This window comes from Amphiura filiformis, chromosome 3 (genome assembly GCF_039555335.1).
Source record: "Amphiura filiformis chromosome 3, Afil_fr2py, whole genome shotgun sequence".
NCBI classification, from domain to species: domain Eukaryota; kingdom Metazoa; phylum Echinodermata; class Ophiuroidea; order Amphilepidida; family Amphiuridae; genus Amphiura; species Amphiura filiformis.
This window is the reverse complement of record NC_092630.1, coordinates 54088914-54161002: the sequence shown is the minus strand read 5'-3', so window position 1 is coordinate 54161002 and position 72089 is coordinate 54088914. Positions and strand designations below refer to the sequence as shown.

The following is a 72089-nucleotide window of genomic DNA, read 5'->3' as shown; positions in this document are numbered from 1 at the left end:
CCACAGCGGGAGGTGAAGCCCCGTATCCAAGGTGATATTGACGGATTGACGGGGTAAATAGGCGCGGAGATATATCGCGTACATTCTGACGCGCTTGTTTGCGTGGTTACTGCGTTGTTATCGCCCGCGTCAAATGCAACATGTTCCGTAGACGCGAACATGTCTGCTTGTTTGCGTCCGGCTATGCGTCCTTGTCAAATTCGTTGCTAAGTAGTGTCGGCTTCACTACGCGGGTCAAAGTCATTGGTCTAGGTTCTCGTTTGTCTGGGGCAAGTTCCCTAAATAGCGCCCTCAATTTTCACACAATCGAAAACTGTCGCTTTTTATAAAAGTAAATAAATAGAATGCATTTATATATAAAGAGCTCATGAGTATTTAGGTTTGATAGCTGTTATAAATTTGATAATTAAATAGTGTTAAAACAAATAATAAGAATAAGATAACACAGCCACACTGGCAATCTTGGACCTTAGGTCTGAACATGCACAGCACAAGGGTCGCAAGTTCCTTTACCCTATGTAGCGCACACGTCAAGGATGGTTTAAATCTCTATCTATCTGTATTTTGCTTTGGACCTCGGAATATCCCTCGAGGCTACGGCCCTTGTGATATTCCTCGGTATGTTCCAACACAGATTATCTGTGGTTCCAAAGGCAAAATGTTCAGCTTTTCCAGAATGCCCTCCAAACAACTGATGCGCAATTATTAACTTCTAAATCAGACTCTTTCAAAATCAAAAGAAAGTATAATTATTATACTATAAGTATCTATGTGTGTGTGCTTGAAGGGGTTCTGGGGTGTGTCAGTGTATAGAGAGAACACGTTGCCTTTAAAATTGTAGCAATATTTACTTTCCTATTGGTAGTATTTATTTTTATTATTTATTATCTTTACCTAGGGTATGTTCGAATCAGCTTAAAGCTGTCCTAACCGGGGCCCTGCAATATACAAAGTTATTACAACAATATTAAAAGACACTTAGGCTCCTATATAAAATATAATAATTATACATGAAAACATAAAGATATATAAACTAGCATGGCACGTAAATTCATATAATGATAGGTATATACAACTTTTAAAAAACATCAAATCAAGTGAATATCCATTGTACATTATCTTAAACGACTGAACATTAATAGCATTTCTAATAGGCGGGTCAATATTATTCCACAACTTAACGCCACTATAGCTAAACGAAAATTTGAAAGACTCAATGTCAGTACCATGAACAAGGGGTGGAAGAGCTAGCAAACCAGCTGCAGCTTGCCTCGTAACACGATCGTGATTGTTCTCTTCTAAGTGATAACATTTTTAATATTTCTTCAAAATGTAATACATGTACTTCTTGGTACTTCCTGTTCACTGATCTTACAAAACGATGGATTTCAGTTGGCACTTTCTAAATAAAGATTGATTACAAATCATTACAAATCATGTGTGTTACCTGCCTCCGAAAGGGGTTTAATTGTCATACGAAAACTGTTAAAAATGTCAATTTTTAATAATTTGCCATAAAAATTTGTATTATATCGCGAATTTCAAAAAGTCAAATTATTTGATATCAGAAGGACATTCCTCATATTCAGAATGCAATGTGTCTGATGTGCGCTCAAGTCCCACAAAAATACTGTGCAAACGTCGCTATCCGATCCCTTAATAACGCCATACCATTTTTCACCCTGATGTGGCAGTGACGTCAAAGCGTTGATGCACCTGTTTCGATTGCGCATCTATACGGAGTCTTTAATCGCGTGCGTGTGTACGCTGGCGCTTCGAGCGAACGCTAGTGATTTGAAGCTGCACCCAATGAAATGCGCACTGACGTAACACCAAGGTGAAAATGGTATAATCAGGATGTTATAGCTACCGGATTGTTCAAATTTATTTAGTAAGTACCGAGCCTTATAACATTGTACTGCTATTATTTACTTAAAATCTTAGTACACAATAAAATTCGGAAGTATTATGATAATAGACATAATATAGCGTATTATCTACATCTTGAGTAATTTTTTGTAGATGAAGAATTTATATTGATTTATTTCGGTCTTTCACAGAAAACTGAATATATGATGATTCTTGAATTGATTTTTCGATCTTTGGTTATTAAAATTTGTATTTGTATTATTACGTATTTAAAGAAATGATAACAAGGGTACTTCCACTTCCTTTTATTTATAAATGTATACATAACAAATGAATTGTAGCGATATGAAAAACGTGGTATACGTACACGTGGTATGGTATGGCATGTACTAAGTATGGTACGGTATGCTATGATATGGTAGCAGTATAATCTTACTTTAGGTAGGTGGGTAATAAACTCAAAGGGGTGTACTAGCGTGCTAAGACGTGATAGAACTTGATTGTAAACATAAGGCACAATTCTGGTTTACCCTGCGCACTCCGTGTTTTCAATACAATTCTGGTTTTCCCTGCGCACCCTATTTTTTTTGGATTAGGGCTAAAACAGCAAGTCAGCAGTTGCACCCTTCGGCGAAATCGAAAAAGAATCGCAGGTCTTATTTCAGCTTTTGAACCAATTTAAAGGGGGTCAGGTGTAAATTTCCTATTTTTCGGGGTGATTTGACATGGAATCAATCGCCATACTACGTATGCCACCTGTTCAGTGATTCTTCCCGTTTATAAAAAAAAAAGTAAGAAGGAGACAAAAAAGTAGAAAAAAACAAAGTAGAAAGACTTTCAATTTGTAAATGACTAGCGGAATGGCCATACAGAAGAAACAGATTAACGGGTTATGCCATTTTAAATCGACTTTCGAAAAGTTTTTTGATACATTCATTGATTTCTCAAAAAGTAAAAATCGCAGTTTAACAAATAACGGTTCAAATGAAAGCCATTATTGGGGGCTAATTGTTGTATCACTATGATAGGCCTGACACCAATATAAACACTTGTTTCGGTGACCCAAGTTCATGGTCATTTCTGCTCACGCACTTTTTTACAGATGGCCTGGAATTTCATATTTCGGTTTCAGCAATTGCCCGAAAAAGGTGGTATGTTTTTGAAAAGCGTTTCCGCTTGGAATGTAGATAGTTATTGTTGCTATTACTCTTCGCGATTTTAATTTATGCCCTCTTTAGCCGACAATTTTCAATGCATTTTACACAATAGATACGTCGCTTGCATAAATACCGCTAATTTTAACAGTATCGTTTTTGTTAACCAACATAACATCAAAAAGAGTTCTCAAGACTTTGATGAGACCATAGATACCAAATCGGACTACATGTGATGAACAGATTTTACACTAGAATCAAAAGAACCAGCGTAGGCCCTCTCAAAATGTACTTTTTTAAAATATCGCGTTGTGATAAAAATGACTGCCTTTTCCTTGTTTTTTATAACAAGAAAAAGCTTTACTTACCTCAAACTTCAAACGTAGTGCTGTCTCGGTGTCCGTTACTGGTTAGTATTATTCCGATTAAGCGATTTTCATGATTTAGGCCTACTTAGCCTACATTTGAGCAACTATTTGCCCACAACGTGTACGAATATATTCCAAATATGGCGCTGCATTCAGTATCACGCTAACGACAAGGTTATACTAAGATGTGTAAGACTTTCTGACACTATATTCACGGTTGTTCTAATGGCTATTCAAACTTATGACAAATTTGGCTGGTTTGCGTTGTTCAATACCATTTCACCTAGTCTTGGTACCAGCCGGTTTGTGCTCCTCCGTCACTAACGGTGACGGAGGAGCACAAACCGGCTGGTACCGAGACTACATTTCACCCTGATGTGACAGTGACGTCACATCCGGGGTCACGTCAGTATAAAGCTGGTTTCCACAGAGGAGTAAGATATCTTACTACCATGCCGGTTGCAATGAGCGGCGTGGCGCACTCGCATTGCAGACAAACGGACAGTGTAGCGGCCGTGCGTGAGTATTCGAGGACTGGAGGATCGAGCCTAGGTGTTCGTGATCGCGCGCCATTATCGTGATGATCGGGGATTCCTTTTTTGTGATGAAGGCACCAGCCGAAATGTCCGTTTTCCAGAATGCAATGAACATAACTCTGTACTCCCCGGGGAGATGATGTATTTTGCGACACTCATGGCGGGAAAGAGATATGAAACGAATTTGATTAGGTGCAGCATCACTCGCTGGAGTTCGATGGCGCTGGTGTACATACGCACGCGCTTAAAGACACCGCATAGATGCGCGAGCGAAACAGCTGTTCACAACGCGTTGACATCACTGCCACATCGGGGTGAAAAATGGTATAGGTAATAGATGACTATGAAACCTCAAACTCGCCCCTCGATAAAGGTTGGCAATTGAAGCAGGACTCAGTTTAGCGAACTTTGTCTAGTTTAATGCGATGCGAGTGCAAGCGCCGCTCAGACTGTGAAGGTTTCTGGATACCGAATATGGGTTTAGATTAGGCCTATATCATGTCCTCTAGGCCATATAATTTATTTTTGGAAAGGAAAGTCTAATCTCGGAGCCTATTCAATTGAGAAGGGACTGGATTTTGTCATAATAATATAAAAATTAATACTTAATGCCTCGCGATTTTTTTGATATCCAGCCATAGTATTTTAATTGATTAAACTGAACATAAAGCTATATCTTTACTAGCTTCATGCACTAATTTGCAGACCTGCTTGGCCTTCTACATGTAGTGAGTACCACATTAGATTGTGTTTACAAGAAATAATAAGCGCTGCCTCCTCGAAATTTCTTATGCCATCAGCTTTGATGATTAAATATTATCTACAACTCGGCACCTGTGTTCAAGGCCTTTCTTTTATCTATTGACCTCAAAAGAAAGGATTAGAATGATCAGAATGCCGTCCCTGACCCCTTTCCACACATTAATAATGAGTCGGTAAGGGAACGTGCTACCGTTATACTTCAATGAGTACGTATGGCTACTACGCAGTTCAATGGCCTTATTGTGATCTGGCGGGAGTTTTAAAAGCACGGTCCCTGACTGCGTGGGCATATTTCCGGACAAGGAACAATAGAGACCAATTGCCTGGCAATGACGTCACATGTAATCCCAGTCTATAGTGTGATTAGAACATTATAGGCTGGTGGTCACTATAGTACGATCAGTACGAAAAGTCCAATGCGATTATTAATGTATTTTCTAAAATTAAAAGAACCACTTTTTAGCGGGAATTTTTGTAAGTTACACAGCTGAAGTTGTGAAAGGGTTGAAAGACTACAATATTACGGCTTAAACAAGAATTTCTTTGTTTGGTCGTTATTCCTATAGACTCATCCCTTAAGACGGAGAATAACGCGCAACATCCCGCTATCTCTGAGGTTCGCTATCACTAACGTGTAAAATCTATGGAGATGAGAATCCCGCTATCTCTAAAAGAGAAAGTGGTTCGCTATACCTAAGAATAATAGGTCCGCTATTTCTAAGGTTCGATATCACTAATTTTAAATAAGGTTCGCTATCACTAAATTTAAATAAGGTTCGATATCACTAATTTTGAATAAGGCCCGCTATCACTAATTTATCATGTTTATTGAAGATTCGCTATCTCCAAGGTTCGCTATCACTAATTGCAATTAAGGTTCGCTATACCTTAGGCCCACTATCTCTCATTTTAAATAAGGCCCACTCTCTCTCTAATTTTACAGACTTGACATTTAGTATGGAATATTTCTTCACGAATTGCCAAGACTCGTCTGGAAGGGGTCTGCATAAACTACACGGTCTATTAATTGAGGTGTGTCAGGAGTGTAAAATAATAGTAAAAATTATAATAGAAAATACGCTTTCCATGAGTTTACAATATGGTGCTCATAATGCAACCCACCGTCTTCACTAGGTAAATAATTATTTTGTATAGACAGGAAACGAACCGGTCTATAATGCTCCGGCAGTTGCCGAGAGTCACAAAATAACTCAGCGCGGTAAGCGATTGGTATTGGTATATCATTGGCTAAAAACCCCGGTTAAAAACTAATCGCTATAGCTTAGCGATCATGTTATTAATTTAGCTGTTTGAGTTGTCCTTCAAAATATCCATGGCAGATTGATTATTCTATTGTAGAATGTCGGACAATAAAGCTTGTATTTACACACCGTCGTTTTATCTTTTCAGTTTCTGTTTCCGTATCCGTATCCGTTTTTGTAAGTCATTGTTATTCTGAAGTGAAGTGGTAGCCTCCCAGGTGTGACCAATCTTTTATTCTAGCCTTTTGTTAGTTACTTATAATTTGAAGCTCGTGAATTTCAGTTTTCGTTTTGGTAAGTTATGTTAATTTTAGACATAAAACCTTGAGATGTGCGATTGGGTGCTAATCTAGACAAAAGAATAGTCTAAATTTTACGGTCCTAAATTCGCGGTAAATTGTACGGCTTCAATTGATTTGTGTTTGATGTATATGCACTTACGCCTAGACGTAAGTGGCTCGTAAAAATAGTCTTGCATTGAAATATATACTAACCATGTTGCCAAGTTATAAGCAAAAGTCTTTCATATTGGCGATGAAACGAGCGTCTGAAATAGTCAAATATCTCCCAATGAGGCGCGTACAAGTGGTGATGTGGTAATCATGTTTTCTATTAAAATGCAATACAAAAGAATTGCATTGGAGCAAAGATAATGTATTCTATTCATTCGTACCAACAGCAAGCTAATCTGATAATTGGTTGGGCCTATATGCAAGACTCGGGTTTATTTTGAATGTTCATTTTTGCAGAGCTTATTTTCAGGCATAGATCATTCTGATAAATTTCGCAAAAGAGGGGAGGGAGGGAGGGAGGGGATACTTGAGACTGAACAAGTGAGAGTAGAAGGGGTGAGGAAGAAAGAGAGGAGAGGGAGAGACGGAAAGACTAGAAAGAGAAGAACTTGAGAGGAGAGAGAAGGGACCGGGGAGAGAGTGGGGAGACTGATCATTCGGAGGGGGAGGATGAAGCAAAATAGGGAGATAGACATTGATACGAGGGAGGGCGACACTTTTTACAAAAAAAGTGGACCTTTTCATTCGGAATGGCATTTTGTCATAATCATGATAATAATGTGAATCAATTTATCAATGTCAAACACGAGAGGGCGCTAGACCATTAAAAATGTTGCCAATCAATATCAGTCAATATTCATGAGAGTGTACATTCAACGTCCAATTTTCGAAATTGGGTGACTTGTGCTTGGCAGGTGTAAAATACATCTGACTGGGCGTTTTAAACACGTAACGCATAAAGGCATTGACATCATCGAATGGCTGCCTATAGTGCTGTTAGTGTTAGGCCTATGTGGGGGGGGGGGGGGGCTGTGTTAAGTTTCTATAATAATTATTATAAGGCCCGTTTATTTGTCATTCCTTTCTTTTCCTTTCTCTGTACTTATTCTTTCCTTGCTAAAGTATCACTCCCTCTTCTTATCACCCTTCCCTTCTCCATCCCCTCTTACTTTTTGTCCCCTCTCATTCCTATCATTTTCCTTACCGGTACCTTTCTATTTATTTACATCTATTTATTTATTTCTCTTCATTTCTTCCTCTTTCTCTCTTCCTCCAGTCCCCTCTCATTCTTCATATCCCCTCCTCCACCTCTACCTCCCTCATCCCCTTCCAAGACCTCTCACAGAAGAGCTGCCCCTTCAGTACGCCACTGTTTATGACATTCTCCTCCTTAAAATAAAATAAAATGTCAATTTGTGAAACAACTTTTATATAGGCCTATACCGGTATACTTATTATATGTTACATGTATACGTAGCTATTACCATTATACAGTACTATAGACATGCAGACATGGCAGCTTTGATGTGTAATCATTCAGCAAGCGCATTCAATTTATTTAAATGAAGCACCTAAATTCAGTAGGGTGACAACGAACTGTACATCAGCGGCTAATGTGTGCCTTTTGTGCTTACGGCTACTCAATCACACCCTTGGGTTTTATGGTAACAATAGGTACTTTTCGTTCCAATAGACGCTTTCACGCGACTTTCGTTTGATCACTTATTGACAGTAGCCTGCTAGGTAAAGCGTTAATACACTGTCGGGCCAGCTTACCGATTTAATGGCGGAAGCCCTTTGTCCCAAACAAAAGGTACCTTTCGATGAATAGCTTGTCAGATTTCAAATCGGCACAAGTGAACAATGCGTTACATAATCTATTGCTTCTCCATCTTTAATAGCTCCATGCGCCCTACTATCATGGCGATTTCTGACACGAAGGTATAGGGATGGTGACGCTGTGTGCAGTGCATTCGCCTAAAATGGCGGATTGAAAAGAGGCTGAATTTGAGCTGGAGGACACAATTTCGGACTTCATGCAACATTGTTCTGTTATTATCATATTTATCGGGGTTTGAGGTGATATTTCCTAAACTTCAGTAATTGGCATTCGTCAGAGCTGAAATGCACTTACAATGTACCTATTTTTTTGCAAATGGGAGGAGCTTAAAATACGGCTCAAATTATCAAAAAATCTGTTTTGTCCATATTAAGCTTGAGTTGATAGTCCTGCAGCAGCTTGAGTCCGTGTTCATGGTCATTGGGAATCTTAGGATCAAAAGAAATATACAACTGTGTATCGTCAGCGTAGTAGTGGTATTTAAGCTTGTAATTGGAGATAATGTTCTGAGTGTATTTGGTAAAAACATGTGGTCCCAATATGGAACCCCGAGGCACACCACAGTCAAGAAATCAAATATATCACTTTGATGCTAACACGACTGCGTCTAGATGGCAAGTAAGTAGAACACCAGTCGAGAGGAGGAGCTGTTATTCCAAATGAGTTCTGAAGACGACGTACAAGCGTGACATGGTCAATTGTGTCGAATGCTGCTGTTAAATCAAACATAACCACAAAAATTACTGTTACGATTACTGTCCAACTCACGGAAAATATCCCCCTTAACTTTTAAGAGGGCAGTTTCAGTACTGTGTTTTGACGATATGCAGACTGGAATGGGTCATTCAAACTATGTTCAGTGAATCTGCTGGCAGTAAGACTCTCAAGTCTAGCTTTTCCTGGTTTATGATGACATTTTTTCATTTCACCTGGAATTATTGGGGGCTGAAGGGTATTCGAGCCTTCGCGCCAAATTTGAATGCAGCCGTACCGCGTGAACATAGCGCAGTGCGATATATTCAAAATTGTTTTAACCTATTGATATGGTAGTTAACCCTGTAGTGTTAAATAGTAATATTATTTTGATGTTCATACATATGCGTACATATTGATGTGCAACACGATATGAACATGTCACAAATAATCTGAGATACAGATGTAATGCTTGAAAAACTTTCCAAACTTTTTTGCGGAGTTTATTTTAAAATGAAGATGGTCTTACCAGAGAGTATGTGCGGGTTTCTGGTTTACAAATTATCCTTAGTTGAGCAAGCACGCATAATAATACTTTGATCGATAGACCCTGGTACGAATCCCAGCCATACCACCCCTGGAAATGTAATGGTGCGCCCCTAGGTCGTTTGGGCGTAAACACTCGCGTTTTCATGATACTGGATGAAAAACATTATAACCCACACACCCACCCCTAAGTAGTACTAGGTGCTCACTGGTTTGGATCAAGGGAAGAAGTTGTAATCCATTTCATAGTGCGTAACGCTATTATCCAATACAACTGGTTTCAAAGTAATCCTCTCTGTATATTGTTTTTTCAAGCGGAGTATCAAACATCCCAACGGTCAAATTGAGTATTTGTAATGTTTACACGTGTCCCAACTTACACCTAATTGGATTCAGCCAAATTCGTCGTGTTTAGTACAATAGAGTATGTTTGCATTAAAGTCATAATTATGACTTTAAATCCCCATAGTATACCACAGTTAAGCGGCGAAGATAGTAAGTGAGTTTTCTTTCATTTAGCCCCGGGCATTCCCGGGGGGGCACTTCAATTTGAAATGGATATAGGTGTAGGGCTGGCGCTTTCGCACTAAGGGGCATTCGGTGAGAGCAACATGTAAAAAATATGGGGTCATTGGGTGAGAGCATGATTTTTGGCATTCGGTGAGAGCAAAATGTAAAAAATATGGGGTCAATGGGTGAGAACATGACCTTTTTTTAAATGGAATCTTTGGGTGAGAACCAAAACAGCGCCACAAAAACCTCGAAAATCGAATTTCTAGTTCTAAATGGCTTCAAATTTCTTTATTTTTTCAAAATAAGTAACAAAATCAGTGATAAATGAAAGTTGCTGTTCAAATTGAACTTATAAGGGTCTTTGGGTGACAGATCAGATGGAAAAATAGGGGGTCTTCGGGTGACAGAGCGCGGAGCGAGCATGCGTTCGTAAAAAAATATGGGGTCTTTGGGTGACAGCGATGCTGAAAAAGGGGGTCTTAACAGCCCTACATACGCGTCACCTCCAAAGTTGGAGTGCCCCCCGGCATTTAGCCTCATTAGTTTAACTTCGTTACTAAAATATATTGCAATATTTGGCAAAGAATAACTAAATTAAAATTTGACCGAAATCATATAATTATTAAGGCTTATTAAAGATAGATGTTGGATCTGATTCTTTCCCATTCGTCTTCTTCGAGAAGAAACAAATACCAAATGCCTCTCATGAAAAGGCAATATCCGTGGTAGATACCAAGCCTGTGTTTTCAAATACCTTACTGGGGAGGTTCAACTGAAATCAGGCCTAAAAACAAGTATACCAAGTAATGATTAGATGAACAGAGTGGAAGACGACACATATAAATAATAAATAGTCTTGATAACGATACAGTTATACAATCTTGTTCACTCTTAGAAAAAAAAAAAAGACCTATCGAAGGTAAAAGCTCATATGAAACCAGGCTTAAAATATATTACCAAGTAGTGGGTAGAGTAACAAAATGGAAGACGACACATATAATTAAATAAATAGTCTTGATAATGCTACAGTTACCAGTCCGGTCCGACTGCCTGATCAGGAAGTACTGCCGAATCAGGCAGTATATTGCCGAGTCATGCATTATGGTATCCCACAATGCAATGCTCTATTTCAAATAGAGCATCTTTTAATATACCGTTATTTCTTGGTTTAGAGTAAAGAAGTAGGTAAAATATATAAAATTATCAATGAATGTACAATTAGTAGTAATTTTTCATAATTTTTAGTTAAAATAAAGTTAATTTGCATATTTAAATCAAATTTTTAAAAAACCGTTAGAAATTGATTTGTTATTTAAATTATTTTTCTCCCGGCGGAATTTTTTTTCGCCCGGTGAAAAATTGTCAACTTACATGTAGCTCATGTGTGTCAAAGTAAAATTTCCCCGATCTTTTATAAAATCACCATGAACAATTTAGTCCTTAGTCTGTCGAATTCGGAAGGGTTACCAAAGCCTGTGTTGCCTAACTCGGCAACATGCTGCCTGATTCGGCAGTACTTCCTGATCAGGCAGTCGGACCGGACTGGTTACACAATCTTGTTTACTCCTAGAAAAAAAGACCTATCGAAGGTATGGAAACAAGCCGAAATAGAGACCAACACCGGAAATGTCGCACTGGTCATTGTACCAACGGTGAGATCGGATTACCATACATAGTCTACGATTCAATACTTGGTAAATTGGTTATTCTACTTGAACTTCCTCATGCCATTAGTAGAAAGTTTTTGCGGTTTTCGTTATATAATGCATGTTTTAAGTAATTTTACTAATACTTCTCTCTCTTATGGAAATGAGCCCATTGTTCAATTGTTTCAAAACGTATTGGTGTTATTCATAGAGTTAAATTTTAACTTCCATCGAGTACTTTGTATAATGTTACCTAATGCTTTGATATTCCCACATTTTGACTACTGCAGTCCTGTTCGATCTTATCCCCTAGTAAGGTGCCGGAGTAACCATTTTATTACTAAAATAAGCGCAACGGATGGGCTTAAACACTCACGTTTACTTGAACTTCCTCATGCCATTAGTAGAAAGTTTTTGCGGTTTTCGTTATATAATGCATGTTTTAAGTAATTTTACTAATACTTCTCTCTCTTATGGAAATGAGCCCATTGTTCAATTGTTTCAAAACGTATTGGTGTTATTCATAGAGTTAAATTTTAACTTCCATCGAGTACTTTGTATAATGTTACCTAATGCTTTGATATTCCCACATTTTGACTACTGCAGTCCTGTTCGATCTTATCCCCTAGTAAGGTGCCGGAGTAACCATTTTATTACTAAAATAAGCGCAACGGATGGGCTTAAACACTCACGTTTACATGATGCTGGATGAAAAACCTTAGGGGGTTAGTATAACCTCCATCCCACCCATACGTACTATTACTAGGTGCTCAATGGTTTTCGTCAAGTGTTGGATTTTACAAACCAGAGAAGTTGTATTCCATTTTGTTATAAATTAATCCTCTCTATCAAATTAGTTAAATTGAAATGATGTCTTGCCTTTCCTTGGTATAAGTTTGAATGCGATTTTTTCAGCATATAAGTTTAAACAAGAGTACAATTCCCACATCTTGACGCCATAATGTACGATCTTTTAAAGTGAGTCTAGTCATTTTTTAAACCTGATTTTTGGCATGTTTGTAATGTTTACACGTGTCCCAACTGAAAGCAATTTGCATTCAGCCAAATGTATTGTATTTTAGGACAACAGAAATTGTTGTTTGTTTGTTTTTGTGTTGTTTTTTTTTGTTTTTTTTTTTTTTTTTTTTTTTTTTTTTTCGTTTGTTTTTTTTTTTTTGTTTTTTTTTTTTTTTTATTTTGTGTGTCTTTTTTGTGATTTTGTGTTTTCTTTCTTTTTTCTTTCTTTTTTTTTTTTTTTTTTTTTTTTTGTTCTTGTTTTTTGTTTTTTTTTGGTTTTTTTCTATTAATGATATTGGCTGCGAGGTGAAAACGTACCAAAATGTGCAAAAGAACAGATAAACCCTTGCCCAAAGTGTAAGATTATATAATGAACCACCTAATCATACTGTAGCTATATGCATTAAAATGAATCAAGGAGAAAGAGAAGAACCAAATACCAAAAGTCCCTCATGAAAAGGCAATATCCCGCGATAGCTTATGTTTTCAAATACCTAACTGGGGGAGGGTTCAACTGAAACCAGTACTAAAAACAAGTATTACCAAATAGTGATCAGATGAACAGGATAGAAGACGATACAAATAAATAATAAATAGTCTGAATAATGATACAGTTACACAATCTTGTTTACTCCTAGAAAAAATGACCTATCGAAGGTATGGAAACAACCGAAATAGGAACCAACACCGGAAATGTCGCACTGGTCATTGTACCAGCGATGAGATCGGATTACCATAGGATAATATACGATTGAACACTTGGTAAATTGGTAATTCTACTTGAATTCCCTTATGTCAATAGTAGCAAGTTTTCACGGTTTTCGTTATAATGATTTGTACCCAAGTACAGAATTATTTTGAATTTTAAGTATATATTTTATTCCTATATGCCTGTCACATTGTAATACACTTATTTACCTTGGCCCTAGCTTTTGTCTATAAAGTCTCAAATAAGGAATATTCTTTGGTACTTTGTGAAAAGAGTGTATGGACCAGATGCAGAGGTTCGACGGCAGTAAATGGAATGGAAGAGCTTTACTTTACATTATGTATAGGTAAACTTCCGGCCTCTCTCTGTTCCTGAGAATGTTCGCTATAAGGTTTACTTTAGATGTTATGATCTAATATCCCAAATGAGGAGTTTAATATCATTATTGAATCACACACAAAGTTATAGACAAGTTCAAATAAAGTTAGACTATGAGTGAATACGTGTTCAGAGGACTCTCCAATCACTGAAAGCCAAACTCACAATGAAACTGGAGTCAGGGTGGCTCTGAAAGCAGAGTCCAGTCACTCTGCGACTATGTACGTGTCTAAAATGACTACATATTAGGAGTCATCATTCTGACTCCCTTGAAGAGTCATAATTTGTTGACTCCGCTGAAGACTCACCGTTGATGACTCTACACAGAAGTCAAGAATCATTTTAGACAGAGTCACGCAGTGGCTGTGGCTGGACTCTGCTTCTAGAGTAACATAGACTCCATTTATAGAGTCACCATTGCTCCATTACAGGGTCACTCCGACAGTCTGACTCCAGGTAGGAAATCACAATATCCATGAATTCGATGCTACTGCACTATAAGAAAAGTAACACTGGTCTTTGCTTCTTTTAACCTAAGTAACACTGGTCTTTGCTTCTTTTAACCTATACTTCTAAAAGGTCAGATGTAGCACAGCACAGACCTGTTTTTGTGAAGTTCCCTACATTCACGATAGCTCATTATTTGTGGTATCATTATAAAAAAAAACCATTTACATGTCTTTTATGATAGAGACCATCTTTGTGAATACTTTTAAATAGTACATATGTAATATCTTACATAACTCATAACAAAGCCGGGCAACTATTTAATAAGTGTCCAGAAATGTATGTATTCTGATATGATATACCATATACCGTAATGGACATAAACTACCATTTAAACAATATGCGCTTTGCTTGTCAGGTGCGCCTTAAAAGTTACACCAAACTAAATTAAAGTTCCCATTGGCAAGCTCCAATGACCCGTTTTCGCTTTCGCTGATTTGCATTTCCTTTTAGCACATTCAACGACTTAATAGGAAAACTATTGTAAGTGTCCCGTGAGTGCTTCTACAACAGCTTATAACTATGTTATCTAAATAAAATGGACGCCATAATTATAATTCACATGTAATGCATACGACTAGCATGACTAGAGATGCGATCTATGTGTGACTTATCTTGCTCTAAACTTCCATTGTTTTTGTTGTTGTTTTTTGGGGGTTTTTTTTTGTTGTTGGGTTTTTTTCGTTAATTATTCTTTCTTAGGATCATAAGAATAACTTAACATCATTTCATGCTTTTGTGGTTTATGGCGTGTTTTACAGGACGCCATAATTATAATTCACATGTAATGCATACGACTAGCATGACTAGAGATGCGATCTATGTGTGACTCATCTTGCTCTAAACTTCCATTGTTTTTGTTGTTGTTTTTTTGTTTTGTTTTGGTTTTTTTGGGTTTTTTTCGTTAATTATTCTTACTTACTTAGGATCATAAGAATAACTTAACATCATTTCATGCTTTTGTGGTTTATGGCGTGTTTTACAGGAAATAAAGGGCAGTATATTTTACACCAAAATAGTGTGTCCGAACCGGTTATTATTCTTTTAAAAAGAACATCATTGATTTTTTTTTACTACCCAAGACACAATATTTGGTTGTAAAGGATAATGCTACTCTCTTTATTTCTATTCTATTACCACAAAATAGTGCGATTTAAAGAGAAAATATCTCAAGTTCATAGGCGGTGGAAGTGGGGACGGGGGACACACCACCCCTAAGTTTTTGCAAAGGAGGAAGCCCCCCCCCCCCTCCTAAAAATCATAACAGAAGACAAAAAAAGTTCTAGTAAAACCGAAACAATATGCTCGTCCCCCGAACCCCCCTAAATTTTAATACTTCCGCCGTCACTGCTCAAGTTTATATGTTTAGGTTGTATCGTAGAATATTATACTCATAACCAACTGTAATACTCTACGTATCATGTTACGCATTCCTGCGCTTTAGACGCAAGCCCTTACGTGATAGATTTGGACAAATCCCCAAATCACAGTACGCAATTTTGAATGATGGTCTGGAGGTAATAGAATAAGTTAGATTCTGAATGTACCGTGTTCAACCTCATTACAATGTGTAGATAAACCTGTATTGACAATGATAGTACAATACTAGTATACATCATATACGTGCTCTCGTAATGCAAAAATATGACTCGGTGTAAATGATTCATATTAGTTATTACGGATGCAAACTAAAATTCACATAGTAAATACGTACCTTAAGTTTTTAGTAAGTAGAAAAGCCCTTAATGTCAGGATAAAATACCTCAAATGTACACTTCTGTGCCCACCGTTATCAGTGTAAATGTTGCTTTGTTTTGAATTCTTTAGCCGGAAAAACAACTATGACAGTGCGATTTTCACTCAGTTTACGTCCCGGGCATACGCCCACGTATACTCATCTTTCAGTATCCTGTGTCCCAAACTGAGATGACGGATGTTATGGATAATAATCGTCATATATACATCTTGAGTGTTTTGTCGTCAAATCCAAGGGGACGAAAATCGTTGAAAATGTAATTCAAGTAATTAAGGTTGTATATATTTATGGCATTGAAATTTCATACTGCCGTGTGACATTGGCTGTCCAAATGTTGATGAGAAAAAGTGGGGTTTTTTCTTGATCACTTTTATTACACGCCACTTGCTTTTGTTTTGAATATCATAACTTGTTATAATAATGCATTTATCAATATAAATTGAAATTGCCTTTAGAATAAATCTGTTGTTATTATGGCATGCAACTAGCTGTTGCCCCTAAATATGTTTATGTTTATGAATCTAACATTGAATAAGATCCGTTGTCAGCTCTTTTCTATTCCATCGTTTAGACCAAGTTGAATGTATTTATTTATTAATTATTCAAAATGTCAAATCTACTTCAAACACGGACAAATCTTTTCTGGGCTTCTTTTATTGAAAGCATATAACTGATAGCATCCTAACGTATAAATATATATATTTAATACAATCGTCTGACGATTGCCTTATACGCATAAAACTCAGAGTAACCACTATCTCTTCTGGAAGGTCTGTTCTTTGAATTTTAAATAAATAAATAAATAAATAAATAAATAAATAAATAAATAAATAAATAAATAAATAAATAAATAAATAAATAAATAAATAAATAAATAAATAAATAAATAAATAAATAAATAGATATATAAAGAAAGAAAGAAATGAACTTTAAGGTAATGAAGATTAAGGTAATGTTTTCCATTAGGGTGATTTAATTTCAACTGCAATAGCACATTGCCTAGGGCAATGAAGACAACATGTCAAAAAAAATCAAAAATTTATAAATACCGTTTTGTTTTAAGACCGACAATCTCCTTCATTATACCCAAATAAGTGAAATTTGTGAAAATTCGATCACTCGCCTAGCATCATACTAGAGTGGTTAACATTAAAATCTAGATGGCAAGGCTTGCTTATGTGATACAATGAATACAATATCTCTCATGTGATATCATAAAAAGTTTCACTCCTACAATTACAGAGTAATTAAGTAATATATTAATGAAGAGTCATCACTCATCATTTACTTCAAATGCAAGTTAAATGTCAAGTTTTTGAAATTCTCTTTCACATCTAACCTTTATCAATTATGAATGGTTAGTAGTTACTTTCTAGACTTTTATTTGTTGTTGTTAAAAGAATGAAAGTTGGTGATAACAAATTTCCCACACACTTTTCAAACAGATGTACACGTGGTATTAATACATGTGTCCATCGATATGGGTTTCCGCTGGCTGACACTTAAAATCCCTTGTCTTATGGACTGGGCAGTAATGACAAATGAATTTTGTAAGAGGTTGCTTAGCGGTGTTTTGTTTTGTTTTTGTTGGGTTTTTTTGGTTTTTGGGTTTGTTTTTGTTTTTTGGGGGTTTTTTTTATTATCAATTTCTCAAAATAGATTCGAACCAATTTTATTAACTGTATACACAACGTCTTAACCAGCAACGAAGCAGCTGTACTGAGATCGGAGATGGCAGGAGTCCTACGCAGTGCAAAAACACCCAAACAGAACATTGCTAAAGAGGAAAGACAGTCGATTCATGAGCTAAGAGAAATCTATCATTGTGCTTCCGGCAGACAAAGGCAAAGCAATTACTGTTGTCATACAGGTTGGTGAGTATGATCAAAAATTACAAGGCATGCTTAGCGATGAAACGTCAAACGTCAACTTGTAGGCATTTTGAGTAGGTTGAAGAAGGAAGAGAAGATCACCAAATCGCAGTATGACCATTTGTTCCCCCACAGCGGAAAACATGCCTAGGATTTACCGAACTCCCAAAATTCACAAGGACGGCAACAAAGTAACCTATAGTTGATTATACAGGTTCTATCAGCTACAATACATCCACAGCGCTAGCAGACATCTTAGCTCCCCTTGTTGAACAGATGGAACACCATGTAAAAAACTCCAAACAGCTTGCTGAAGATTTAGCCCAAGTGTACATAGAGGAGGGGGAGATTTTTAATCCTCACGACGTAGTGTCGCTCTTCATGAATACGCCGGTAGATAAATCGTTCAAGGTCAAAAAGCAATGCCTGCTAAAAGACAAGTCTCTCAAAAAAGTCTCTCAAAAAAAGAACATCAGTTGATGTGATGGAACTCGTTCCTTTTGTGGTTACCACAGCATACTTCTCGTTGGGCAGCCCAATGTCTCCAATCACAGCTAATCTGTACATGGAATACTTAGAAGAGCAAGCCATCGCTACAGCGCCCTTGAATTGTAAGCTGTGGAAGAGGTATGTCGACGACATCCTTGAAATAGTGAAAGACAATGAAGTTGACAACCTTACAGACCACCTCAATAACACTGATCCAACAGCAAAAGGTTTACCTACGAGAAGGTCGAAGTAGACCGTCGAATTCCGTTTTAAGACACACTCATCGTCAGAAAAGAGGATGGCTCATTCAAACTTTTGGTTTACCGTAAGGCTACCCACGCAGACCAGTATCTCAGCTTTAGCTCCCACCACCCAATATATCAAAAGATGGGAGTAGTACGCACTTTACTGGATAGAATGGACAGAAAGAGGAAGACAACGTCATAAAGGCTTTGAAGATGTGTGGCTACCCAGAGTGGACTACTGAGACTGTCAAAAAGAAGATCAGGGACAAACCTTCCAAATCTTCCAAAAGCAAAACCAGAGATCCTTCTCAGCAAACCAAGGGACTTGTAGTGATTCCATTTGTGGAAGGTGTGGCTGAGAAGCACAGCATTGCCACTGCCATGAAGCCGAACACCTCGTTGAGGAAGCTTTTGGTTCATCCGAAAGACAAAATTGACCCACTAGACAAAACTGACTGTATCTACGAGATTCCTTGCCAAAATTGCGACTGCACATACGTTGGCGAGACACCCGGCTTAAGGTACATCAACAAGAAACGGATCAATGGGAAAGGGGCAAGAACTTTACACGCCAGACCAGAAAAGAGTCAGTTACAGAACAAAGCAAGTCAGCCATAGTGGATCATGCCATTCAACAGAACCATATTATCAACTGGGGCGATACCAAGGTATTACAGAAGGAGTGTGATGCGAGTACTCGCTTCATCAGAGAATCAATCTGGATTCGTAAGAGAGGTCCTGCCGTCATGAACAGAGACGAGGGGCCTACCATTTAAGTCACGTGTATGACCCTCTCCTCAAGACCACGCCCCCAAGGGATGGAGCTGTGTTATCACCAGCAAAAAGGATGACGGGATACCAATCACTCTATGTCGTCCAAGACATAAAAAATGTCATGTCAGTGTCAAAAATTTTGGTTTTGTTACATGAAAACTCCAAATTATCTACAAACCTGATGAATCTATTCACAAGTCTTAACCAAAGTTGACGTTCTTAAGTTCCGGAAACAAAATTGTCTGACTTTGGATTTCCTGTAAGTGACAAATGACCATGAGAAATTTCTTCCAATTCATTATTTACTATAATACACCATACCCCTATTGCTATGATTGGTAAGAAGCTATGTAAAAATCATCAGAAAGATGGGAGACGTCTTAGATTACAATTTTGATTATGATATTTTTTATGAGTTTTTGAGCAACCGTAAAAGTTTAACAAAGTAATTAATGAACGTTTTTGCAAGTAATCAAACAAGCTAACTAACATTCAACTTTCATTAGACTAATTCATATAGTTCAAATAAACGTAATAACAGTATTTACCAATTTCACCATTTCCGCTTTCCGCTTACGAGATTTCGTCATCATGATATCATTTGAATCTGTGCTTGTGACCTGGAAAGTTGAGAAGCTTTCTCTACTCTCCTGTTGTGACGTAATCCATAAGATTGATCCGACCTTTGAGCAGTATAGTAAGTTAAAACTAACAAACTTAACAAGGTTCAAGTGTATATCAGTTCCTGCGACGCATATTTTCTGCAATACCAGTTGCTACAATTCATAACTTTTCGCAGTACTTTTAAGATGCGTATAAATTAAAATGTTTCAGGATGCCAGGTGCTAAACGAAACTGTATCAAACTTTCAATTCCACCAATGCCGATGAAGAATCTTGATCTTCTGTTGTAAGATTACAAATACGTCCGCTTTGAATCAAAAGACGGACTTTTCAACACTTTGCGAGAAAAATGGGTTTATCTGTGAAGAAGGGTCATGAATTAATTGTGTCATCTATTGGTAAAATGTTGAAGACAACTCGTAAAAAGTTTACAAGCGATATATATCATGACTTAACATTTATACATCCTGTGATCGACATGAAAAGGGATTAAACACCTTGTGGGAGTACCCTAGATTTCCTTCAATTTTATAGAATTTGTACAAATTGAAACCCACGTTTAGGCCAAATGGGTTTCCAAATAATCTTCAATTTTAGCCAGTCATCATCAAAACATCAGTGGTATACGTTAACCTTTCCTTGATATTTAAGGTTTTGGGGACAAACACCCCCGCTATGAGTTTCATAAGACACCCTCTTCATTACTTTGCGAGAAAAGTGGGTTTAAATGTGTCCCTCAACCTTTTTTACACAAATAACTAAAGTTCAAGATCTAACGTTACGAAACTTTGACTACGGACTGTATATAGCGTCACCCAGGTCAGCTGAAATCAGGGCACCGGGAAATATGACGTAGCGGAAATTTTGCGCCATCATTGCGACACTCGACAAGTCTTTTGAGCTCAAACGCATGAATATATGCATGTCATCCAGTCTCTTACCAGTGCATCGTCATAATAATTGTGCATCGTCATAATAGTGCTTCGTCATAATAATAGTGCATCGTCATAAAAATACTAGTTAGATGACGTGACACAAAAAGCTTTACCACTACTGCTATCACAGGAGGGGAAAAAGAGCTACGCATGGAAATGTATACCGCCCACGCATTAAGACAATCAAAACTTCCGGTTTCTTCGTAGTATTTCAAGTTAACACACATAGGGCAATCCCTGCGAGATAAAAATAAAACCGATTCAAACCCACGCAATTGTTCAATGTTTTGCGCGCTTAGTTGTAAGGGGTAATGTTATGATCTTATTACAATGATAAGGATCGTCTATTGTTGAAGAAATACTGAAAGAGGTTGCCCAAACTACAACACTTTCATAGCAGATGTTAAATGCAAAAAAATAAAGATGTTAGAGATTTGGATGTTTGACGATTTTGTAAAACAAATTGATGTCGTCTGCTACAGAAGTCGCAAGCAAAGCATTAAGAATACTAGGTCGGCAATCAGCTGTCTGCGGTAACACATGTATTTTAAATCACGTGGCTTACGGTGTTTGTGATTTAGCTAAAATAGTGTATTGGTTTGTTTTGAAAATAATGTCAATAATGTCAAGACGTGTCTATTATTATTTGGTGAAAAATATCTACATTTCATAGTCGTAATGACCGATTTCCGTCAAATCTAAATGTTGTTATTCTTTGCCCAAAATGCTGAGATAATATTAGTAATAACTGGCAGGAATGATTTCTGTCCAATTTAAGCCGAAATAACGAGGTAAACGAGATTTAATGTCGAAATTGCTCTGTGCTACCACATCAGCTACCGAAATTATTAAATTTATACCAAATTTATCACTTACAGGCATGATAAATGAGCCTTCTGCTGCAAGAATAATCACAGATTATCCGTTCTCGGTAAGTTGATTGAGAAAGTTGTTTCAACTCGAATCACCCAGCCTAGTATGTTAACGTTAGTAACTTGGCAGCGCCTTTACAATCAGCCTATCGTCGTGCCCAGAGTACCGAGACGGCTCTCCTATTTGCTCATGACGCCAGTCTCATTTATCAGGCTCAGCGATGGACCACCGTATCTTGTTGCAGCGGTTAAGTAAATATTTTGGCCACAATGAAGTTATTTTATGAATGGTTCAGCAACTCATACCTTCTAAATCGCAGCAGTCGGGTGTATATGAAATAATGCTATTCAGACACTGTTCTGCTATTCTGTGGTGTCATATTGGTCATCGTTTGTACCATCTTTATGGTGATGAAGTTCAGTTGCTTTATTCCTTTGATCCCAAGGGCCCAGGTTATACAGCGTGTAGTTTGTTCAAAAGACTTTTAAACTTACCAACCGCATCCATGATTAACAAAACTGAGTTTTTATAGCCTCTTCTCATGGCCCCCTTTGCATGGAATGGCCTGCCTCTCAATATCCGTGCCTCCACTAATGTCCTCATCTTCAAAAAGAATTTGGAGAGCTTGACAAAGCATGGACAAGCTGGAGCAGGTAGCTCTTTGACTACAAATGGCTTTGGTATCAGTGCTTTCAGATCTGGTGGACACAAGCTGGTGTACATTATGTAGAGGACCATTGCTGCAGCCACTTGATGGAGAGATGTGATTTTCAAGAGCCTTCCTCTGGATAGAGTTTAATACTCCTAGAGTGGTGGCGCTGGTACTCATCCAGGAGAGTGAGGCGTACATTCCATCACACACTGCGAACTTGAGCCTTGTAAACGTTTGCTCTGCCTCTGATATCAAGTTTATTTATTTGCAACTCCCCTCAGAGCGCCCAGCTTCTGTCCTGTTCTGGATGAGATGTTAGCGCTTTGTCCAGCTGTGACTCCCAGGATCTCCAATTCCTCCTTGGTTGGATTTCTCTTTCTTGATATTGTCATTGCTTTACATTTCGATGGCTCGAATGTCACCTTCCACCTGTCTGCCCAGATCCTCATTTTCTCTAGGTTTCTGTTCAGGCTAGCAGTAACAGCTTCAAGGTTGTCTCTAGATGTAATCTCACAGAACTAGCAAAGGTGGAATCATCTGCATAGAGGTAGAGTTAGTTTTCACACTCATCATCCAGGTCATCAATAAAGAGAGATAACAAAACTGGGCCCAATATTTACCCCTGGGAAACTGATGCATTGATGAAGGAAGTACTTGATGACTGGCTAGATAAAACAACTTTGATGGAACGATCTGTCAGGTAGTTTGCCGGATACTCCTTTTGCCATGAGTTTCGAGCAAAGGCCATGATGCTCCTTTGATGTCCAGTGCAATCAGGCGCACTTCGTTACCTCTGCCCAGGGAGTTGGACCACTCTTGGGTCAGTATTGTAAGGATATCAGCTGTACTGTGGTGTGGCCCAAATCCAAATTGTCTATCCCATATCAGTTGGATTCCAAGGAGGTATTTCTGAAGTTGGTTCTGTACAACATGACCTTGCTGATGATGCAGATCAGAGAGATATGGCGGTACATAGATGGATTAGACTTCGAATCTCTCTTGTGAATAAGGATGACAGATGCAATCTTCCCTTTGCTTGGGAAAACTCCTTTGGAGAAACAAAGCTCAAACAGCAGGCTGAGTGGTCTTACAAGTTCTGCGCTGCACTTCTTCAGTACACTTACTGGGATTTCGTCAGGACCAGTAGCTTTATCGGGTTGTAGATTCCTAACATCTTTGACCTTGAAGGCTATCTTTGCCATTGACCACGGTGCTGAATGCTGAACTTCAGGGGCAGATTCTTCTGCGCAGGCAAGCTGACATTTAGCGGCAAAGGTCTGGCAAAATTTCCAGCTTTTTATTTTGATGTAGTGTAGACGTGACGCCCGTCCTTCAGCACTGGTATATCAACTATGGTGGACAATACTAGACAGGGTGTTAACAGTGTTCCACCATTTCTTGCTGCTGAGGCTGCCATCTAAGAGTTCTTGTTGTTATAGCTCCTTCTGGCTACCTTCTCAGCATGATTGTACTCCTTTCTAGCTTTTTTAAACTTATCCTTGGTTGCTGCTCGTTTGCACCAGTCTTCACGGCCCTGATTTGGTAAAATAATCTAACTTGAAATTAAAATCGCTGTTTCGAGAAAAAGAGTTTTTAAGTTTGAACACTTGACGTTTTTCTTTTTGAATAAAATAAATTATTAAACAGATCTAATGTCTTAGAAAATATAAAAATCTCATTATTTAGTGGCATGGTGGTGATTTGAGGATGTCACCAATGGAAAGAGCGCCCTCACATTACCCAAGATATGGATTTATCTCAAAATGTCCAACTTTCAAGTTAGATCGTTTTACCAAATCAGGGCCGTTCATACAAACAGGCTTTGCTGGTTATAAAATCTCCATTGCATCGCTGATAATAGTGGTCGATTGTTGCTGCAAGCTTCTTCTGGATCTTCAGATTGCAGTGCAAGAGATCAGTCTGCAGATGCAAGGAAATCATTCCACTGTAGTCAGCCTTATCGTACTGCCACATTTTGCGTTTGTAGGGTTTATCTCTGTACAGCGGCACGTTCAGTTTAAGATGAACAAAAACCATGGTCTGAAGTACCTAGTCTTGCATGTACTGTGCATGTGGCATCTAGATCAGTGATGACCAGGTCAATAATCTGGTCTTCCCGGGTTGGTTATTTGACAAATTGTGTAAGGCCGGCACGGTTGTTTGATGTATATAGAATTGGCTTCATTATTAACTAAATGCTAACTATAGATGGCGCTATTTATCCTAAATCATATTTCGTTATTTGCAAGGGTTAGGTGATTAATACTGCCATTAAAACACCTGGAATAGGTGAAACAAGCAACAAGGAAATTTTATAAACATATTTGATCAAACGATAAAAGGAATTATTTGTATTGAAAGCTTGAAAGAGTAATTTTCAGTAACTAAATAGCGCCACCTATTTTGTCATTAATAGATACATTTTATATCCAAAAAAAACTTTTAAAATGCTATAAAAGTGAATAATTTTGTAAAAGAGGGGAAATTAAAGTTGAGAATGACTCAAAAGCGTCTGTATACATAAAACATGATATTACTTGTGGCTGTTTAAGCCTAAAATTTGGTTGTACATGATGTTTTGTTTGAAAAATTAATAAATGATCCCATCAAACAACCGTGGGCCAAGGGCATTACACATCTCATTGAACTGTTACACTTGCATGAGGAAAGACAGACTTGATGACATTGAAAGGGGCGAATGCCTGAAAACAAAACAGCATGAAACAGCATCGAGCTAATGCTCTTCGCCATCTAAAATATGCCATTATAGCATTAGGACTTTAATTGTCGTCAGTCATCATTCTAAATGGGTGAACAGTTACTAGATCTCCCACTGATGAAGAAGGCCGAACAGCTTTTAATTTCTGCTGCACTTACAATCTTCCCCAAATTGTGTCAGGGGCAACCTACCAATTTGGCAACTGGCTGGACGCTGTATATTTTCCCCAGTGTAGTTCAATGTAAACCATCGACAACAATGCTGGAACATCCCGGGGGAACATTATACCTTGTCAAATAACTCTGCCACTATCTGATGCACGATTCGCCTCCACCAATGATGACTGAGCCGGGGTGGATTACGAAAGTACCTTGCTTGCAGTGTTCCCACGGGATAGTCTCCCTATACATGCAACAATCCAGAATGTTGAAACGAAAGATGTGAACAGGTTCTGAAAAAAAATGAGAATGTGGTGTCCTGCTCAAAGAAGGTGGAGAGAAATAGTTGATGAAGCTTGATATTAACAAAGCATCTGATCCAAATAGTATTTCAGCCATGGTACTTTAGTAATGCTGCTCCAGAACTGCCAAGCCACTGCTGGCACGTCTCTTCTTCCAACGGAGACAGAGCACATGCCAACAAGGTGGAAAATAGTTATTCCTCGCTATGAGAAGGACGACAAAGTAGCATTATCTCAGCAACTATCTAATATCTAGACTCTCCATGATTTCAAAGGTAATGGATAGACTGATATATGAAGCCCGTCATCACGACACAGAAGTGATGTCGAACCGGCAATTTGGCTTAAGAATTGGACTTTCCACCTCTAATGCTTTGACCTCACTATTACCGTCAATGAGAGGAGTCAAGAATACGTCGTCTTGATATGAGCAAAGCCTTTGACATCCGAGTATGGTTTCCTGGACTTCTAGCAAAGTTATCTGCCCAGGCCTCACAGGCAAGCTATGGAACTTGCTACAGGGGTACACCTACTAATAGAAACACCTAAAAGCGTGTGTCCAATTAGAGGGAAGCGAGCAGTACGCCAAGCGCAAGCGGGAGCCCCCACAGCTCATATTTTTTGCATTTGGAGACCTGCAGTAGAGGCTATTTGATGTTCATTAAATAAGAGTAAAGTTTTGCGGTTGCAAAACAGAAATTTCATACCTGCGAAATACTTTCATAATAATCTGATTTTTAAGTTTGAACAAAGGGGATTTCCACTGACCCCTGCAAACTCAAGAGTTGCAGATTGCACTATTAGATCGGTGAAAAATTGTGTCCGCTTTTCACACTTCATGTCCACTTTTCTTAAATACTTTTCAAATTGTTTTAAAAGGGTCCAGCCTTTCTCAAATACTTTTCAAATTGTTTTAAAAGGGTCCAGCCTTTGTGGTCCAGCCAATAGTTGTTTTGGGGTTTTTTTTCTGGCCCTCTTGGTCCAAATTTGGCGGGCCCTGCCAATTGGCCCAAAGGCTCACCTTATTTCGACACCAGCAAATCGGCAAGAAATCGGATATTCTATAGCGAAGCAACGGATCGGTTGTGCCAGCTACTGTCAGAGCTTCATACAATTGATGCAAGCCTTCAGCGTTTTCTTAGGTCACCATAACATTGGTATGAAAATCCTAGATCTAGCTTGGTCAGCCACAAGATATTACTTTTGCCCTCCTCTGCCGGCATATGGTCCATATGGAATGCCCTTCCTGAACATGTTGTTTCCAACAAGGATATATGCAGTTTCAAGCGGGAGGTAACAACACCAACACAGATAACTGCTGTTAATGCTGTGATTAGTATTTATTGAAACAATCACTCCGTGTGAAGACACACTAAGGTCCTGATTGGAAGGTTACTGTCATCTCAGTTCTAACATTTTATTACCATTTACATTATATCTGCGTCCTCAGTATTTCAAAATGCATATTCAAAATTAATATTAACTTTGAATTTTATTATTGATCTCTAGTGCTATGGACACTTACAGAAATAGAAATAAACACAATTAAACACTTAAGCTTTCGAAGCAGGCAAAATAGATTTATTGAGGTTGACTTGAACAAAACTTGAAAACAGCCCACTGTATTGGAATGTCCCAAGTCCAGAAAATAATGCAAAATTGTTAAAAATATTTCTTTATTGAATATTTACAAAATATACAGCAATGTGGACTTATATAAAGCTTTCATTCTGAGTACTTGATGGAAACTTATAGTTTGGTCCAGTTTTAACACAAGATTTCAATTCCAATTTATATTACATGACTTGTTTTAATAGCTTCATACATGTATAATCATAAATCAAATACTTAAATTGTGATAACTTGAAAGTGTTAAAACATTACTGGAATTATTTATATTTGGCTAGTTTCAAGTTAAATGAAAGACAAAAAAACGGTATACCCCCTACACAATAAACCAAGCGGAACTGTACAACAATTCAAATAGCAGCCACGTTGGCAGACAGTTGAAAGATGACTGGGCAGGTCTCTAGAAGAGTAAACAAGTAGTGGCTGCGTAGGTTTGAAAAATGATCAATAATTAAGGTCAAGAGAAATAGTAAATTGGTGTGAAACCACATAATATTAATTTATTTGCATAGCAAAAGTAAAACACGAATTTTCGGTTATAGACCTTTGTCAAGTGTGAAGACCTTAGGCGTGCCGGAAAACAAAGGAAGATATGAGCACAGAAACGCGCAAGGCTTTTTTTTCCGGCACGCAAAAGGTCTTCACACTTGACAAAGGTCTATAACCGAAAATTCGTGTTTTATTTTTTGCTATGCAAATAAATTAATATTATGTGGTTTCACACCAATTACTATTTCTCTTGGACTTTATTATTGGACAGGTCTCTAGTTCCATTCCACAATCATTCATACCTACCACCTGTTTTATTGTGTTATCATGTGAAAGTTCCCATTGAGGCCTCTTGGAAGGCAGAACTTTATTCAAATGAGGATGTTATGAGTGATGTTGCATTACATATCTTCCAAATATAAAAAAAAAAACTATAGATGGATGGTTCAGTAAGAACCGCTACATACTTATTTGTTATTCAATCTATTTCCAGTTCAATCTATTTCTATTTCTAACAAATGTTTGTTGATGTAGTAAAATTGATAATATCTTTCCTGACATTCTCCAAGTATTTATTTTCCGTCAACAAATATTTGTTAGAATGAATTCAAATAGATAACAAATAAATGAATAACAAATACTTTTTGAACAAATATTCTATGTTGAATATGAGTATATAGCCCTTAAGGGGGTACTACACCCCTGCCCAATTTTGTGCCTATTTTGCATTTTTCTCAAAAATTATAGCGCATTGGTGACAAGTAAGATATGTATATTATAGGGGCAAGGACTACAACTACTGCACTGGAAATTTTATTTCAGCACAGACAACAGTTGTGGAGTTACAGTCAAAAATGAGGAAAACCAATATTTGATCAATAAATCAATAACTACTTGCCTTGAGTTGCTGAATTTTCAGTGCAGTTGTTGTAGTCCTTGCTCCTATAATATACATATTTTACTTGTCACAAATGCACTATAATTTTGAGAAAAATGCAAAAATAGGCACAAAATTGGCCAGGGGTGTAGTACCACCTTAATGCAACAGTCAAAAATCAGTAGTTCTAATTGTGTATCAAAAACAACACTCTTTAGACTATATTCAATGATCTTAAAGCTAACACAAGAGCATATATCTTGCACAAATTATACACATATTGCAAAAGTCTAAGACAAATGCAATAGAACATATTCTTATACCATCCAAAAGCAAACCATAATGATGCTCATTAATTTTATGCTCAATTGACACCCGTTATATATAAAAGTGTATAAATTTAGCCTACACGCAACAGTAAAGCAGCGCAACAAGACATTACTTGTAGATAACTTATCTAAAATGCTGGGTTGGATTATGAAAATATAATAAAATTTGCAACTCTTAAGCCTGATTCTAATAATACACATTAACTGCTTTAGGCGATTCAGCTTACTATTATGAACTCCTAATTACACAAAAATCTTAATGCAATTACTTGCTCATGAGTCCAGTTGTACATGGGAGTCTTTGTAAGAAAATTCCCACCAAAAGGTACTATTTTAACAAAACTTAACTTGAAGGTAACTTGAACTGCTGGTGGTGGGTCAGTTGTGAACCACTGTCGCTGCTTGCATTTGGTCTCACAAAAAAGTTTACCATGAGTTGTGAATGTTGCATTAAGTTTACAGTTTTGTCAAGCCTTAACATATAGGTCAGTGAATCAAAAATGTTTCATATATCTAAACTGAAACGAAATCACTTGATTGTCAATTAAAACTGCTTGATGGGAATGCATACAACCATATCCATTTTATTTGGTAACATACCATACCTTGTTACACTTTCAAGCTGAACTGCAGCTTTTCATCAGACTGGCAACCTTGCTTCTTTTTTTTCCTTTGTTTTGTTTTTGTTTTTGCTTTTTTATGTCTGAACTATGCAAGGCATTACAGCTGCTTTTGGGTTGATGTCAAGAGAGTTGTTAACCTCCCGCTTGATGCTCAGCCGATTCTGGTTGGAGGTAATTGGACCAGGTAGAGCATTCCATAGGTGAGCTGAGGATGGACGGAATGATACCTGGTGGTTGACCAAACAGGTTGGATCTTGCTTACTCCTGGTCTTGAAGCTGGTTGTAAATATTTGGCAAGACATTATAAGGAAAGAATTATGAACAGTAGCAACTTCAGGAAAGAAGAAGCAAGAATGATGATGAAGTGCATTAATTACAGCTTGAAACTTAAACAAGGTTATGTTTTACAAAATGGATTTGATAGTATGACTTCCCACTCAAAACAGTTGAAACGAAATAATGCAATTGTCCAATTGGATTATTCCAGTTGAAATCTATACACCTCCTATGGAAGACATGGCCTTTAAATCTTCCACATAGGGAGTCATCCATTAAGGTAACCCCATTTGAAATTCACACTCCCTGTGTGGGAGACAAGTTAATGTTTGTATAGATTTCAACTGGAATAGCTCATCAACAACAAGACAATTGGATCAACTCTCTTATTTTACTAGGTTAAACAAATAATAGTAGGTATTCCAAGATTTTCTTTACAAGTGTTGTATGAAGTCAATACACAAATGACTTCTTTATATACACTGAAATACATGATTTACTTATGAGTCACAAAACACTTTGGAAGCCCAAATTCATATTTTCTTCATTTAAAAACATTCTTGTGTATCAAAACTAATTTTCAAATTTACACATATCAATTCTTTACATTTGCAACAAATTCAATGTACAATGTACAAGAAAATACTGTACATACACAAAATTAAATTATGTCTATTTAGGTCATGTAAAAATATATCAATTTGTCATAGATGCTATAAATCACATAATATATTACAAGTCATGGCGCTGATGTGTATTTTATGTATACACACACACAATTGTTTTTTGGAAATAAGTTGTCAACTATTTCAGTTAAGTTTGCCATGGATTTTCCACAGACAAGTATTATAGATTATAGGTTCAAAGGCTTTCAACCAAATTAAAGTTCACATAATTAAGAAAGTGTTTTATCATGATGCCAATGCTATACCCTATATATAAACGCAAGAAACCTCTGTGTCATGTTTTTCTTACTAACAGGAGCAAATCAGGTTTGTTTATAATTTATAAAGTTTTACATACACCCCACCCACTCTTCACAATAAGATGAGCATACATCGGTGATTTATAATGGACTATTCCGGTTGAAATCCATGCACCCCCTATGGAAGTCATGACCCTAATCTCCTACACAGGGAGAGTAGATTTCAAATGGAATAACCCATAATCCAGCTAAAATTCACACTCCCTGTGTGGAAGATTAAAGTCAAGTCTTTCATTGAGGTGTATGGATTTGAACTTGAATAGCCCAATACAGAGACATCTCATTACGTATGTGCGTATGTCTTGTTTCACCTTGAATCTGGAATTGATGTAGGTCTGTATTTAGCTGATCCCAGTATCGTACTGCATGCACACTAACCTAGTCATGTAGAGAATATACACATGTGTACAGGGTTGGTTTTCAGCATAGTTAAAGGACAACCAGGTAAAAGCACTGACTTACATCACTACCAAATTTTAGGTGAAACAAAATATAGCATTGATCGCAGGCCACTGAGTTGAACAAAATTCAGCTCTGCTCCTGTCACTGATGTAGTTTTCCCATTGCATCCACCAAGAGTCTAAATTCTGATTGTAAATCACATTCATGCTGATCGATTGCCAGTGTCGGATATACAATATCAGTATTCAATGTGAAATTGGCAGGGTGCATGTATATGGTATTTGACATCCTTAACATCCTTATATCAGATTATATTACAGACAATGCAATCATTGTCTCTTTAACTCATTGGAAAGCACCTCATCATCTCCATAACCTGTGGCAATACAAAATTGGATAGATACATTCACCTGACATCAATGCTTTCAGAAGAGAAGAGTGACCTGTCTTAATATCTGTATGTTAACCAAACAAACTACCCTACTCTAAAAACTACTAATCCTGATTTGTATTCTTTCTTTGTTCTCATGGTACTGACCAAAGCGATTTTTTTAAGTGTCATATCTCAGTACTCTTAATGTTGGATTTGAAAATGTCAGTACAATAAGTCTAATTATTTGTTGTTGTTTTTTAGGTACAATTACCGAATAGGTTGCAACTTGCTAGACTTGAGTCCAGTCCTTGTTTACGGAGTTTAGGGTTAGGGTTTAGGGTTGGGGTAGGGCAGTCTTGTAATAAGACTAGTAGAGTTGCACCCTTTTCGGCAATCGCTCCGTTATTTAGTAGTGTATATAGTTCATGTTGCTAACTCTTGCCAAATAAAAAAAAAATATGTTTAGGTAAGTCAACATATACAAGGGAATCCATATTTCATTTGTCAATTAAAACAAACCATAACAATACTGTTACTCAGAAAGGCACTTTATATATACAGCTATTTCAAAATATATGCCTTATTGGCAAATTTTTCTTATACATGTAAGTAGTACCATAGTAAAAAAAAAGCTCATAACTACTACAGACCCGAAACAGAGATTTTGTAAAAAAACATGGAAATTTACCACTCGGTAGTGATCACTATTAGGTTTTTAACCAAAAGGTCTTTCCAATCTGCTTCAAGTGATTGTGTATCCAACTTTGTCTCTAGAGGCCATATTGTAGCCTTTTTCACATTTTATACATTTTGAACAAAAATAAATCTCATTTGTTTGGATTTAGAAAGGTCCGTAATCATTCAATTGCATATTGCGTTGTGCACAGTTGTCTATCAATAGCGGATGTAAACAACACAAGGCTGACATTACTGGAGTCATTGTGCAGTAGTTTAATGTGAACACCCTTTTTGGATGTATCATTTGGTGGTCCCCAGTCTTATATTTTGTAGGTAATTTTCAATGTGGTACCCATTATTTTTTTTAATACATGCAAATTGGTTTTGCTTACAAAATAAAAAACAATGAATTCCACAGAAAAGGTTTCAGGTCTGCTACTAGCATTGATAAGCCTGATGTCTTCCCTCATTCTTACAATTTGTTTCAAAATTCATCCATGCAAAGTAACATGAAGAATTCATATGTAAAAAAATGCTACAAATTGAGATATAAGCAAATATAACTGGTCAAATCTAGCATTATAGGGCATGTGTTGGTGGCCGTTACTCTGAAAGTTTGAAAATGACGTTTATCAGCTTTTGCATCTGAATTCAATCTGAACTGCATTAACCCCATGAGAACTACCTGCCTATTGGCCAAAATTAATATTGTGTCAAATTTTGAACCAATCAAGTAGGGTATCAATAAGATCATCTGCAAATGCAAGTTTGATCATAAATAGTTTAAAGTCTAGACATAACTGGCAATTGAAATGAGCATTTCAAGTTATCAACCAATCAGAAAATGCTGTTAGATGACCAGTAGTGTCCAGGGGGTTAAGCGCCATAACTTCACCGATTATTACACAAAGTGTTTCAATCAAATTAAATTACCCTAATCATTACAAAATAAGTGTGTTCAGAAGCAGCAATTACACCAAGTTAAAAATAACAGCATCTCCTTTTGCTATTCTCAATCAAAATAAACATGAAAACCATCCTTTAAAAAAAGCTTATGTGTCCTCTTTCACTCCTTAAATCAGCACGGCCACCTCATATCAAAGAACAAAATAATAGTATTATGCAATTAGAGAGGTCTAGTTTTGATTGTTTCCATGGCAATTCCACATACAAAGACCATATCATATACAATGTAAACATCATTGAACCTGATAAGACAATATGTGACCATCCTCCACAACTGAGCCCGGATGTCGCCAGTGCCACTATTGAGATATGCTCCATCGAACTTAACAATAAACAATAGGAAACAAAGGATTTATTGACTGTTTTATTGATTTTTCACTACTTAAATGTCAAGTACTGTAGACATGATATACATCATTTTAAAGCTAATTTCAAGCAAAATATTTTGGTTGAATATCTCAAAAATGATGATTGGCGACTTCAGGGCTCAGTTGTGCTGAGGGGTCACATATGTATTATTTGTTACATAATGGATGCCACCCACCTGTTTCTTAATTATTAAGATATATAGCATTTATTTTTTTGAGGATAATCTGATAATGTCTTATTAGTGAACTATTGCATGACATTCTCTTACGTTTGAACTACTCCCCATTCCAGAAAAATACAGCACTAATTTTCTTGGATCAAAAAAATATTATCCTGTTTTGACAAATGAAACAGCTTAATCCTAATCATTCATTTAAAGTTATATTTCACTATATGGCCAAATTTATGAATTGAGGGCCCAAAACATGCATTTTTAGGGTGTTTTTCACATGCTGTTACAATCAAGTCTAAAGACTTGTACGAAGTCTAATTTCAATTTATTCATTCTAATTTTTGGAAAAGACATGTTTCATTCTTATAACTAATCATGCAAAATGTTGGCATATTGAATGTTTAGACTTGTTCCAAGACTTTCATTTTTGTGACTCAATTGTCAGAAAACATGCTGAAAATGCATGTGTTTGGCTCTTTTTTCAAGAAATTATTAAAAAAAGAGAACTTTTTCTTTAACTTCAGTTAGAACTAAATGAATGATTAGTATTGAGATAATATTCTTTTTATCCCCAAAAGGTCTTTTTTATTGAAAGCCTGAAACTGAATGAAAACTTAAGTGATAGAGCCCTCAATCTGCAATGAGCACTCTCTCCATAGAGATTTGTAAGTAAACCCTGATGTAAAAACCTTTTTTACAAAAATGCATACAAATTAAAATCAAGTGGTTTGACTTTTTCATAAATATTACACATTACGTTTTACAAATAGAAGTATGTCATGCAATAGTTCACTAAAAGACCTTTCCCTTTAAATTATAAAATTTGTGCTTTGCTTTGTGCTAATTTGAAAAAGGGGAAAAAATGGTTAAACTAGTGCTAGCTGTGCGCTATGCCAATCACATTGTGGGATGTGACATGGCATATGCAGCATGGTGCATATTTATACCTGTGCATTCAATGTAGTACTTGTAATGTGTCAATATGGCAACTAATAGAGGTTATCCACTTCACTCATGTGTGACTTCTAACAAAAGGCGCTGGTTCCCGTAGTATTCCTCATTCAAATCAATTCAATGCACGACCTTAGAGTTACCTGCATGACTTTGGTGGGTTAGTTTGAAACAGTCATGGTTGCACATGCAGGTACTTCTTTTGAAAATCCTAAACAAGGTGCAGCAGTCGTTGATAGGATATGCAGCTTATAGAACACGGATACCCTCTACTTGGTCACATTTTAAAAAGAATGGTTTGAGCCAATCATAAGTAAATTAGGACCAAATTCTAACCAGTGATACAATTTTGTAGATAACAATCAAATTCATACACAGATTGATGTGTCCCTCTGCTGATTTTGTCATGACAGTGGTTCTCAATATTTGTGACATGTGACTCTATTTTGCATATCAATATAACATATGGTATGAACAAACAAGAACTTCAGACTGACATTTTGCAAAACAATAAGCTACTAGATTTGTGAAACTTATGGAAGACAAATGGTGTAACAGGTGTAGCACACAATCCCAAAAATATATGACCAATGCAACTGAAATGAGCAGATCATCCCATGGAGTAGGGTCTTTGTCTGGTCAAAATCCTTACAAAGTTTCCATGATTTTGATTAACATTTTTCCTGGGTATATTTTGAAAAGCAAATGAAATTTCATTAATGATCTGGGGTACACTTTACTTACATTTACGATGCATCCCAAGTCCTTTTACCCCAATGCAAGTTAAATTGCATCGTAACTCTAACATATAAACCCTATATGGAAGAGTTACAGTTACGATGGATTTGGGGTTTAGAATTTGTCGTAAATGTTAGTAAAATGCACACCCTGGTTTTATAACATGGATAATTTTATATTTGAATGTAGTAATTCTAGTAGGAAACTACTACACTTACAGTAAAACTGCATATATAAGTGCATATAAAATTTCATGTACAGGACAGCCTTGAAATAATATATTGCTAGATTATTCAAAATATTTATCCATAACTGTGGTCAAATATTGAGTCAAGCAAGACGCAACACTTTGAAGCAGATGAAGTGTAAATATTACTGTCCGGCCAGGCCCCATGCATAAGAAAGGCTGTTCAGCTACTTCCTTTGTTGTGCTATCACAAGATTCCTCGCATCATATGACCAGCAGAGCACACTGGGTCAGCATGCAGTTTCTTTACTTCTAGTCAAATTGCTCAATTCAGTCAAATCTGTCAAAGGCATGTGCACCTAGATTTAGTTTCAATCTTAACTGAATTCAGCATTCTGACAAACATTTTAATTGTTTGACACACATAAAATACCATTTTGTTGTTTACAAAGAAGTACTGGTAAGTCCTCAAAATGGTAAAATTGGCCCCATGACATCATCCATAGTACCTGGAGCCCAGCAAGTTAGCTCTGTCTGCAAACAGAAAAGAGTTACAAAGCCATTAATGTAGTTGTTAATTCACTTTATGTACACTTTATACATCTACATTTACACTAGAATTTTATCATATGGCTGTAACACTATGCTGGTTATTTAAATATGACCATGCTCAACCTATAAAGAGAGTTATATGGTGTAACCTGAAGGGACATTATAGTCTTCTTATATTCCCCCTACTGTATATGTACTTTACTCAACTTTAGGCAAAAAAATCAAAATTAATGGGGTTTGTTACTGTGTGGCAATGCATGTCAATAAATCTGTTCTTATTTGTTTAAGTGCAGCCGTACATATTAACAAATTCACAACTTACAAAAGCTCACATAAAATAAGGGAATAAACCAAGTTTGATGGCATCCTGACCTCCTCCCTCCCATTCAGCGATCATGTCACAAAACACATTAGGACATGGGTGTGTAGAAAGTTGCACCATGGTGTGTATATAGTATGAATATTTTCTTGACTCCAGCATGGAGCGAATGCTATGTTTTTCAGTAGTGTAGTCACTATAACAAACATCATACACTATACTGTATCTCGTCTCAAGATGAGGGTAATAAAGGTAGTGGCTGGTTCATATCGTGTGTGCTATCCTAATTCTGTGAGGCGTATACACATGCGTAGAAAGACAATTTGTCCATACGCTGGCGATGCAACTGTGTAAACGCATTGATTCGAGACTGCCACTACAAAATCCAACCCCCCAATATTTTTCTTACCCCCCCCTCCCACTTTTGAGGCAAAACCCCCAAAATTATGTAAATGTCCACTTTTTGCGGCAATATTGCACAAAATTCATCAATTTTGCCCCCCCTAAAAAATTCCTGGTGCCGCCACTGACCTCCATTTGGATATTTTTGTCTCTTGCCTATTAGAAGCTGAATAACATGAATTTACAGTCTATAAGCACCGGTGTTCTTTAATTGGTAAATTACCGGTATTTTACAGTGGTAAATACCTGGTAATTTACCAAATTTTATCTTTCTTACTGAAAAATAGGTGAAATAAGTGCTTTTTAAATTCTCAAATTTATAATTTATACAAAATTTAAACTTTATGTTAATCTTTCATTTATTACAATATGCTGTGTTCTGATTGTTGACACATTTAACAGCTATTATATAATATTGTATATGTAAATGCACGGAGTACCACAAACCTCCCAAGCCTCCATGCATAAATATAATGTAAATATTGCCTATTATCCAAAGCATCTGTTTGAATATAAGCATTTAAAAAATGATTATACATCGTGCAGGTCATTACCAAATGTTATATTATTTTTGCACAACTCAAAACTTGCCCAATTTGTTGCATCATTTTTATCCTTTGAGGTTTTCATCATATTTTTTGGTGTGACCTGCATTTTATGTAACCACAGTCTTAATGTAAAATGCTCTTAAATGCTCTTGTTGTATAACTTGATGATAAAAGCACACATTGAAAGACATTTTCCAGAAGGAAACCTTTTGATTTTCTCACCATGCATAATACTAGCAGCAATTAATCTCATTTAGTCTAATACGTTTTCCAAGTAGTTCAGCATTATATGAATGATAAAAGTGGTTTTTCAAGTTTTAGTGTCTGATACGTGCTGTTACACCATTTGACAGCACGTATCCAACACTTTACTTGGAAAAACAACTCGTATTTCTGAGACCTAGTAGTGATCAGTCTCAATATAATATGTATTCCAAGTAAACAGAATTTTCCGAAAGAAACCTTTTGATTTTCTAACCATGCATAATGTTTTAAGACATCTCAAAAATATCTTTTCCTTTGGTGTCTTTTATTTTACTAGAGGTTTATTTTACTTACCATATTTATAACACTGAAAATTAAGCACCCACCCACATGGTTTTACAAATAGGAAACTTACCTGAGGCAAGTAAAGGCACAGGCTAGATAGCTTGAATGTTATGGCTTTTCTTGTTGGTGTCTGAAATGAAATGCAAAAAAATATATAACACAACTGTTTGGTGAGTATTTTGTTAATCAATATTTGAAGCTGTATACTGCAGTAGTGGAAATGTATTGTAACATTTATTGAGGACACCATCAAGTTTTGTCAAAATTCGGATTTTTACATGATAGTTGTGTACTCTGCGATATTTGCACTGGAATTTAATTTAGATTTTCTTGGCTTTCCCTCAGTTGTTTGGCTCAAAATTGAAAGGGCACATATCTGACAGTTTAAAACTCACATTTTGTGGTAAAGAAATACAAATCTATTTTTATAGAAATTTTACAATAAATTATGGCTTTAATTGATTCCATAATGCACCCCCCCCCCCCCCCCCAAGATAACAAAACCATGGTTACTCGAGATGCCAGGAATTCATACCTATCACTGGTTCTTGCATACATAACCATTTATTTTATTTATTTTATTTTATTCATCTGGCAATTAACAACAAAATTGAGGCAAAACAACAAATTGGGTCTGCTGAGCTGCCAGCGAACACTGAAAGCACAAAAGAGCAGTCACCACAAGGCGCAGCGCTCCCAACTCAGCAGACCACACACATACAAATCATATTTTAAAAAAATACAAAAAGGCATCAATACAAATAATTAATCATCATGATCCATATAGTGAGATTTGAGTTGAGATTTAAAAGTAGACTTGCTACAGGTGAGATATGAGTCTCTGATATCGGATGGAATTGAAGACCATAACACTGGAAAATTAACTAAATGTATTGGATACTGTAAACGTGGTCATTATCGCATATGTAATTTTGTGTGCTTTGCCGATTTTGAATTTTTCACTTGTTTTTTAATTTACATATTGGATTTTTGCTGAACCATGGAATAGTATCAGCCTATAATAGTGTATGTTACTTGCTTACTTACTAACTAAACTTACTAACTGACTAACTTTTTGGTCTGAAATAACCATATCTCGAAAGGCCACAAAGGTAGGACCCCCCCCCCAAGTGGTGTCAAATGAAAGAGAAAAAAGTAAAGTATGCAATAAAAATATTCCCCCTACCTGGGGTGACACTCATCATAAGACACAGGTCAATTTGATATGGGTCCTTTTAATATCTACAAATGCCAAGAAGGTATGACCACCCGAGTGGTGTCAAATGAAAAAGAAAAAAGTAAAGAATATTATATTAAAAATTGTTCCCCCAACCGGGGGTGACACTGACTTCTCATAACCCTGGGTCAGTATTCATATTTTGGGTCCTTTTCATATCCCTGAGTAGTGTCAAATGAAAGAAAACAAAGTAAAGAATATAATAAAAATAATTTCCCCACCGCGGGTAACACTCCACATAAGACCTGCATCAATATTCATATTTTCATCACAAAATACAAGTGCCCCTCCCGGGCAAATAGAACGGGAAAAGAAAACCACAACAAAGTAGCTAACATCGTAACTTCAATAAAACTTCATTTTCCAAACACTTGGCGGCATGAAAAAGATAATTTATCTGTTTCTTGCTATCAACTAGTAAATCTCACTTCATGTAAAGTAGCCTTCTTAAGATAGATTTCACTGGAATGGTTCACTGGAATGAAAACAGACCTTGCACTTAAGTAAAAGCTTAAGCTGCAAGGATGAACTATAAATCATGAAATGTTTGTGTGTGTATGAACATTTCACAAATTTTGCGAGTGACACAAATTCATGAAATTTTCACGTTCGCAAATATTTCTTGTTTCTATAGGCCTTTAAGGGGGTACTACACCCCTGGTCAATTTTGTGCCTATTTTTGCAATTTTCTCAAATATTATAGCACATTGGTGATAAGTAAGATATGTATATTATAGGGGCAAGGACTACAACTACTGTACTGAAAATTCAGCAACTCAAAGCAAGTAGTTATTGATTTATTGATCAAATATTGGTTTTCCTCATTTTTGACTGTAACGCCACAACTGTTGTCTGTGCTGAAATAAAGTTTCCAGTGCAGTAGTTGTAGTCCTTGCCCCTATAATACACATATTTTACTTGTCCCCAATGTGCTGTAATTTTGAGAAAAATGCAAAAATAGGCACAAAATTGGGCAGGGGTGTACTACCCCCTTAAGAAAAATGTTGCAGTTCAGCTATAATTTGCATGTCACTAAAAATATTGGCTCTTTTCAAACTGGAAAGTTTTGTGGCATGAAAATATTGTTCTTTCGTGTACATCACTGCCAAATAAATGGTTACTATATCTTCTGAGAATCTTCACTTAAGTTGCTTACTACCTGACTAGCTTTTTGGTCTGAAATGGGCATATCTCTAAATGCCACAAAGGTATGACCCCCTAGTGGTTTCAAGTGAAAGAGAAAAAGTGAAGAATATAATTAAAATATTTCTCTACCTGGGGGTGACACTCATCATAAGACCCAGGTCAATATTCATATGGGTCCTATTCATATCTCAAAATGCCAAGAAGATATGACCACCGAGTGGTGTCAAATGAAAGAGATAAAAGTAAAAAATATAATAATAAAAATTATTTCCCCACCAGGGGTGACACTCTTCAAAAGACTTGGGTCAATATCATATTTTGGGTCCTTTTCGTATCTTGAAATGCCAAGAAGGTATGACCCCTGAGTGGTTTCAAATTAAAGAGAACAAAGTAAAGAATATAGAAAAATAATAATTTCCCCACCTGGGTAACACTCCTCATAAGATTTGGGCCAATATTCATATTTTGGGTCCTTTTAAAACAGGCCTTCTCAACTAGTGTATTCGAAGTGCCAACTGGAAATTTTTAGTGAGCATGAAGTGCCAACATGTCATTAAGGGAGGACTTTGCGAGGTAGCGGGTATGTATAGCGGGTAAGGTGCAGTGGTGCTTTATCTGGGGTTTTAAGGATTTTAAAGGCCCAGATTGGGTGTTTTTAATACGTTTTTGTTCAAGATTTATGTGAAAAAATTATTAAAATTACCGTGCGCCACTTCGACTGACTCCAAGCGCCACAAGTGGCACGCGCGCCGCCAGTTGAGAAGGCCTGTTTTAAAATCTTGAAATGCGAAGAAGGTATGACCCCCCCACCCCGAGTGGTGTCAAAAGAAAGTGAAAGAAGTGAAGAATGTATTCAAATCATTTTCCCCACTGGGGTGACACTGGTCAATATTCCTATTTTGGGTGCTTTTCATATCTCGAAATCCCAAGAAGATATGACCCTGAGTGGTATCAAATGAAAGAGAAAAGGTAAAGAATATAATAAAAGTAATTTCTCCACGGGGTAACACTCCTTGTAAGACTTGGGTCAATATTCTTATTGTGAGTCCTTTTCATATCTTGAGAAGGTATGAAAAAGAAAGAGAAATAGAAATGTTGTGGTTTTTGACACAAGGCATCGCTTGGGATGCCTCCACCATGGGGCGATTTAAATTCGGAAAGATTATAACAGCTAAATGTCAAACTGTATGAGTGGTAAACAAACATAACCTCAAATGACCTTGAACTCTGTATGTGACCTTGGATACCACCAATACATGAAGATGTCCATAATGCAGGTATGACCCAAGTTTGATATAAAATTGGATCGATCAAGCCCATATTTGGTCGAGCTATATATGAGTTTTAAAATATTGGACGAGACGACTTTGGCACTGATCCTCTGCATGTAAACAGCTCATACATAATTTGCATGCAAATCTCCAAGGATTAAGTAGCTGTTGGACAAAAAACCTGAAAATGTGCGAGATAGCACAGCATGCCCAGCGCTTGCTCAGGGAACAATCTTTTTAGCAAAACAAGGGATCAGGGAATAGGCTATGGGGAATCACCTCCCTAATGAAATGGGGGTTTGCTCTTTTTTTTAAATGATATAATCCGGAAAACAAATGGAAATCTGTTAAAGGTCCATTCAGTGATTTCCTCATCCAGACGATCGTAAAAATCATCAAAATTCAGATTTTGGTGACATTTGTCATTGTCATAGTTGTGCTAACATAGCCTGCTAGTGGTTCAGCCGAAAGCCACTTATTTAATACAAAATAAGGCATTTACATGAATCTGTAAATTAGCTACATGTATTTGAATTGGGCTTCAACTTCGTCAATATTGCTGTTTTCTTTGTTTTTTGCCAAATTTTTCATTTCAAATATACTGAATTATGACTTATCTTTCACTTTAAAGCAATTTACAAGCAATTTTAATTTTTTACACCTGCGCTGGGATCACTGAATGAACAAAGGAAATCTTACATCCCTGAATCTCAAAATTAGTCTTAGTCAGTAAGATTTTGAGAGTAACGCCATCGTCACCATGTTGGATTTCACAGTGGCAGTAGAAGTGCGATTTGTCCATACGCTGGAAAACTCAACTGCAAAAACGCACTGATTAGAATCCGCCATTGCAAAATCCAAGATGGCATTACTCTCAACTTGAGACAAGACAGACTATAGTTACTCACCTGTAAATGGTGCATATCACAAAACAGGAACATAGACTGTGAAGGGTTGTTTACAATCAGCCCTCTCTTGTCTTTACGCCCAATCAGAAGCAGTAATTGATTTTCATAGTCTTTGCTGAAGTATTCAAATTCGCCCTAAGGGTAAATAAAAACAAGACATTATGCATGTGTTTGAAAATCAAATGCTGCATTTTGTGATTAAAGTTAATTTTTTATTACTTACGTGGTCGAGCTGTGCGGCAAGCGTAGACGAGCGCACACACAGAGGAAATAAACAATCACGCTGATTGGCTGATCAAAGCACTTGACAACAAGCCGGTTGACCCATTGGTCGTCGGCGAGACGCATAGTAGGCGACCTTGTCACTTCTACGCGATCGCAATTCACCAGCACGTAACCGGACCACGGAAGTTGTAAAAAATTTACTTTAGGAGTACAAAATCATAGTAGTATGCGCCATTTTGGGTAAAAATTAGTTATTAATGGATTATTAAAATATGTAAATGCACGCATTTAAATTTTTAGAAGCAATTAAAAAAATAATTAAATTAAATCTATTAAATAATTAAAAGGTCAAAAAACAACAAAACAAATTGTGACAATTTATTAACAAATCAAGGTGTTTGAATCTGGTATAGCTTGAATGTTTTCAAGCATATTTCTGGAAAAGCTTATTTTAATGACAGATATCCCAGCACTATGTGTTGCAAACAATAAATATTGCTGTGCTTTCACCGATGTGATAGGCATTGCCTTCATCTGTTTTGTGCATAACTACATTACAGTACATGCTTCCCCTTTCTGGTAATACATAAAAATCTTAACATTTTCTCTTTTAAATAAATTTAACACCCTGATACAGCCATGCACCAGCAGTCAACTTCTGGAGGATATCCTGCATGGCACCCATTCATAACATCAATTTCTATACCATAAACATCCTGTATAATAGTCCCTTTTCCAAATAGTGTTTGATTGGGCTATTCCAGTTGAGATTCATCCACCCTATGGAAGACATGACCTTAATCTTCCACACAGGGAGTGTGAATTTCAAATGGGGATACCTGAATGGGTGACTCCATTTGAAATCTACACCCACTGTGTGTGCAATTAAGGTCATATCTTCCATAGGGGTGTATGGAAATCAACTGGAATAGCCCTAAATAGCCAACTTTTACAAGGAAATAAGGAAATGGGGAAATAAATGGCACATTGTTTGGTAAAGATAGAATTCCGTTAAAAGATGTGGAAAAAGACATGAAAAACTCTGGTTAATAAGCATTTTGTTATTTTTATCTTTTGAGCCTTTTGACGAGGACAAAAATAAAATAAGTGCATCAACTTGATTGATATAAATGAAATATTATAACAGTAAAGTGGGGTTATTTCAAACAGAAACTGCTCTTCCTTGAATATAGTGACACTTTACATGTTATGGGTCGCCTGGGGTACTCAGTACAAATGACCATACGGGATGTGCATAAACATGGGTAGCATTTTCAGCCTTCTGGTATATCAATGACCCCTTTTTCAAAGCCTATTTTGGTATATGAATGGGTCCTTTTTTCAAAATTTTCTCAATTTTTTCGGAAAACAGCCCAATTTTTCCTTAATCTAGCAAAATTTTCCCAAAATTTTGGGAAAATTTGTAAAAACTAAGACAATTTTGGATAAATTCGGCCGAAAATTTTGACTTTTGGTATATCAATGGGTCCAAATTTCTTGAAAAATTGGTCTATTTATGGGTCTACTTCCAAAATCTCAGTGGCACGTCCCTACCAAAACCAAACTTGAGTACCCCCCCCCCCCGGATGGGTCGCAACAAAAAGGACAAGGACAAAATGACATTTCTGTTAGTCGATACTCCTCCACTGTTATCTCTCAGTGGCCCAATTCCATTTGAAATTTAAGTTTAAGGTTCAAACTATTACTATCCTTAATAGTTAAAAAGTAATAACTATTATAGGACATGGCTAGCTCACTCTAAACCTTTACATCACTATGTGAAATGGACAATTTGGAAAAATCACTCTACACCACTATGTGTTGCAATCGATGATGTATCTGTTATCTGTTTTATCTCTCTTTGAACAAATAGAAGAGAAAAATTTTACCCAATACCAAAAATAGAACTAAGACTGCCTGCCAAATGTCCTCAAATCTTTGTGGAAGCATTATTTTGCCTCATTATTTGCCAAATAAGTAACACCTGCATATTTTGTCCCAAAGATGTTGTTTTGGGATGCCGAGTAAAAAAAGCATTACAGAGTTGTAAAAAGTCATGACTTGTGAGACAATGAGGCAACTGCCTCTAGTGATATTGTAAAGTGACTTGCAAGATATGATTTGACTCAAGCTAAAAATGATTTTTTTTTTTTTGGATTTTTGGTGACCAACCCTAGAACTTAATTATGGTCCGTATGCACAAAACAAGGTCTAACTTTAGACCTGGTCTAACTATGGAGATTAGTCTTAGGAAGAAGGAACTCTTTGGTATTTATTCATACCTTATAATATATAATTTTAGATCCTGTTAAGTGCAAATACATGTACCGTATTCATTCCAATAAGCGCCCAGGGCGCTTAACAAAGTCATTTTGGGTGGGCGCTTATTTTTCACCTCGTTTACCTAATTTTTTCGTAAGGGGCATTTATTAGAGATGAATTTACGTATGTTATAAAAGGGTCCTGAGACGTTCAAGTTTACACAGGTCTATTTCACTGTATCAACGCCTTTCTGTCACTTCGACATTAATGGTACCCTTAAGCGAATTGAAAATACCGTAGGTGGGCGCTTATTGGGGCATGGGCGCTTATTGGAACGAATAGGGTACCTTAATATAGATGACTGCAGTTTAGTTTTTGGACTTTGCGAGGAGTAAAGAAGGGAAAGAAAAGAGAAAAATGATCCCTCCTTAAGTCTAACCTCCATAGTTAGACCAGGTCTAACATTAGACATGTTCTAACTTGTTTTGTGCATACTGACCCAAGACTTTAAAATTTCTCCCCTCCCTAAGGGGAAAGGCTGGTATGGTATACCACTGTTTGCAAAGGAGTAAGGTCCTGCCATCAGGAAAGGCTGGTATCAGGGGCGTAGCCAGGGGGAGCTGCAAACTGCCCTCCCCCTCCCACACACACACACACCCACAGACATTTTTCAGGGATAAAATGGGGACAGCAAAGAGTAAAGTGTCCTTAAAATGACTAATATGTGACATAAAATTGACAAATGGGGACGAAAATTTGGCTTTGCCCCTTCACACTAAAATCCTGGCTATTTTTTTTACACTACTGGCTGGTATGCTATATATGCCTACACCACAGTGTTTACATGATAGGAGTAAGGTCCTGCCATCAGGAAAGGGCTGGTATGGTACACCACTGTGTTTGCATAAGAGTCTAGGTTCTGCCATTGAATTCTTTGGATTCACTGGATCAGTTACAAAAACCTCAATTGTGGGTCACATCTCTGCCTATGGTCAAATGCCCAGGGGGCCACTGGGTTGATTTTTTTTCAGTAGATTCCATCTTTGACACATTTCCTATAATAATATGGCTCTCATAAAGATTTCTTTAAAATTCATTCATCCTTCATGTACAAAGTTGATTATGTATGTCTGCATCCTGTCAATCCAGTTAGGCCTAAAAAAAATTGTTTGATTGGCGTAACATAAAAAATTAAGGTAGGTCGGTCTCCAATTTTTAAAAAAAAAATTTACACACATTTTAAGCTGTAAATCGCGAATGATAAAGGCTTTGGAACTTTTTTTTTTTTTTTTTTTTATTTAAATTTTTTTAATTATTATTTTCTTTTAATTATTATTTTCTGTTTTTGCAAAAAAATATGAAAAAAAGTCTAGGGTCGGGCCGATTTTTAGGCTCGGTCGGGTTACGTAAGAAAACAATTTTTTAGGCCTTATTATAATAACACTTACTAAGAGACGTTTAAATGGTGCATCTTCTTCGCCTAAAAAAATGTTTGATTGGCATAACATAAAAAATTAAGGTAGGTCAGTCTCCAATTTTTACACACATTTTAAGCTGTAAATCGCGAATGATAAAGGCTTCTGAACTTTTTTTTTTTTTTTTTTTAATTTAAATTTTGTTAATTATTATTTTCTTTTAATTATTATTTTCTCTTTTTGCAAAAAAATATAAAAAAAAGTCTAGGGTCGGGCCGATTTTTAGGCTCGGTCGGGTTACGCCAAGAAAACAATTTTTTAGGCCTTATTATAATAACACTTACTAAGAGAGGTTTAAATGGTGCATCTTCTTCGCCTTTCCATCTTGAAAACAGTTTGCATTCTATCTTCTCTAAATCTCTTCTTGGCCAGAGGAAAAAGTCAATTTCAGTTGTACAGCCTATCATGTCCTAAAGTAAGAAAACATCAAAATAACACATCAAGTAGATTAATACAAAATGCACTCAAGAAATTCATCAGAAAGATGTAGTTTTGTGCTCACATTATTACAATAAAAATGTCCATACTATGGGGGGATCAAGGCCCATCAAGCATACTATAGATTTTTTTCAAGAAATTGGATTGATAATTAGTATCAGGGTAGTGGCACTTCCCTGATTAGTATATACATGTAAGTACCATTTCATTCAGCATGTGACTGTTATAACAAAAGCATTGGAATATTAGCTCCAAAAATCCTTGTTGATTTGTTTACTTAAGGCCAATGGAACTCGATTATTAGTTTCCGATTGGATGTTTGAAAATAAGGACGAGGTCGCTATTTCATTATTCATTATTCGGTCTCTTTTCATTATCCATTATGTCAACAAATCAATGATTTTACGAACAGCTTTCTCCAAATTTTAGTACCAAAGTATATATTGTTGATGAAAGACCATTCACAAAACCGGTACTAATGCTTAGATCATCTTTACAGACATTCTGCAACAGATTGAGAAAAGATTTGAATTTGTTTTCATTTTATGAAAAGAAATTTGCAATTTTTGTAATCACTAGAAACATGATGAGGTAATCCTTAAATTTCCATTATTTACTACATCCTCTACCCCTACAACTAAGAAAACCTGCTGATTATGATCAGCAGGGGATGTCAGACATTTTGAGAGTTTCAATTTTGATTATATCCATTTCAATTTTCAGATCATTGACTTTTTTATGAAAATAATGAAAGTTTTGGTCAAATTGAAAAAGTGATGCTTGAGGAGGTCAATAGGAAACTAACAATCGAGTTCCATTAGCCCTAAGGTTGGTCTGTAAAAGGACATACGCTTGGGTCCATGGGACATCCATGGTCCACCTATTATAAAACAACAAGTAAATACCTACATGTAATGATAAATATCATAAAAAGCATCTCAACATCATCCCAAGGAAAGTAAAACATAGCTTCAAACCTTGGTCACAATACAACAAAAAAGAACATTTTCATATTCTGCAGGTCAGATTGATGTAACCAGAGGCGGCACCAGAAATTGTTTTCCGTGGGCATGGAAAGGAGGGAAAGTGAAATTCAGGGGGGTCAAAAATCATGAAATTTCCACAAAATTGCTGATTGTTGATTTTTGTTTTTTTTTTATGGGGGAGAAACTGGAGGGCAAGATCTCTGAGTGACTAAGGGCTTTTCCCCCGTCTCCCCTCCCCCAAAGCATCAACCGTTGATGTCACAGTTTGGTTTTCTGACACATGATTGGTCAGCTATATAAAGCTGCTCTGGGTTCCTCCCTAGAGTAAGGATTCCTATTGCAGTGAAATGTAGAATCGATAAAACTGCTTTATGCAGCTAAACTGTAAAAGCTGTTACAACTTTCAATATATTCTTCAAAATGATGTTCTTCGAAATGTTATCGCAAAAAATATAACTCCATCATATCAAAGATGGAATAGAAAACAGCAGTAAACCACATTATATACACACTCCATAAAAGTTTCACCCCTGGTATGAAGAGTAGATATGTTTAATTAAATAGCCAGACTGGCAGAAAGTGTGCCTTTTGAAAAGTCCCCTTGTGCTAGTTTATTTACTCTATGCATCTATGAGTTCCCGCATCTTCCCTGGTGCCATAGAAATTTATCCAGTTATGAGAGCAGACATTCCATCATGTATTATGCTTGGACTTTGTTCTGAGCATTTCTTGTTGTTCTTGTTCACATTATGTTTTGTTTTACACTGTTTTTTATTCAGAATAAGCAAATCATTCTGAAAAGGTGTTTACACATAACATAGAATGTCCACAAGAATTTGGGCATAGATTTCTAAGATGTAACACATGCATGTAACCACATTGTTTTCCAAACTATTTGGACCACATTTTTTCCTCATTTCATTGTTTTACCTTCCTAACAGGTTGATATCTGGGTGCATGTAGTTGTACCACATCTTTCCTTATCAGCTCTTTGGTGCTCTCCAGTGAGTAACCTTCCTCCTACAATAAAAACAAGAATTAGAACCAGAAAACCAGGTTCAGACAATATGTGCGCATTCTCACTATGCCTGTTTGGTACCAGGCAGTGGACTCAATAGACTAGAGAGCGAAATAAGTGGTCTCAATCCTATACCAGGATGTAGCATCGAGAGTGAGGTAGTCTCAGACCTAGGACGTGGTACCAAATTGTCTAGTCAGAACGTGTTTACACATCGTATGTGGACTCGGTCCACTTACACTGAAATATGTAAGCAGTTATGTTATGACCTTTCAACCTCCAATATATATTGATCTCTACGGCGTGCAATTCATTAATTGAACAATGTAAGAAACAGATAAGTCAAGGTAAAGAACTGTCATTCTCACATCTCCATGATGCAGGAAGCAAGTATAGGTTGCCTAATCGACACCCATTATCAAGTATTTCTTTAAGGTGTTGGTTCTTTTCCTGCACCAGAAATAACACCTTTTGCCATACTTAATTAATAGCTATTTGTAATGATTTCTGGTGCAATATCATGCTTTAATTAAAATCAGTGTATAAGTTGTTTTATTCTTATGTGTATTTCATATTTTTCTGAGGGCCCCTGTGAAAAGCAGTGCTTCTACTGAACAGAGTTTACCCTCATTAAAGATACAAAAACAAACTTGTCTTAACCAAAGATAGCGCAATCCATGAGTTCAAATACCACGGTCAGAAATTTGCAACCAAGTGCGAGAATCCTTTTGGATACTCCCAGTGGAATTTTGCAAGAATCAATGGATTCTCGCCATATAACTTTATATGATTAACTTAAATATTTACGAGAATCCATTTAGATTCTTGCAATTTTGTTGACGATAATCTTTGCGAGAATGGATTCTTGCCGAATTGTTGACCCTGAATACTGGCAATTTATATATCTTACCTCTACTCCTCTGAGCATACTTTCTTCATAATTATTGGTCATCACTGGCATCACTTGTTCTACTTCAAATACAGCTGGATCTTTCTTCTGCAAACAAACAAAATATGTTATAAGTAACATTATTATAGACGACAATTAAAGACAAAAAACAGGCTGAAATTAAATAAAAGAAATTGTATAAATCTGGACTACAAAAAGCCTGAATTCAGGCAATAGCCTGAAAATTTACATCCCTGCAAGTGTATTCCAACTCCTGTGTCACACCCTTTGATAACTTTTTGAACAATGCATCGTATACAAGCACAGCATGGCGGGTGATGTATCGGATTATACAGTGTGCAGTGAATGTACACCCTACCTCAAGTCTTTATTTAGTTTTAAAGGTTAAAACCTTTAAAGACATTTCATACACTCCTATCAGAGCAGCCAATCATAAAAGTGGTTAGAAAGTATGCAGAGTGCATTGATTGCGTATAATGGCACTCTGTGTACCGGTACTACCCACAGTGCTTTCGCATCGCATAGGATTGATTCATTTTTCAGGCGGGTTGGTGCATTTATATTTGGTTCTATTTTCCAACATTTTTAGTGTTAACTTTGTTATAAAAATAGCAAAAATTGTTGTATTTTTTCTCATGTATGAAATAGGTTTTAATATAAATGCGTATCACTTGTTGCTCAAGAAATTGTGCAAAATAATGCACTTGTACTGAGATGTTGATGCATCTAATGCACTCCCCCTTTCGGGGCTTGTGCATTAGACATATCAACATCTCAGTATGTGTGCATTATTTTGTACAATTTCACTCCCAACAAGTGATGCACATTTATTAACCTATAAATAAAAGGTTACAGAATATTTCACTCAATTGACAAGATGTTGCTTACCTCATCCTTGAATCTAAATATGATGTACATTTTGAATTCAAACTGATCAGCGAGTGATTCCTTTTTCTTTTTTAGCTGTGCTCGCAATTTAGCCTGCATGGTAGTTTTTTGCGAGTGTTTGGATCACCCATATTGGTGCCGGCTGCCGATTTGAGTTCCAGTCACTGCAAAATTTCTCCTTTCCTTCGATATCACACATGTGACTCAGTTCAATGTTATGTTGATAAACCTACGTTCATGAGTAGATTTTGTGTAGGTTTTTCACACTCAAAATAGCAGTCTTGTAGTTGGAATGTACCATATAGAATCAAATACATTATCAGGAATGTATGATGTATGTTATTTTTTGTAGAAGCTATTCATTTCTCTTGTTGCCATTCATGTGGTTATGTGCCAGTAGAAGGCTGAAACCTGAAAAACAAAAATGTTTTAAAAAACTTTGTAAAATAAAGTTTAGCAATGTGCAGCAGAGTTAAAACATGATGGTTAAACTTAATTTACCCATGGAATGATGGAAAATAATGATAGAAATGGATAATTCTGTTTCCTGTTGTTCGGGTCATGTCATTGCCAGGCAGTTTGTTTTGGTGGTGGTATGGCCTAGGAGCCACTGAGACTAGTAATTTCTTGAGGACTTGTGAACACAATCATTTGTTTTTTAAAACGAGACAGCAACAGAACAAAATTTTGCATTCTTGTCTTTCTAGTTTCTCTAAGAGTAATGACTTTCACATTATAAAAAGGTTCGTGTAAAACAAATGTAGGAATTAGTGAGTAAATGGATGTGCTACTGTATACAATAGCATCATAGCGCCTTCTCTGTAGCAGCCCCTCGCATATGGAACAGTCTTCCCAATTTTATTCGCAGTTGCTCGTCAATCGAGTCATTCAAATCCTCACTTAAGAAACATTTTTTCGAACTTGCTTATGAGCTGGATTAATTTGTAGTTTACTATGTTATTTTTTACTTCATGTATCTTGAAATGTTCTATTGTTGATTGCATTTGTTCCTTGTTTTCCATTTTTCCTGCTGGTATATTTTGTTTTTGCTCTGTATGCGCCACAAGCGTTTATTGCGGATCTGCGTGCTTTACAAGTGTACATATTATTATTATTATTATCATCGACTAGCGGGATACCCGCGCTTCGCGCGGGTCCCCGCTAGATGACTAAATGGGAGCGTTCACTATAACAGAAAGAATTACTGAACAGATAGAATCATTGAAAAGGTACATTTTTATTTATCTAAATCTGTCTTTTCTATTTCCGTTTCCATGTTATTTATTTATTTAACCCGTTCCCATTATTTTCTAAATCTGTTCTTTCTTACATTTCCCTTTTAGCATCTTTTTTTATTTGCTGCTTGTGATTTCCCGTTTCCATGTTTTTTACTTAATTCTGTTCTCATTATTTTAGCTTCTTTTTTCTTACATTTCTATTCCTGATTAGTTTCTTTCCTTCTTTGTTTCTTTCCCGTTTCATTTAGTTACTTTAACCCGTTGGCCTAATTACTCGTACTTTTTTGTCCTCATTTTAATTTAATTTTTCTTTATAGTACCGCTTCATGTTGTTTATACAACACACATCTTTTTCCCGTATTTATTACGTCCTCTCATCGCGTGTTGACCTGCTGACGTGTTCACCCGGTATCCCGTGACCCGTCCATGTACCTTTTTGTCCTTTATTTTTCCTTCTTTCCGATTATCGTGTCCACTGGTCTCTGGCTCGCAAGTCGTGTGCCTCTGCGCCGTTCGCAGCGCATTGGCGTAACGCGATTACGCACGCTTGGCGCCGACGCGATGCCGCCAGCTGCAGTGACGCGTAGGCTGGTAACCGATTTTCATAACAAAAACCCCGTTTTTACCCATATTTTCACTGTTTTTGCAGCCAATTCTTGCCCGTTTGCAACCAAATTTTCGCATAACCGACTAGGTAAGTTCCTCGATCTCCCGTATGAATTTGGCGACATTTGGATCGAAACTGTTGGAGCCTTTAACTTTCATACCCGCACGCACGCACGCACCCCCACAACATTCCCCTATTTATAGTAAGATTATTTCCTGTTGCGTACATGTAGCATCCCTGTGTAGCGTACTAAGCTGTAGCATGCATGTGCACATTGTAGCGCGCCTTAAAGGCGCGTGCATGCAATATTCTGGACCGCATTAATAGGAGCGATTGCCAAATAGGGTGCAACTCTACTAGTCTTATTACAAAACTGCCCTACCCCAACCCCAAACCCTAAATTCCGTAAACGAGGACTGGACTCAAGTCTACCAAATTGCACCTATTCAGTAATTGTACCCATTAATATACGCTATATGCCCATCACAGAATTTTAAGTGTGCCAAGTGGTTGGTTTTTTTGTACACCAAAATGTCAGCACCACCAATGTCAAGTTCCAACAAGAAATAAACGATGATGCCATTGAAGCACATCAATTTACTCACTAATTCATACATTTGTTTACACAAACCTTTTTATAATTTGAAATAGATTTGTCTCATGTTCCCCGCATGCATTTGATATGCTGCGCATTTGCTCAAGCAAACTGTTTCTGATCGCACCACAATTCTGAAATTGTAATGCTAGATGGACGTAGCCTGTAGTGTAATGTATTCCAGCTAAACATATAGCCTGAATATGTACGTCCAAGGTCAAAGTTTAAAAATTGGCGTTGTTCAAAATTTATAAAATAAAAATTATTCCTCATTTTGAATGCATTTTTGCAGTCAAAATCTATATTTTTTGAGCCCAAAACTGCTGATTTTACATGCATACTTGTATATAAAACAATTTCCGGTTTTTTTTATCACCTAAAATGAACTATATATCCATAAACAGCCAAAACTCCAGTGTTTTGTATGTTTGATACGGTACTGTGAATTCTCGCATATTCAGAGGGACAATCTTTCGATCCCGGGTTCATGCCTGTCTAACAAATTGTGTTACTAATAGAGCATTGGCAGTTGCATTATGTTAGTAGTAGTGTACGCGCATGACTCGCGTGCACGCGAAAGACCGTAACGTAAGCATTGTAAGGCGTAAAAATATCATGTGGTATGGTAATAGTAAGCAGATTTGTACATCACACTTCATGGAACCATTTGCCCTCATTAACAGGTCATCCTGGGACTTCAGCTATTTGTGGATAGTATATCTCTTTAGTTTATGAATATACATGTCATCATACCAACAACCAACGCTCTGCAGGGTCTATTGTTCTATTGTTTCCGATTGTTTCCGAGCGATGACATATTGGAAAATGTTGCCAATCAATATTCATGAGAGTGTGCATTCAACGTCCAGTTTGCGAAATTGGGTGAGTTGTGTTTGGTAGGTGTGAAATACATCTGACTGGGCGTTTTAATTACGTACGGTAACGAATAAAGGCATTGACATCGTCGAATGGCTGCCCAGTGCTGTTATGTGTTATATAGGCCTAATAATTATTATTAAATGTATTCATCATTCCTTTCTTTTCCCTTCTCTGTACTTATTCTTTCCTAGGCCTACATTTTATCACTCCCTCGCTCTCATTGTCCCTCTCACCCTCCCTCTCTCATTCCCATCATTTTCCTTATATTTCTATTTATCTACTTGTCTTTATTATCCCTTCCTCCACCCCGCTCTCATTCTCCATCTCCCCCCCTCCCCTCTTCCGCCCTCCCCCCTCCCAAGCCTTCTCACAGAGGTGAATCTATCCCTCCCCAACCCCTCCCTCTTTGGGCACGCCACTATTTCTATACCAATCTCCTTAAAATAAAATTAAATGGACATTTCTTAAAAACAACCTATTATAGGCCTATACTTATACTTACATGTATACGTATCTAGCGATTACCATTATAGTGTAATACAGAGCGTGTTTATAGTGAGACAATCTTTCCGTTATTTAGCTAAACTACCGGGTAGTCTAGATTTGCAATGGTTAGTAAAACATAAACAAATATAGACTGCGTTGCAGTCCAGCTAAATACCGCATAATCTGGCTCACTATAAACACGCTAATAGATATATGGACTGGAAATGGCAGCCTTCATACATTCTAATGTGTAATCGATCACCAAGAGCATTCAATTTATTTAAATGAAACACCTATCGTCAGCTCAGGTGGGTGGTAAAGATGATTGCATCGACAGCTAAAGCCTCCTTATAGTCTTCAGACCCACACAAGCACACATTTGGGATACATTGAGTACAATGGTACCACTTTACACATGACTGCCCTTACACATGACTGTAGTGTGGTCACTTATTGATACTCGCCTGTTGTGTAGAGCGTTAATATGATGCCGGATCAGTGACCAATTTAATGGCGGAACCCTTTTTCAAACAATGGTACCACTTTTATGAATAGCCTGTCGCAACTTCTAATCGGCATCAAACGAACAAAAGATTATATAATCTATTGCGACTCTATTTCTATTTAAAAGCTCTTTGCCAACAACAATACTGCACTGCATTGGATGGGGACTGGGTTGCCGAATTCTGCACTTCCTGCTCAGGGCAATTTTATTCCGGTTTCAGAGCTGGATTTTGATCCGCCCATAAACAGAGAAAACGTGGGTCATGAAGTATACTAAAAAAGCTGTGCTTCTTTCAAAGTGGGGTTGAACAACAAAGTTCAATAATTTTGTTATGAGACTTTATAACTTACATTGAATCTGCTTCCAAACATTGCTACGTAGCTGCCTGTATGTACCTGGAACCACTGTGCATAACAATGGGGTAATTCCCCTGTACAGAAACTCATTGCTGTTGGGCTCCTGATTATGGTCGAGGGCGTCCTGCAAGTGAGATCAATGCCCAGACCCTGATCATGATCAATGCCCTGCTAAATTTTATAATATAGGCCTAATATTAAAACACAGAGGTCCACTATAATAGGCCTACATCTTTGTAATAAAACCACTGTGTATATAAAACCGGGAATAAAACTAAGCTATTTATAAATGGTGTCAGTTTCGATCAATTATATAATAATAAGCCTGATGCCAAATTGTTTGCAGAAAATTAACAATGAATAGGGCCTAAGTTTGACCATTTTTAGCTCACAAGGCCAAGTAGGCCTAAAACATGTAGGGCATAGTGCCGGCCTACGCCTATGCCTACATAGGCCTATTTTACTTGGCCTTGTGAGCTAAATAATTGTCAAACTTAGGCCCTATTCCCGATTTTTGGAGATTTTCAAATAGGCCTGTTTTTGTTATTTTTCTTATTTGCTCCCTGGACTGAATATTTTGTTTCTAAAATTTTGTTGAAGTTTATCAATTAGGCCTATCATTTAATTTTGTTATTGTTAACACTGTTCAATAGAAGCAAAAGTAATTAAAATATATCGTAGGCCTACTTTATCCAGCTTTGAAAAAAAAAATAATAGCAATATTTTTTCAGTCAGCATTTTTCAGATTTCCAACCTTGAATAACAATTAACTCTCGGTACCTACACTGTATACGTCTTCCTACACTTGACACTAGTGTTCTGTCTCTGTTTCAAGATTAGTTATGATAAAATTCCCTTTAAAAGGAAAGCCAGCCTCAATGTAGAAGAGGTCTTGTAATTAGTTTTGGTCAATGTGAAAGGCATTTTTAGGATCACGCTTACATCTACATGACAGTCCACCAAACCATCAACGATGAGAACATGCACACTGAAACAGCAGAAAACATTAATTCCTAATCTCATGTCAACTCTTTTAATTCATTACATGTACTCCAAATTGTTCTGGTCTGTTTGTTTTGTTGTTGTTGTTGTTGTCGTTGGTTTTTTTTGTCTTTTCAGCTTTTTACCCACGATATCTCAATTTCCAATTTTGTAATACCAGAACTTACGAACTCAATATCTTCGCTTAGGAATGTCCGATTTCACTGCTTTCGATATATACACTGCCGGTTTGAGTTAACTTACATGTACATTTTATTTTAAAATAACTTAATTAATTCGCAATGTATAGTTTAAGCCTACTATATTATAATAGATAGTGGCCAGCACATTTATAAAGGACTGGTTACTCACTACAATCTTCACTCTTAAACTGTGTTTTTCTGAATGTGCTGATCATGTTGATTGCTAGTCGGAAACTCCTGCGAAGCTATGGACATGGCATCTTACATACTCCATTCTATAACAGTCTGCCTAGTGCCTTGTGTGTTTTCTCTTCAATCATTTTGTTGAATGTAATTTTATGAATCAAATAGTTATGTGTCATTTTATTTATAATAAAGAAGTTATTAAATTAATAAAGTAAGACAATTTATTTATCTATAAGTGCATGTCAAATGGGGTACATTGTTCAATACTATATGCATAAATTATGCCCATATTATAGCTAGGCCCTAAAAACTTTATTTTGCATCGGATTTTTCCCGTTGAAAAGACAAAACTGATGTTTATGATAGCAACCATTTCATCAATAACATTTTGAGTCATTTTATCCATAAAACGACACAGGATATGATAGATAACTACTTTCACATCAATATGGTCCATATGATCACAGATTGTTGAGAATCTGTGATATGATCCGGGGATATGATGAAGATTTTGATTCTATAGATCTGTTATCAACATGATATCACGCTGTTCAGTGGTCAAGGAGTAAGGACCCCGGTCAAGGACACTGATATGACATCATAGGTGATGTCAGATTTTCTTCTGCTGACCATATGATGCTATATATATTAACTATTATTGTTACATTTAGGCCTTTAAACTTTTAAAGTCATAATTAATTAGTTCAAACATAACTTTGGTAATACTCACTCGTTTTCGTTCGTTGTAACGGCAAAACATACTTACTTTTCCTAACAAATCGAATTAAAATATTTAAAAAAAAATTTAACCACAAAAAGTAAAAAAAAAATCATTCCAATACCACTAAAATATAATCTCTTGAGTAAACTGACCCCAAACCTGAAACAGGTACCAGCCCCGAATGGGCTGGCGAAAAGATGTCTGCATATCCATACTAAAATTTGCCTTAAATAGTGTCTCCTTACCTAGCACTATCACAAAAAGGAAACATTGTTACATTAATATTTGATTTTGAAAAATAAGACAACATTTTTCAAAACTTAGAACACATATGTAACACCTTTTGAACACTTGACACGTTCTTATTTCCTTATGCCTTTCTTTGTTTCATTTGAACACTGGTGTTCTTGTAGTTTAAACACTCATGTTTTAGAACACTTATTAGGCCTACACATGTGTCATGTGTTCAACTGTATCTTATGAACACGTCTCAGGTGTTCACACTAGTGTTCTCTAAAGTTGAACACGTGTTAAAAAACCCGTTACATTAATGAACGCGTTCCATTTATTCTGGCCAATTTACAGTGTAACCAGCACACAATTTCACCAGAACTTTGTTGGGCGATACATGAGGTTTCCAAGAGTTCTTCTCACTGACTCTGGAACACATGACAGCGTTTTTGTTAATATTGCAATTATTGAATCAGTGCAATTTGTTTCAAAGTTCTTTTTTACGCAGTAAACTGCGAAAAACTTAGGCCTAATGTGGTGAAAAACTTCCTGTATGTACCGTTTTACTGGAAAATATCGAAATACTAATTAAGTAGTTGGTGAAATACAAGGGCGGTCAATGAAGTTCTTAGAAGACGGTACTTGAAAGAGTACTCGCAAAATTTTTTCTATCCCAATCTTGAACATGGTCACTATAGGCTATATACCTTAATGCACCTATCTCAATTTTATTGAAACCTAAGTTCTATGTCAACAAAATGGACGTCTTCCGATTGCTCCATGAGCCACTCTTCAGTGAAGGCTCGCCAGCATTGACCACCAGTAAACCTGATATTGTGAAGATATAGGACTTAAAATTCTGAAATAGGTTTCGCTACCTGGAGCTGGGGGCCCATGCCTGGACCTCAAAATGGGTACTTTAGTTATCTGACACCTCTGTCGTGAATGGCAGCTTGACAAACTAACTAAGAAAAGTGTATGGGACACAAGTCTTCAGTCTTCACACAATCCGAGAACAGTCCCATTCATATACCACCAACCTTCTTCACTTGATGGCTTGCCTCAAATTTGCTATCAAAATTGTATGGTATATGCCTATGATTTTACTTTCATTTGGCAAATGATCTGTCATCAAGACTATCTCTGAATCTCAGTAAACAGGGATGAAGTCCTTGACCTATAGTGACCAAGTGATGATCTTCTTAGGGGTGGGAGATCCATGTGCTTCCACTGAATGGACTCATAATTTCAGTGATTATTGTATGTCTTATCACCTTTTGCAGAATATAGCTGAAAATTATCTCGGTCCCCATTCTAAGTGTATAGGCGATGTGGACCTGATTATGTCAACTGGTATACATATTTTGCATGAAGATTCTGGAATCCCCATCTAAAAGACACCATGGAATACCCAAATGTTAATGAATTTATTTTGTAAACACTTTCATCAGAGTTGTTGCATTCTGTGGCTATCTCATCTTTCTTGATTAGTTCTTTATTCGTCAATGCCACTGTACCAGCACGTATACAGAACAATATACAGATTTAACATACAGCTTTACTCCAAATCCTTTCTATTATGTGGTAACTATTATAGAAAGACATAATTACATTAATTCATAATTCCTCGTATAAACCAAACTTTAACAATAACACTGTTATTTTAAAATAACATGGCGGGTCGAGAATCGAATAATATAATAATATAATGAAAAAGGTGGTAAAAGTTCATGGCATGAATCTATTCCTTACACATGCAGTCAATTCAATTGACCATGATAATGTACAGTAGAATCTTTGGTTTCAAAACTTCACGGTACAATGATTTGTATATGTTAACATTTCAACGACAACGTGGTGCACAGGTGTACATGACGTCACTGCCATGAACTTGTAAGTTATGCCATTGTTACGTACGTGTGGTATTTTTGACTTGAACTTCCTCAAATATATTGGAAAACAACGTTTGTAGTATTTATCTATATAGCACCGCATACGGTTAAGAGATAAGTTGCATCTTACGACGACATCATATCTTGTGCTTAAATGAATACAATAGACGGTCGGGACAATGTCTAGTAAGGAAAGTGTCACTCTTGAGCATTTGTTGCAATACACTTATTTTCCTATCATAGCGGAAGTGGAACAGGACACACGCGTTCTATCAAGTAAAAGTAGCACCAAAAAGCTGGAGAGAGGAGATTTGCTGTGGCTTCTCAGATACTGTCAAGATGAAGACACCGGCAATAAGGCAGTCAGGGTTTGCAGATTTGATGCTCCTAACCTGGAATTCCCAGTGGTGGTGGGAGACTCAATTAAGGTTTTCCGTCGTACTTACGCCGATATCAGACATGAACTGGGCATGAAAGGTCCACTTATGAATATCAGTGAATTGGCTAATTTGGTGGAAAAAGAATCGGGAAAAGAGGTTGGTGAGAGGCCTGTGTTTGCAGTATCCAATGATGATCATGGAAACAAGAATGAACGAATTTTGATTCACTCTAAGGAGAAATCAAAGGGATACTTAGCAACGGGTAAATCAGGAAAACATCTGATGATCCCAAACGCTTTTAATGGACCATTTGTTGAGACAAAACCTTCTGCGCCTGTAAGTACATCAGAAATGTAGTTAATATTATTGTCATTATTGTCTATTCCCAGTACAGTTCATATTTTCGGTATTTCCTTGCTTTTGTGATCAGTAGACAATATCCGTATCCAATCGTGTTACATGTCGTGTCCACGGTCCCATGTGCATGACATATGCATTGCGTCAGAATACTCGCTACATTCGTAGAAATTAAGCAACCTCAACATTTTTGAATAATTTTACTTATATATTATTAACACCCCCTCCATTTCACATGATATTTTAATATCTTTTCATTATAATTCGTCCATTCCATTGGTTTTGAATCTTAATCGACCGACCTTCCTTCCAAAAGGACTCCCAATGGTGTATTCAGTCTCAAGCAGTTAACATGGTTAAGGATGGGAATCGGGACATTCTTTAGAAGATATCTGAAGATGCTAGCCCAAGTCATGTTGGTCATGGTGGGCAATGCCCTCACCGATTAAAACGTTTTGAATAAACGTTTTAAGAACATTTTTGTGTTTGCTGGAACCACAGACAACTCAAATGTAGCCAATGAAAAGAACTGCAATACCATTAATAGCTATTAATGCAATTGCTACTCAACGGCCAGAACTTTATTATTACAACATCACTGAAAAAAGCAGAATTCGGCAAACTGTAGGTTGAACATTCATCTAATATCCTGTTGGTTTTACATTACTGTAACGCGGCTGGGCCGCGGTGGTGAATACTGAGAATCCGGAACCTGGAACGACTGGACAAAAAGACAAACTGTACGAAATGCCATCTAAAATGGTGAACTATTCTTATTGAGCGAATTTCACTGGTTCTTAAAAATATTACTCATGGCGGGAGCTTTCGACTGATGCCAGCTTGTCTATCAGTTTGGCAATTGAGCAATTTAGGCCAATCAGAAGTCAAATTTCTTTGTGACATAAAAATCAATAAATAAATTCAGAAAATAATAGGCTTCAGCCTATTTAATTAATTTTGAAGTCACTGGCAGATTTTCCACGTACTTTCCTTGATTCTGCTTAAGATAGAACTGCACAATTGATAGAATAAACTGGAAGTTCCTTTTTAATTCATAAAACGACGAGTGTGCCTTTAATCCATAACACCTAAATTCAGAGCCACCATCTGCATGGCATGCATGCACATCATAATGCAAGGCTAAGCTTAGCCTTTCTTGAAGACTAGGAACTTCCCCTTTTATATTCTATCGTAATTAAATTAAGATGATTAAACCATTGTTTAACAGTCACGATGAACCAAGATGTCCAAGAGAAGCAGAAGGCCCAAGAGCCTAAGTAAGCTTAAACTTTCCAGGCCACCTACAGGCGCTAAAAGTTTCAAGGCAGCAGCCTAGGCCACCTAAGCTTACCGATTTATGACGACTTGTGACTGTAAAGATGCTAAAAATGGTGCAGTTCTATAGGCCTATCTTCGAGGGAGACAATTAAGCATTCATGGGAACCAAAAATTATTAAACTACGAAGTGGAGAAAGCTAGGCTAGCCTTGAAAAAGGCTCGAAGATGACAACCCACTTTACACTGCTGACATGGCTGCATGTCGTCTGCTACATTTTGACCATCATTTTTGGCTGAAAGTTCCCATAAATTGCATTAAATGTCTTCCACATCGAAGCTGAAATTTAGTGAACCAATGTCAAGGAAAGCGAGGCTACGGCAGTGAGTGGCAATCACTTCCAATGCCCGATGAGTCTCATTTCAAATCTGCTGTGACAGAGCTGACCAGGGGCGTGACTGCCCCTGGCAGCGTCAAACCAAAGAGTGAGCAATTTTGGCGAGCAGCCGCTTTTATAGTGAGCAATTTATCGCGAAAACACGCACAAAACGAGAGTTGAGTGAGCAGAAAAATCACTTTCCTTGCTCGCGAGCAATTTATCGTCTTTTCTCGTGAGCAATAAAACAGCACATTCTGCTCACGAGAACTCACTCACCGAAAAGGTTTCTGATTGACTGAAAAACAAGAAAAACGAACGCGGCGCAAACCCAGACAAGCGAGAATCCGACCATAGACATCCCCAGACGGGGTCGATCTCCAGAATAAAAAGCGAGTTGCCAGGGCCGCAAATTTGACAGAATCTTTACTAGATTCAGAGAATTACACCCAAAATCGACAAAGAACTGGCAACTAGTAAACAAATCAAAACTTTCCCAGATCGAAAATATGCACGAAACAAATCATTTTAAATCAATTAATTTGAGCTGAAATTCAATTCAGATTTCAATAAAAGTAATTTTGATAGTATTTCCACCTGTGCTTTACAATAAACTTTTATTAATTTGCACAATAAAAGAATTTGGGTCATGAAAATCTGGCGACCAAAATCAGTGACTGGTGAGTAATACAATACTCTTCATTCAGTAAGCTTATAAAAATGCATGACCAGAACATCGAAATCGAGGACGAATCAAAATTGATCAAATTTGGTTATAAAAATCATGATAACTAGTCCAAGAGAGATAGGTACGTGTAACAATACAAAAATAAGACCATAAGCCTCACACGAGCTCAAATAACCAATTTTTAGAGAATGAGCGAAAATCCATTTTCGTTACATTACGTACTAGATGGCAATGTATTTTACATGAAATAAGTAAGATAAGGCTAATCGATGGGATTGATGATGTCACCTGCGGTGACATCATACGAGTATTACAGTGCTTACAATGGCGGAATAAAGGAAATTCGTTTGAACAATGTCCACACGCCAAATTGTTTATCTGGTTTCTGCAAGGTATCAGGAAAATGATTGAAATGGAAGGTTGCACGGAAAGAGCGAAAATTACCATGATGTCAAACAAAGGACATTATTATTTAAATACGTAATGAGCACATCACAAGACAATGTTTGTGGTGTGATTCAAGGTCATCTGGTGCATTATTGGCTATAGCCACGTGACCTTTTTTCTTCTGAGTTCCCAAACCTTCCCCCTTCTAAGACTGGTAGTTTATTCCACCCGACACATTCATGAATTACTCGCACCACCATTATCCTGATTGATAACTTTTGTTTTCTGATAATTGTTTACCGAATTTTTCAGCGATGTTGCATTTTTTGTGTGTACAATAATAGTGTCCTTTGCTCTCTCAGCTCTGTAATACATAATTTATGAATCTTATTTTCCCAGATCAAACTACCAACATTCCGTAAAGTTCTTGACATAGTAAAAAGCAAATGGCTTGGAGAAATTACCGTAGGGTACAGCACACCTATAGCAGACCCCCATGTTGAGAAAATCTACAAAGACGATATCTTGAAGGTAAGTTTCATTTTAAAGAACTTTTAGTCTGATAGGCCTATGCCGAAATGCGGTATTTCATCCCAGTGGTAGCAGATCATCATAATCATTACATGAATAATCTAAAGATGACTTCCTGATGTTAATTGTTTGGGAATTACAATTAAATACTTCCTGCATCTGAGAGTCGGGTCCTAATGAAGCAAAGTTTGCTACATTTTTTAATGTAGCAAAGTTTGGTACATCATGTAATGTAGCAAAGTTTAATTGGTACATCATGTAATGTAGCAAAGTTTATTACATCATGTAACGTAGGAAAGTTTGGTAAAGTAGCAAAGTGTGCTAAAGTAGCAAAGTGTGCTACATCATTTAATGTAGCAAAATTTGCTACATCATTTAATGTAGCAAAGTTTGCTACATCATGCCATGTAGCAAAGTTTGCTACATCATTTAATGTAGCAAAGTTTGCTACATCATGCCATGTAGCAAAGTTTGCTACATCATTTAATGTAGCAAAGTTTGCTACATCATGCCATGTAGCAAAATTTGCTACATCATGTAATGTAGCAAAGTTTGCTACATCATGTAATGTAGCAAAGTTTGCTACATCATGTAATGTAGCAAAATTTGCTACATCATGAAGCAAGACCTTATTATGAAGGTAAGCATGCAGAGGATACACCTACATTATCAACGTCATAATTCTGATGTTGATTCAAACATGATATCGAGTACATAGTAACAATGAATGCCAAGGTAATTAAGAGGATATTTCACATCAACGTCAGATCCTGTTGTTTGTATGGTCAGCCGAATGCTTTTAGACCGCAGATTGCAAAAAGGTCTCGCAAAAAGGTTACCATAATGTACGATCTTTGGAAGGTACGCGTCAAATCCTGATGTGGTTAAATGAGTGTTAAAACACTAATGTCAAAATGTTATGATAATTTATGCAGGGTGGTAAAATATTAAAATTGAGTACATCTCCTGAAAGATTCTTATCTCTTGCTGAAGTTTACAGCGTATACACAGCCATAAATTCATGTATCAAGGTATACAACATCAGTGTCATCTGGTCAAAGTCTCTACAACCAGATTAACACACAGTATTGCCTTATGGTTGTGTCAAATCATTATGTCAAGATCATTAGCACTACAACATTGGCCGCGCCAGATACCAGAAATTAACATTCATATCTTGTTTTAAAAAGACTGAATCTCAGTTGAAGTTGAATGTTTTAAGTATCTCAGAAGGACTTTGATATGTACACATTCACTTATAAGGACTTTGTTGTACACATTCACTTACAGCTTCCTTCTTGTTAAATTCAAAAAAATTATACACTCTTAAGCAATATAGTCAAATTTCTTGTAAAATAAAATCACGGATTGAGTCAGTCAAAGTTGACTTGGCCAATTTCTAGTCACAAACTTTGACTACAAATCGTCTGAGATAGTATTTTACTAGTAATGTAGTCATATTTGGCTAGACCTTTTTTAAGAATGTATCAAATAATTATATATGTCAAACTCTTACGTATCTCAACAATAGTTAGATTTTTTGTGTTCTTTATTTTGCCAACATACAGTTGAAAGACACGTCGATCCGACCTAGAAACGGATTTAGCAGTGGTGACTTCGTCATGTTCAAGCGGCTTCGATCCAAGGAAGGTTCATTAGGTGAAATCCGTGTGTCCACCACGAGCCAGGGGCTGTTTCTTGCTACCGAGGCAGGGCATGACAGCAATTCAAACCGTAATGATGCTTTCATATTAAAAGATTTTAAAGGAAGCTTTCCTGCTGAGGTAACATTTACTGGTTCAAACTCAGATCCTTATTTGTTGTCACTTGACGAAGACACATTACGAAAGGAATCACCGTTGAAGATCGTAGGAATCTGCACCTATTCGGCCATATATACATCCCTTCAACTGAGCGATTCTTCTGCAACACCTTTCCAATCCAGCCAAATGTACCCTGATTACTCTCCGATGAAAGTCCGAGCTGCTACTCCACTTCCGGTTCATGTTAATGTGTTAAAAACCTTTTGTAAACCGCAGGAAACAGTTCATGTTCTGAATAAGAATGAGTATGATGCATTGATCAAAACTGTGGCTTCATCACGGCCGAAGACCATAGTAGATAACCGGACGACTTTGTACAGTGAAACTCAGATTGGGGACAAAGACAAAAAGAATGTTTTCTCAGTGCTTGGAAAGGAGCTAAGGTACAAAGATATTAATAAAGTTACGGTTAAACGTATACTTCCAAAAGAATTGTGTTTTAAATAATGTTATTCGTTTTTGTTTAAGAAAATTATTTTCATATAAAAACAAACAGGTAGAAAATGTATGTCAGCAAATAAAAAGTAAAAAGTCATTTTCTCATATTTTGAGTTTATTTTATTTGAAGGATATTGTTCCTTACATCGTCAGCCTACTACGATGATTGCCTAAGACATTTTTGTAAATTTGAGAACAAAGTACAAAATATGGTTCAAGCATGTATTTAAACATGTATTCACCAATTTTTGCACAAGAACAATGATAATCAGAAATAATTAGGTAGGATTTTACGTAACGATGCATGCTTGAACCATGTTTTGTACTTTGTTCTCAAAATTACAAGAAACACCTTTTCTCAAAGTTTTGTTAACGATTTGCTATAATTATTTCTATAGTAATTTGAGATCAAGCAAGACTAAAGAAGGTGTACCCACAGACGACAAACTGAAAAAAAGGAACCGGACATGGACAACGGGATCTTTCCGTAATAAACAAAAAAGGTAAGCTACAAAGGACAAGGGAGCTTATCACCAGTACTTCGTCGCTAACCTTACCTCTACAGAGATTAGACGTTGTCCGCAAATCTTGGACAGTTTTTGGACAGCCTTGAAAAAATGCAACAAACATCATTAAAAAACACCTTTTCAAGTTTTCACCCAAGCTGTCGATGCCAGATTTATTTTTTTTCCTTATGTTATTATAGTTTATTTTGTAGACTGTAGAAGGTTATCAATAGTTAAATAATGTGCTGGCATTGATGTTCTTCATAACTTTAACATGTCTGCGCATAAGTAACTCATATTTGTTCTGTTCCTATCACAGACAAGAAGAGGAAGATGAAGAGCCAATTCCACCTGCGAGGACGTTAGGAAGACGAAGATCAAAATCATCGGCGTCTGCTGCCGAATTTCTTAAAAAGTAATTACCTCATAAACACTGTAGGTCTACAGTTTAACCCAAGCACCCCCACGCACATCCCACCCGCACACTCATATCCACGCACCCCACCGCACGTCCCACACGCACACATCCTCAGCAGCACTTCTTCTCAGTCACACAAATCACACAAGATGCACACCCTCACCCCCACACTCACCCAACATGCATGCTCCACAAGCACCCCTCAACCAATAGGTTAAAATAGATTCATGCAACTACATATAAAGCCACAATCAACTCGTATAAACGTTTTATGTTGCCAAAATCAACTCGTGTAAACGTTTTATGTTGATAATAATAATAATAATAATAAAACAGCATTTATATAGCGCATTGTGAATCGCAGATTCCTCAATGCGAAATACAGTAAAAACGAAATAATCACAAAATAATGATACATCGAGATATAATGAAATCAGTATAAAAATTTAAAAAGCCTTTAAAAAATACTACACCTATACATCAACAAGCATAATAAAATATTATGTTGCCACAGTCAACTCGTTTAAACGTTTTATGTTGCCACAATCAACTCGTGTAAACGTTTATGTTGGTCTCTTTGTTTGTTTCAGGAAACACGAAATGAAGAAGCGTCCTGTTCCACCGCCACCACCTCGGAAACCTTCAAAAGATCTCTCCAATAGTATGCCGGATCTATCCCACATAAAAACGTGAGTTTTTTTTGCAGTAACGATTGTCACATATTCAATTGCTGCCCCGTTGCAACTCTCATCACTTACACACTTACTCATCGGTCATAATTTGAATATTTGATTTATTAATCATAATAATAATAATTAAATATCAATCATGTTAATTACCGAATCATATATTATTTTAAAGAAAATAAACTTAAAACATAAAAACTACTCATACTTTCTGCTTGTGGCAAAATAATCAAATTATTCATTAACCACACGGGTACGGTACGCAAGGATAGTAAACAATTTAAATGGCAATGTTTCATCAGCCGGGGTTTCAGCATCATCATGATCGTGTCATTCATTTTTTGTACTATTATTTTTTTTTATTCAAAAGTTTTTGATAGATTAACTTTTAAAAAAAAACTTTCAAGATTCATTCATGCCCGTAAAAATGTTTGAAGACCCACAAAAGTTTAATACCAAGGGCCCAAATAGCCCACGGAAATTTCTGCTCATTTCCATATTAAATATAGCACTGATCCGTTGGACTGATGGACTGTTCCCATCAACCCATCAGTTAATAACACTTTCTCTCCTTATTACCTTTGTTGTATTCATCTTTCTGACCTCGATTCTTTGTCGTTCCTCATATTACTAACAAAAATATTAATACAATCATATTGATTACCACATTTTACTTGAATTGTTTTATCACATGCTTTTATTATTTATTTATTTCAGGAGAAAACCTCCTCCATCAATGTGGAACCGTCCAGTCCCTGCGCCACCTGGCATTCAAATTACAAAAGATATGTCAGACAGTTTGCCAGATGTACGTGAGGAAAGCAGGTCAGTGTACAAAACTTACCTATTATATAAATTAAATGAAAGGATTCAACTTTTGTTCACAACACATAAAAGTTGCTCACCTAAAGTCTTCAGCAAAATGATCCAGTTTGTTGCTCGATTTGACGATTCGATACGTGACTTGTGATGTCAGAACTGGATCGTAGACTGCTAGGTACTCCTAATAGCATGTAGCACCCGATCAGAGAAGGTTGGTTTGCCGGGATGTGAACAGCCTCTTTGACTTCTCTTTTGAAGTACTGCATGATGCCCGGTGTATGGCAAAACTAACAATCACAATGCTAACTAGCAAGACTTCCGATCGCATAAGGAACAAAAAGGTAGAGGAAGACGAAGAACTTAGATCCTATAACGTCACTGCTATGCTATAGGCCTACACACTGACCAAAAGTAAGAATTCGGCAAACTGTCATTTAAACATTCATTTGAAATATCTTGGGAAGGATCGTTGCATGAAATAAGTAAGGGTAGGCTTATCAATGGGATAAAACGTGTCACCACATGCGCACTCCTGTGCTTACAATAGCGGAATCATGGCAATGTCTTGAACGCAGAGACTGAGAAACTTTAGTCTATGGAATGTCCATGTCATTAGCATGGCCACCAAATGATTTAAAATGTTTTTGTCAGGTATCAGGCAAATGGTTACGGAAGAATATTACACAGAAGTGATGGCTGGACGAAATTAAAATAGTCAAAGAGGCCGATGTCTTGAAGGATTGGGGACCTCAGAAATTTCAATTGCAATAACAAGGTCACGTGGTTACGCCATAAAGGACAAATGGCATTTTCGCGTAATGAACACACAAGACAATGATTTTGGTGGAATTCAAGGTCATCCGGGTAGCGACGTGCCCTTTCTTTCTTTTAGGTTTCCCAGACCTTGAAGCACATTTGTCTTCTAAGGCTGGCAATTTCTGATCCGCCACTCATGAATCGTCCTCCCACCACCATTTTCTTGATATCTTGCAAAAACCAATTAAACCTTTTTGCCGACCATTGTAAAGGCATCTAAACATTATTGGACTTAAATTTTCCGTCTCTGTATTCAAATAGATTTCCATCATTCCGCCATTGCAAGCGCAGAAATAGGCGCATAATGTCAACACAGTGAACACCTTACATTCCATAGATTAGCCTAATCTTACTTATTTCATACAAAGAACATCGACATCTAGTACGTAATATGAAATCGACAGGATGTTAGTTGAATATTCAACTTAATGTTTGCTGAAGTCATGTGCGTAGTTTTATATAAATTAATTTCTTATCTTTTCTTGGGGGGGGGGGGCAAATTAGTACCCTTTGAACGGAATACTTTTGTCCAATTATGTGACGTTTCATTCTTGTTACTTTATTCAACTCGATTCATTTCTTTTCTATTGATCCGCCTGTTTAACAGCTCGAGTCAGCTTTTAACACCACCCACACGACATCGACTACGACGAAGAAGCAGCGTACCCAATCTGAAACAGACAAGTGACGACGAGGACGATATGTAAGTGAAAAGTAATATAAAAACAATATGTGGGTAGGGGTGGGGGTGCGTGGGTGGGGTTGATTGTAGGTGTGTGTATGGGATGTGTTTGTGCACATTAAATGTGTAGGTGGGGATGTATGTGAGATTCTAATAATAGTATGGGGTGTATGCAATGGCAGCAATGCATGCATATTTGTATGAGGATGGGTGGTCGTATGAGTATAGATAAACTTACATATGTGCGAGCCTGCCCCAACACAGGGCAAGTGGGGTCGTATGAAGCCAAGACATATAGGGCTTTTACATGGGCCAACTTGATCAGATCAGGGCAAACACTCCCTGGTCTACCCTACACCTACAATAACAACCGTATTAATAAAATCTAATATGATATATTTACTTTACAGTGACGAAGATGATTATATGGACATGACAACTCTGGTTAGGATGAGAATGGACTTACTCAATGGAACATAAATTGACACTAATTTTAAGTTTAATTGTAACGAAATAACCAATAACACCTGCACTGTATTATGATTTTATACTTCGTTTGACTGAGGTATTTCTCATGAGGAATATTTTGGCATCCTTGTTCTTTAAGCTGCATATCCTATCAGCGACTGCTATACATTGTTTAGGACTTTCAAAAGAGGTACCTGCATGTGCAACAATAACTTTTTTCAAAATAGCCCGCCAAAGTCATGCAGGTAACTTCGAGGTCGTGCATTGAGTTGGTTTGAATAATGAATACTACGGGAACCAGCGCCTTTGTTAGAAGTCACACATGAGTAAAGTGGGTAACCTCTATTGCCATGTATAAAATTAATATAAAATTAATGTAAATTTATGTAATCATGGTAATGTGAATGTAAAAGATATTGAAGTCTTGTATCATTTGAATACTCCTATGCAAAAAAAAACATTTTAGATTATTTCCCATAAACTACACCATTTCATTCATGTATATTCATCTTTTTACTTTAGACATAACTATTGTAACTATAATCCAGTCAGATCTGACTTGGCGAAAGATCATTATTAAAAATTATTCTCAGTCATCCAGTTGTAGTAACATTAAATTTGGAATTGAATCAAAATACTGGACTTACTACTTTTAGCAATGCTACGTTGCGTGTGATACCATCACACTTCATCAGGTAACTGACCTGCTGGACTGGTCATGTGAAAGACGGCTAAGGATCGACTTGATGGCTCTGTCCCATGTGTGAGATAGTTTGTATCGTAGTACTCCTCCCCTAGCCGTCTGTTACATGACCAGTCCAACGGGTCATTTGACTGATGAAGTGTGATGGTATCACACGCAACGTAGCATTGCTAAAAATAGTAAGTCCAGCATTTTGATTCAATTCCAAATTTCACAACACTTTCAAACCTTTGTTCTAAGATTTGGTCACCAAACAGTAGCATTGTTCTTCTAATAAACATGTATGACGTATGAACGTGTCATAAACGCGTTTTGGTTTGCTTAAAGCATTTTAATAACATTTTAGTGTCGGGTTATACAAAGGTAATGAAAACCCATCACAGCAAAAGTTGTCCGAAATGTTAGTGCAAATTATTTGTTGGCTAACACATTTGCGAAATATTTTGTCAACACTAAATAACATTATGTTAGAATATTTTACAATTAGTTTTCAAAAATATTTTCTGAATGTTATTAAAACGTTTTATACCCTTTTTATAACCTGACATTTAAACGTTTTTGTAAAACGTTTTATGTTTGCTGGGATTTCATTATAGAAAGATGGTGGTTTTCTTCTACCAACCTAGTATATTGAATCTGCTCAGCAAGGACGGTTTTTGTTTTGCTACTTTCGTTGTTAATGGTCTTTGTACTTACAAAACCGTCGATCAATAAGAGTTCATAAGAAATAAGGCACATTTTTACATTATTCTCTTCTTAAAAGGGCATTTCGTGATTTCGATATCTTCCTTTCTCAGTATGGATCAATACAATCGTCGACAAAACCTTTATTTCCAAAAAATGATTTAGTTGATTCCGATTTTGCGTTTCCGATTTTATGCATAGACCTAACTATATATGTTTTACACCGCTCCATACATGCCATAGGCCACTGTGTTGTCGATGGCCAGAGAATTTCTTTGGTAAGTGAATGAATTTGAAACGTCATGTATACATATGTCTTCCCAGGTTTCTGATGGTATAAATGGTTTTGGAGGTAAGTGAAGGGGAGTGATGTTGTGGATCACGAATGCCCTTTTAATGATGATTACCTAAACATCATCTCTATTCTATTGTGACCTTAGTTTTGCAGTAGTACCGATTTTTGTTGTCAGAAGTTAGTCATAATTATATATAGGCACATA

General features: G+C 36.8%; 2 protein-coding genes across 2 annotated transcripts; one reads left to right on the top strand and one right to left on the bottom strand.

Annotated features, from left to right (window-relative positions):
* Positions 1-28033: 28033 nt before the first annotated feature.
* LOC140148746 (uncharacterized protein C6orf62 homolog) lies at positions 28034-55423 on the bottom strand. Its single transcript, XM_072170794.1, is given in 9 exon segments — positions 28034-36068; positions 37975-38034; positions 42467-42601; positions 46713-46838; positions 48783-48872; positions 49781-49867; positions 50669-50758; positions 50761-51079; positions 55329-55423. Coding segments are annotated over 8 exon segments (693 nt in total). The 5' UTR covers positions 50800-51079; positions 55329-55423; the 3' UTR covers positions 28034-36002.
* Positions 55424-59545: 4122 nt separating this feature from the next.
* LOC140148744 (uncharacterized) lies at positions 59546-71196 on the top strand. The gene is made up of 9 exons (XM_072170791.1): positions 59546-60264; positions 63412-63543; positions 65112-65749; positions 66203-66307; positions 66630-66725; positions 67319-67417; positions 68132-68239; positions 69660-69755; positions 70145-71196. The coding sequence occupies exons 1-9, from the start codon at positions 59728-59730 to the stop codon at positions 70212-70214; spliced, it is 1881 nt and encodes a 626-aa protein (XP_072026892.1). The 5' UTR covers positions 59546-59727; the 3' UTR covers positions 70215-71196.
* The last annotated feature ends 893 nt before the right edge of the window (positions 71197-72089 follow it).

What these genes read in the sequence shown, in the direction of transcription:
- LOC140148744 (XM_072170791.1), top strand. Translation starts at nt 59,728, where the DNA reads ATGTCTAGTAAGGAAAGTGTCACTCTTGAGCATTTGTTGCAATACACT. An exon ending in GTGCTTGGAAAGGAGCTAAG is followed by an intron (nt 65,750 to 66,202) that starts GTACAAAGATAT and finishes TTATTTCTATAG; the next exon opens with TAATTTGAGATCAAGCAAGA. An exon ending in AGTGACGACGAGGACGATAT is followed by an intron (nt 69,756 to 70,144) that starts GTAAGTGAAAAG and finishes TTTACTTTACAG; the next exon opens with TGACGAAGATGATTATATGG.